A 71230-nucleotide genomic window follows, 5' to 3' on the forward strand; every position below is an offset into this window, starting at 1 on the left:
ATGGGTTTCAGCCTGAGAGTTCACTTAGGATTGGAATTAGCTTTTATTTTTGAAATAAGTTTCTGGTTTGAAATATGAAGTTATTCAATTCAAACTTCACTCAAAGAAACCAATTCAATTTCAATTAAAATCCAAATGAGGCGTGATCAAATTATTGTATGATTTGCCTACTCTTAACTAAAGGTTTTGCTACAGTCATACTGCTAGAAACAATGCCAAATTCGATGACCTCCAATGCATTGTCAAAGAAGATAGATGTATGCGATGTGTCTACAGTGACCAACGGGCAAATAAGGTGCTATCGTTGTCCTGCTAAAAATAGTTGCCAAGTGACGTAACTTTTGGTACGCTACCAAAGATGATAAATATCTGCAACTTAAATGCATCAACGGGACAAATAATGTGTTACATTTGTATTGCGAAAAGTAATATCTAATTGTATATGGTCTGGTGCGGTGCAAAACGTGAGTGATTTTTAATAAAAATCAGGTGATTTGTGTGTTAGAAAATCGGTTACAAAAGAATGGGTTGCGTAAGATTCGCACTTAGTCTTTTCTCTCCCACCTTCACTTGGTTTTATCTCCATTATATCGTCACCATCATCCTTTATCGTGTTTAGGTTTTCCATCGTCGGATCTACTATCATCATCCATCGTCATACTTAGATCATCCCTAACCATATTCCCTTCATTTCGTTCCCTTTCCAATTCCCTTTTCCATTCCATTTCCTTTATTTCCTCTCATCTCCAACAGCTTCCCTTCGAGAGGAATCGCGAAGGAAAAAGAGAGAGAATCTCGTCCTGAAAGAAATGACCTTAGAAATTCCATCGTGAAAAAAACTGTGAAGGAAAACTGTTGAAACGCTGAAAGGAACGAAAATTCCTTCACAACGAAAACCTCGCCCATAAAGAGAGACCATCAGCGTGACCTAATCTCTCTTCTTAACACCCCTCCCCTCCTCGCCCCGCCCTTTGCCCCTTTGGGCCAGCTAGCCTTTCCGGCCATCCCTAGAGACGATAAACCCGGATTCTAACCGTCAAGCCTAACCCTAACTTGCCGGAGGAGCGTCCTCGGCGGAGGAGGAAGGCCTGCCGGAGCACCAATCACCTCAAAAATGGGGGTAGGACGAGGATGAGTGATTTTTAGCAGATACGTAAAAGAAAGTGTAAATCTGCGAGTCCCTCGCCCATTCAGTTCTGCTCAAATCAAAATGACCGAATCCGAGCCGGAGCCCCAGCCCTTCCGCCGCGGGCCATGGCCCTCCTCGCCGCTGGACGACGACGACCTTCTATCCGAGATCCTCCGCCTCCTCCCGCCGCGGGCCTCCTCCCTCCCCCGCGCCTCCCTCGTCTGCAAGCGCTGGCGCCGCCTCGCCACCTCCCCACACTTCCTCCGCGACTTCCGCGCGTTCCACCGAGCGGCGCCCCCCTTGCTCGGCGTCTTCCACAACTCCTACCTCGGAAACGACCACCGCTTCGTCGCCGCTGTCGACCCGCCGGACCAAGTCCCCGACGCGCGCTTCCGCATGCCGTGCGGCCGGGACCACCGGAGCTGGAGGTTCCTCGACTGCCGCCACGGCCGGGCGCTCCTCCTCGGACCGTCCCCCCGCCGCGAGGTCCTCGTGTGGGACCCCATGACCGGCGCCCGCCACCGCGAACCCCTGCCCCCGGACGCCGGAGACGTTCGGGTGGGAGCGGTGCTCTGCTGCCACGCGCGCGACTGCCGGTCCAGCCCCTTCAATGTCGTCCTGGTGTGGTGGAAGCAGGAGGCGCCGCAGCACAGGCGGGCTTTCGCCGCCGTCTACTCGTCGGAGTCCGGCGCGTGGAGCCACGTCATCTCCGCGCAGATGCAGGTCGCGTCCACCAATCCGACAGCCGGGGACGCGAGGAAGCCTGGCACGCTCGCCGGCGACGCTATGTACTGGTTGCTTCCCGGTAGTCCCATCCTCAAATTTGACACGGTCAGGCGCAGCCTAGCCTTTATATCGATGCCAATGTGCGCAGCAGGGTTTCTCTACTGGCAATGCCAGCTCGTGCTGACAGAGGGTGGGGTGCTCGGCCTCGCCATGGCGACGCCGGCCAGTGTCCTGGTGTGGAAGATGGACGCCGGTCCTGCCGCCGCTGACGGTGCGGGATGGTCGATGCACAGGTCCGTTCCACTGGACGGATGCCTGCCGCCGAGGAGAGGGATGCAGGGAGTGCTGTCGTGTTTGCTGGGGTTTCATGAGGAGAGCAATGTGATCTTTTTTTGGATTGATGCTGGCGTGTTTATGATCCAGCTTGAGACGATGCAGTCTAGAATGGTGTGCCAAGGTGTCAGTGACTTCCAGATCTATCCCTTCGCCGGCTTCTACACCGCAGGTACTGTGCTGCTTGTATTTCTACTGAAATCTCCCTTATACTTTCAGTGCAGGTACAATGCAATCAAGTTATTTTTCATGAATTACCTCTCGATTATATTTCACATGATTTATTCTTCAAATCTCCACTGTATAAAATACAAGTTGGTGCGCCCGCGTCATCTTTCTTCTTACATTTTACTAATGAAAATAAATAAAGAAATTAGGAGGGAAATTAGCAGATAATTTTCTTCTGTTTTTCAGATCTCATCTAAAATCAAACTACGATATCGTTTTTGATGTATTCATTCGACAATGCTTATATGGCATATTCATATTTTTATATATTGAGTTTGAGTTTGATATTATCGTGTCAAATATTTGTATTTTTGTTGCAACTTACGGGTGCTTACCTGTGTCTAGTAACAGATGAGTTCATTACGTCATAGCATATCAGCCAGATAGACTCGATGTATTTTGTGTCTAGTAGACTGTTGTCACGATTGATTGAGCTGTGTGTTTGGCGTATAGTTTATTTATTAAAGTTGACTAGGCCTACAGCTGATATGTTTTCTTCTATTTGACGGGACTGCTGTTCATATGCTACGAGTTACAAACCAAAATAAGTATCCCTTTGTTCTCTATCCATTCAAAATGATATTGGTGAAGCGAATGCAGATGTTGTGGCAACACAACCATTGACAGATACTTCAGAGGATTGCAGTTCTCCATTCCATACGTTATTAGTTACAAGCAAGTATCCCTTTATTTTCTCTATCTAACCAGAGTGATCTTGGTGAGCTCAACGCAGATGCCGCGGGCGCACAAGCAGATGATGATGCTCCGGAAGGCACGCACGTGCCCAGGCTGGCCATGGAGTCCCTGACCATGTGGCACTACGCGGACCCTCGAGGAGATGTGCATGGGCCGTTCCCAATGGCGCATCTGCGACGGTGGAACAACCAAGGTTTCTTCGACGAGGGCCTCATGGTGTGGAGAACCGATCAGACGAAGCAGCAGGCCGTTCTGCTGACGGATGCCATGCGGTCGACGGCGCGGGCGCGGTTCGGCTCCTAGGGTTGCCACCGGAGGTGTGATCTTCGTGATCCTAGTGTTTTCATCTTCGTCGGCCGAGGGCTCGAGGCGTCTGGCCATGCTGAATTCAGGTCGATTTGTTGATTTTCGGAGAGGTCGTTTGTTGTTTAATGCCTGCTACTTGCAATGCTATTTGTTAATCGATCTCAGTGTTTCTCATGCTAATTCGTGTACGGTGGGCGTATTCATTATTGTTGCGCGTCTACACCGCCGGCCAAATCTCGTCGTCGACTCGCTGAGAGAATGATCTGATCTAAAGACCAATAGCTCTGCTGAAACCCAGCAATCTGACGGCGCAGCAGCATTGCCGTCATGCCCTGTTCAACACAGCCTTCCTTCCCCGGCCAGCTCCCGTTACCACTCGCCGATCGACGCCTTCGCCACAGCGAACCGCTCCGATTGCCCAGGCGCGGGTTCGCCACCATGGTTATGCACATTTGTACAAACGCAGTCAGTGTTGTTCGTCACCATGTGTTCCGCTCCTAGTATTCTTGGCATATATGTTCCGCTCTGCTCTCTCGCGTGAGCCTGTGTCCCACGTCTGCTCTTGCGTGGGTCCGCCTGCTGCATCCGTTCTCGCGCGGGTCTACTTTTCACGTGTGGTCACACTTCTCACGTTACGTGCGAAGTATGTGCATGTAACTAATAATAATAAAATAATATGTTCAACGGGAAGTACTATAACTTACCTAGAATGATTCTAGAATAAGTAATTTCTTTTTAGCTGATCAAAATGTATTTATTTTTTTGAAATGAAGGAGCTGCATTTGGAGTATACACTGGAGAAAGAAAGAACAAATACATACACCTCACAAGTTACGAAACAAGGCTTTGATTATGTGTTCCATTTCCGGATAGATTGCCAAATCCTATCCGGTATCTGCTCGAGTCAGCCATCCGCAACTGCGACGGTTTTCAGATTACAGTTGATTTTGCTATTTTTATAAGGATTTAACTGGCATCCCAGCTATTGTCGACCTTGCAAGCATGCGTGATGCTATGGCCAGACTGGGCGATGATCCTGGCAAGATTAATCCTCTGGTAAGCAACACTCAATAGTCAAAACACTTGACATTTTAGATTCACGGGACTGGGTCTTATTCTAATATTTATAAATTTGTCATTTCTTTGGTTATTGGGTTGCAGATTCCAGCAGACCTAGTGATAGATCATTCGGTTCAAGGTGATGTGGTAAGATCAGAGAATGCTCTTCAAGCAAATATGCAGATAGAATTCAACAGGAACGAGGAGCACTTAGTGGGGCTCTATGGCATTCAATAATATGCTTATTGTTCCACCGGGTTCGGGAATTGTTCACCAGGAGCAATTTATTTTGCTTTTGGCCGGAGTGTTTTCCATTCCCAATTTTTGCGTACTTCTTTGTGCTTCTTTGATTTTTAGTTTTACTTCTGTTCTAAAACTTTTTCAGGTGAATCTTGAATATTGTGGACGAGTTGTTTTCAATACCGATGGCATTTTATATCCAGATAGTGTGTTGGGAACTGATTCTCGCACAACCATGATAGATGGAATGGGAGTTGCCGGCTGGGATGTTGGGGGGGATTGTAACAGAGGCAGCAATTCTTGGTCTGGTGATAAACAGAGATGCTCGTAAACATTGAGATACTTATATTTGCATACCAATTTTTATTTTCCTTTATCTGATGCATTATTTTGCTGAACCCACAGCCGATGACCATGGTCTTGCCCAGCGTAGTTGGATTTAAACTGTCAAGGAAATTGCGTGATGGTGTCACTGACTGACCTAGTCTTGACAGTTGACACAAATTCTTAGGAAGCATGGTGTTGTTGGCAAGTTTGTTGAGTTTTATGGTAAAACAGCCTTTGTGAGTAGAATTTTACTTCTGTAAATTGTTTTCATTCTGACTAGTTTTTGGCTTTTGCGTGTAGGTGAGGGGAGGAGTGAATTAGCTGTAGCTAACAGGGCAACAATTGCTAACATGTCACCAGAATACGGCGCAACAATGGGCTTCTTCCCAGTTGATCATGTGACCCTTGGATATCTGAAGCTGATAGGAAGAAGCGATGAAAAGGTTTCTTCCATTTTCTGTCACAAAGTTCCTCATAGCTTCACGAAAAACATTTCAGTCGATCCAGTCTATTTTGGTCTGGACATTCCTTTTTGGTCCAATAGTTTTCCTGTGTGTAATGTTTTTACAAATAGATCGAGATGGTGGAGGCATATCTTCGAGCCAACAAGATGTTTGTTGATTACAACGAGGTTAGCATCACTCTTACCACCTCAGACATCAAAGTAGAAGCAATGTGTATAACATTCAACTGTAATTTCAGACTCAAACAGAAAGAGTTTACTCATCTTATCTAGAGTTAGACCTAGCAGATGTTAAACCATGCGTTTCAGGTCCGAAAAGGTAACTTTCTTTGCTTCCTATGGCAGATTGGTTGTTTTCATTCTTATTATGCTACTTACGTTGCTTTAATATGATTATACCTTATTATCATTATGTACAGACCTCATGACCGTGTTGCTCTGAAAGATATGAAAGCAGATTGGCATGCTTGTCTCAGTCATAAAGTTGGTTTTAAGGTAACAGTACACAAATGACTTGAATGTCGCCAGCATCCAGGATTGTCGAATAGGCCATCAACAGAAATGTTGAAATATCATTCAATTCGCTTAGCGTTTGTACAATTTTCTTTTGGGTTATTGCAGGGCTTTGGTGTACCTAAAGAGCAACAGGATAAAGTTGTGAAGTTTTCATTCCACAGACAACCAGTGGCTTCCGTTATGGAGTGTGGATGCACAGGCACCCCTTCCGATCCAAAAACGTTGTTAATAATAGATAGCATGAACAGTATTTTACTGTTTATACGATAAGCAGTAACAGGCCGTGCACTCCCTTGGTTTGGCTGCTGGCTTTGCCCCTGCGGACAACCTTCAGAGATTGGACATGGTAGTGTGGTAATTGCTGCCATAACAAGTTGCACAAACACCTTGAAGCCAAGTGTCATGCTTGGTGCTGGCCTTGTTGCCAAGAAGGCGTGTGAGCTTGGCCTTGAGGTGTGTCTTCATCGCTTTCAAAATTACACCTTTGGTAACTTTGGTCTATTGACAGGTTAATGGATTAAAACTTGTCCTGCTCCAGGATCTGGGGCCATGACCAAATATCTGCAGAAAAGGTAGTCTTTTTTTCCCCTGGCCTAGTAGTTTTAGAATTGAAAATTTGTTTATCTTGAAATCAGGGAAAATCTAACTTATGTTGCAAATTCAGTGGCTTGCAAAGATATATAGATCAGCTAGGTTTCAACTTAATTGGCTATGGGTGCTCAACATGCGTTGGTAACTCTGGGGAGCTTGATGAAGATGTTGCTAAGGCAATTAGTGACAATGGTAACTTCATACTTCTAACCACATTTACTGGATTTTTCATGTTCCACTGCACTTCACAAAATTGAATCTCATATTCTTGGTGCATGCATTTTGCAGACATCATTGCTGCTGCAGTACCCTCCTGTAACAGGAACTTTGAAGGACGAATCCATGCAATGGTTCGGGCTAACTATCTTGCCTCCCTCCTCTGGTTGTGGCCTATGCCCTTACCGGCACTGTAAGTGATGGTTTGCCTGAGTATTTTTTTCTGGTGTCATCACCTCAATCTTAAGATAACATAGAAAAGAGACGAGCCAAACTCAAAACTTTTATGCTCTCCCCCCTCGATATGGACACATTTGCATCAGATTGATATTGACTTTGAGACGGAACCAATTGGAAAAGGAAAAGATGGAAAGGATGTGTACTTCAAGGATATATGGCCTCCAAATGAAGAAATCGCGGTGGTAAATTTAAAATAAAACCAAAATTGCTACGCTCATCTAAATTATTCAGAATGTACTTACCACATGTACAATGCACTTTTTTTATTGAATATGCAAGAGAGCTACATATCTTGGTATTAAGAAGGTGAAAAGGTGTTTGTTACAACAACCGTCAGCCGGTCAGCAGAGATCAAATGAAACTAGAGAAATAACTGAGAGCTATTACACGTAAAGGGAAACAACCAAAACAAGAAACCCGAAACATCGTGCTCAGCTAGAAAATCGATCCGAACGTATGCAACCGGTGCAGAACGCAAGCCATCTTTGCTCCGGCAATGCACCATCACTCCGCATCCTCCCTAATGATGGCCATGAGAGCGTCAGACGTGCTTCGGCGGCCGTTGAAGATGATATCGTTCCTTGAAAGCCGGATACGCTGAGTGGTTAGAAGGATCAGAGAGTTGAGGCCGTCGCGGAAGTCACCGGCCACACGCCCACGAATGTCGAACCACCAGTTGATGAAAAGGATGTCCTCCTTAGGAGTGTGGACACCCAGAATGCGCCACCAAATTTCCTGAGACAGCACACAGTGTAAAAACAAGTGGTCGGTAGTCTCTGGAAGCTGAGAGCAATGTGTGCAATCGTCCTCTAGCTGAAGTCCATGCTTTCTCCTTCGTGCTGCAGTCGAGCAATCGAGTGTGCTGCCAGACATGTTCAAGAGCACCTATGTAGCAACCACGAGCAGGGCAACCCAATGTGGAATCAGTCGTCCGTTCCAAATGCAAGCCGATTCCCATTGGGACCCCAATTCCACCTTTGATCATGAACCTCCGTTCTTCAAGGATATAATATAACAACAGACCACATCTCTCCAGCAACCTGGAACCAAAAAATATGTGTAACTTCTCCATTTGGGGCAGTAGAAGGATTTCCTCTTCCTCAGATGATGAGCCCTTCCCCTCCAGCTCACCACAATCAGAAATATGCAGAGATCGAAGGCGAGGCAAGCATCGGAGCTCCTCCACAGGCCATGGGACAATGTTGACGCACGACATGATATGCAACTCTTTCGCGAAGGCCAAGTAGTTCCGAAGCCCAAGTTGCAGTTTGGACAGTTCCGTCACCCTGTAGCTTCAAACTTTGCAAGGTGTCCACAGATCTTTGGCTTTGGCTTTGCTGATCATCTAGAGGCATCACCACATTCGCTAGCACCCCGACTTCCAAATGGGCAAGAGATGGCCAAGAGCACAAAGGCATGCTCATAGGAACAATACCACGTCCACGATCATTGTGACAAGATAGCTGTGTGAGAACTGGGCTCTCTGGAAATTTCCAAGTTTATAGCAATAGTAGACCATCATCCCTTCAAGCAGGGGAAATATCAACGAGCTAATAGTATCTCCTGCACTGTTTTCTGCCCGTCTCTCCAACTCAAGCAAATACCTTAACTCCATCCTCTTTAGCTTTGGGAAAATTGGCAGAGGGGTATTGTATCCCACCACTGCCACATGATGCTCTTACATAATGTGGCCAGGCTTTTCATTCTGTATAAATGAAACTTTTCAAGAGAGGATAACAACCATACTATTGGTAGATCCTTTACATCTTGGGCAGTCGGAAATGACAAGTTCTCTTACGCACTGAAACATTTGTGGGTTCCACATCCATTGTGAGATTGCGAGGCCACCATACCCACAAACCTCCAAAAATTTTAGCTCACGATGAGGTACAAGATATTCTAGTACTTATTCATCATTATTATTGACCTCTTCATCTAAACAATTATAAAATATGTCACGGTTCCAATACAACAATAATTCACTTAGATTCTGTTTCTGATGAAGATTTGCCGTTGACCCATTTACTTTCCTCAAATTGTACAATTCCAACTTGTTGCCAAGCTGTCGCAGATCTTTGAGCTCCTTGATTCCACATCCATCCTCAAACCCACAACAAACTTTGTTAGTGTGCGCAGGTTGTGCAATAGACTAAGATTTGAAGGTATTTGTTCCAAATCATCACATCCCAAAAGATAAATATGGTTCAACTCCCTCAAACTAGTTGCCATACCTTCTGGTAAATATTGTAGCTCATGGCAATCATTAAGACTCAACGACTGTAAGTTGTACAACATACATATTGAATTTGGAAATCTAACAATTGATGACCCATAAAGATCAAGGTATCTTAAATGTGCCATATTTATGAGTTGGCTAAGGATAATATAAGGATTACCGCAACAAAACACTCTTAATGATGGTAGTTTTAACACCTTAAGATCCTTGTGTTATAATCGAGTTAGTAATAAAGTGCGGACATATGATGTTTTCTGTAATCTACTGATTTGTTTCAGGTCATTACTTGAAATTTGCACATGACATGCATCTTTAATCGATACTTTTTCCTGAATCAAATCTTCTGCAAAAGCGCATTCGTCTGTGACATCCAATTGTCTCATGATATAAGAGCAACTCCAGTTGACTTCTTAAATCTCGCTCCCTATATCTCTATATAAAGAGCCTCTCCAAAAGACTCTCTCTATTGCTTTATGTGTTTCAACCGACTCCCTAAATTTTACTCACCTATATTTTATTAATATCCTCAACATTCAACAATCAAGAAACCGATGGCTCAAGAAACAGTTAAGTGGACATGCTGGTCAATTTACACAAATACACGACTCGCAATCCTAATCACCACCCAATAAAACTAAACTAAACTTATGGGAGCAAACCAACGACAACAGCCAATGGACAACATCAAGTAGATCAACGTTTTGTTCATCATCACTGCATGGAGAGCTTAGCTACAGAGAACTGGAGAAGGAAAAACTGCCGATCAAATCACAGCCATGCTGTCTATAGGCTTGCAATCAACTCATAAACATAGATAATAATAGCCCTAGAAGGTGATATGCTCATTATCATGTTAGCCATCTCTGTTCACACGAAGCAAAAGGAAAGAATGAAAAAACAAAGGAAAAGAAAAGGAGAAACAAGAAGATCGATTTCATCCTGGCCCACTTCGATCTAATTTGCTACTTCGATCCAAAGCATGTGATGGAGCTACGGCGGCCACGATTGCCCCTAGGTCGTGCACCAAAACCACCTAGCACCATATCCCCATGCTCCCCTGCCTTCTATCGTGATCAACGATGAGCTCGATTTGGGCGGTGCCTAATTTTGATTTGCTGCATGTGAGCTCGATTGGTGGCATGTGGGTTCAATTTGGCTACCGAGACACTTGACATGGTGGACAAAGAAGAAACCAATGGCGCGAAGGCTGCGGCGGGTGGATGGCGGCTGCGGCAGAGGGCGAATGGATAGCCGGCGGATGGCACGAAGGCCGCGTTGGTCAAATTTGGAGGTAACCGATGGCATGAAGCACACTTCCGTGGGATGCTCCAGGATGCCGAGCTCGCTTGCCATCCCATAAAAGCGGAGAGCAATGGGGAGGAAATGCCGAGCCAACAAAATGGTGAGGGGGTGTAGGGAGCCGACTGGAGCTGGGTTTTTTTAATCCAATCGCTATATCTAGTAACGGGCATCTAGATAGCAACTCGACTATAGTTGCTCTAAGCCATTGAAAAAATTCTCTTCACTGTCAGATCTTGAAGAAAGACCTCCAAGCCAACTCCTTGAAAACAAATTCACCTTTATATTCCAAATCCCTCATTCTCTCCTCGTGAATAAAACCATTGGCCATCCATAGTTGGATCAAGTTATCCTTGTCCATCTCATTGTCCTTAGGGAAAACTACACATAAGGCAAAGCATTGCTTCATTTTAGATGATAAGTTTTTGTAGCTCAATTTTAGTATGAACAATACTTCATCTTATTCAGCCCTATTGCTTTCTGCAATGGCCTCCCATTCTTGGACCTATTGTTTTGAACTCATCAAGCCACCCATTGTCTTAAGAGCAAGTGGTAGTCCTTTGCACTTCTTGACGATATGTTTGCCGATCATGACAAACTCTTGTTGCTCTTATACTCCTTTACTAAATGCCTTCTTTGAGAATAATTCCCATGAATCATCTTCACTCAGGCATGCTAGCTCATGGGGTGGAAGGGTGGACATTATAGAGGACACTTATTGGCTTTGACATGTGACAATTATCATACTTCCTGATCCACCCATACAAATACACAATAGTGGCTTAAGGTCATCCTCCCACTTGTGCTGCTCTTCATTCGACACATCTTCAAGAACCAATAGGAACCTTTTCTGGCCAATGACTTCCTCTAGTTTTTCTCTCAATAGCTTGATGGAGTAAGGTAGAATAATAGTCTCATAGAAGTCCTGCTGAAAGAGAGACCAGAAATGAGGATCTATAGCCAACCTGTTATAATCAAGAGGATTTTCTTTTCTTCCTTTTCTTGACTACTTTTGTTCTCCCTTTGTAGCTAATAGCACGCCTGCTATGATTTGCCACTCTCAAGGGCCTAGACAGGCAATATGGTCCAAGCTCATCTAGTTCACCTTATGCATCATTAGCTTGAGCACCACCTTGCGCACTTGAACCTGTGGTAGCTTCCCTAGGTCTCCTAGGTGGCAGCTGACAACCTCTAGGGACATTGGCGATCTAAGCGCCTATGCTGGAGCCACTGTGAGGCAACTCACTAGGAATAGATGGAGTTAGATTTGGATTCCTAGTCCTCCCAACTGTTATCATTCCCCTTTTGATTGCTTTGTTTATCGACTTGAGGACTAGAATCTGTCCATTTCTTTATCCTCCTCTCATAGTGTTGCATTATTAGTTCATCATCTGAAGTTTCAAAAGGATGATCATACCAACATCCATCTGGATGCAAGTAACGATGTACATCATCACCACCTCTCGACATGCTGACGGATCCTGGACAGAACGATAGATATATATGATGAGATAGATTGATAAGAAAGGAAACAAATTTGCGCAAAAAATGAGGCTTTATGGCTGAGTTCTGTGAACATCGGATATTTTGAAAGGTTCAGTCAGATGTTTTAGCTGGCGTGATTGGATGTTCCGATTTTTGTAGTTTAGCCCTAAAACTCACTTTTCTCACGGATTGATCAACAAACTAGCAACAAAACCTAAGAAAAGATATCTACGATGAAGAACAACACTATTGACCGAAGGGTTTTGAGATACATCCGCAAAAAGAAGAAGGTACAAGCCGAGGATTTAGGATACCTTGATCTAATAAGGTCATGATTCGAGGAAGATCACCTTGATCTAATAAGGTTGTGATTTGAGGAAGATCGGAGGTTCTGTGCCCTCAGAAGATCCAGACGCCGAAGAGGTGGCGAGAGCACAAGAGGGAGAGGTGTCGGGTGGAGTAAAAAGGTGAATGCGTAAGATAGAAACCATCCACGGGTTAAAAACTTGTGTTGAAAATTGTACATCGGATGTTCCGATCGAAGGATTGGATGTTCCAATCTATGAAAGTAACATAAGTGATTCTGGTAGAAAACAAAGATCGGATGTTCCATATGCATAAAGTACCAAAAAATTTGGATGTTTCGATTTGAGAAATCAGATGTTCCGAACAGTGAAAACTTCCAGATTTTCAGAAAGACATGATAGACAAAACTTGAATTTCGAACAATATATTGGAGGAATCTATTGAGGATATACTTGAGATGTTTTCTCTACTTATGATTAGTGAACACTAAAGCACAAAAAACAATGATCATAAGTGAATTACCATGATCTGAAGATCAAAATGGAAGAATTGGCGAGAAAAGGGCCAATCAATCCGACCAATAAGCATAAGAGACCAAATGAACCAAACATGGTGATTAATGTTCGAGTTTTCAAACTTATATGAATTCATTTATTGTACTAGGACCAAAAATCACTTAGATGAGATCCCTAAGCACAAAATTCATTTTTAGCGCATAATTCACTTAAAAGTTTCTTAATTGCTAAAATATTAATTTATTCAGAACTTGTGGTTTGTGGGTGTTCATTGAGAGAGTAGCACTTTACCAAGATATGTTCCCTATCTTTAGTTCAAAAACACCTAAGCAAATGCAAACAAGGTACGCAAGGAATCAAGCCACATTCTGAGAATCTAAGATATTAAGCTCATTCCTTAACTCGCAAAACCTATGCTCATCTAATGGTTTGGTAAAGATATCCGCTAATTATTTTTCAGTCCTTACTAAAGATGACCAAATGGGCCAATCGGGCCAGCCCGGCACGGGCCCAACTCGGCACGGCCCGATTGGCCCATTTACTGTTACGGGTCGTGCCGTGCCGACCCGTGTGCCGAGTCGTCGGCCCACGGCACGGCCCGGCCCGTGGCCTCGTGCTGTGCCGGCCCGGCCCATCTCGGCTCGGGCCGAGCCGTGCCTATAGTGCCGTGCCTCGGGCCGGCCCAGTAGGCACGGCCCATTTGGACATCTTTAGTCCTTACATGGCTTAGGACTATATCAACTTTTATTGCGTGATCTCTAAGAAAATAATGTCGCATATCGATGTGCTTGGTTCAATAGTGTTGGACAGGGTTGTTGGCTATTATGATGGCGCTCTCATTATCACAAATGAGAGGCACATGATTCATATGTATTCCATAATATTCCAAAGTTTGCCTCATCCAAAGTAATTGAGCGCAAAAACTACCCGCCGAGACATATTCTGCTTTAGCGATGGATAGGGCTACGGAATTTTGTTTCTTGGATGACCATGAGACTAAGGACCTAGCCAAGAAGTGACATGTGCCCGATGTACTCTTTCTATCCACTTTACAACCCGCATGATCAGTATCCGAATAACCGATAAGATCACAACTCGAACCCTTAGGATACCCCCTAAGTTTGAGGTATGAACAAGATATCTAAGAATGCTCTTAACGGCCACTAAGTGGCACTCCTTAGGAGTGGCTTGAAATTTTTCACACATGCACACACTTAACATGATATCTAGTCTAGATGCACAAAGAAAAAAAAAAGTAATGAGCCAATCATGAAACGACATACCTTTTGGCAATAGATTTATCATCATTATTGAGGTTGAAGTGGCCATTTGATTGCATAGGGTGCGGATGGGTTTGGAACTCACCATATCAAACCTCTTTAGCATGTCCTTGATGTATTTTTGTTTGACATATGATTGTCTCTTTCTCGAGTTGTTTTATTTGAAATCCTAAGAAGAATTGTAACTCCCCCATCATGGACATCTTAAATCTTTTAGTCATCATCCTACTAAACTTTTCACTAAAAGTTTTGTTAGTAGACCCAAATATAATGTCATCGACATATATTTGGCATACAAATTAATAATTGTCAAGTTTTTTAGTAAAGAGAGTAGTATCGACCTTCCCAATTTCAAAACTATTATTAAATATAAAATTCTTAAGGCACTCATACCATGCTCTAGGAGCTTATTTAATCTCATAGATTGCCTTATGGAGTTTATAGACATGAGATGAGAATTTAGGATTTTCGAAACCCGAGGGTTGTTCAACATATACCAATTCCGAGATGAGTCCATTTAGGAATAAGCTCTTTATGTCCATTTGATATAGCTTGAAATCACGGTAAGTAGCAAAACAAGTAATATATGAATTGGCTCTAATCTAGCAACGGGGGTATAAGTCTCACCAAAATCTAAACATTCGATTTGAGAGAATCCTTGCATAACCAATCTTGCCTTGTTCCTTGTGACTATCCCGTTTTCATCTTGTTTGTTCCGAAAGACTCATTTTGTGTCAATTATATTTTGGTTGGGTCTTTTCACCAAAGAGCATACCTCATTACGAGTGAAGTTGTTTAACCCTTCTTGCATTGCCATCTCCAAATTCGGATCGTCAAGTACTTCTTCTATCTTTAAAGGTTTCAAATAAGATACAAAAGAGTGATGTTCACAAAAATTAGCAACTCGAGATCTAGTAGAGATTTGCCTACTTATGCCTCTAGGTATGCTATCAACGGAGTAATCTCTTTGTACACTTTGATGAACTCTTGGGTGTGGCACTTGAGGTTGAGGTTCAACTTCCTCTTCTTCATCTTGATCTAGAAATATATTGGAGATGTCTTGAGTTGAAGTACGTGGCTCCACTTGTATTGATGAAGAGGAGGGAGTGGGAGCTACTTTGGGTTCTTGTGGCCTAATTTCTACAATTGACATTCTTTTGATTGTTTCACTTGGAATTTCCTCATCACCTAGCACATATGGATCAACTTGCTCTACTTGAGAGCTATTAGTTTTGTCAAATGTTACATCATGCACAATTTCAACAATACCGATGGTTTTGTTAAAACACTGTATGCATATGCATTGATCCATATTCAAGCAAAAATCATTCATCAACTTTAGAAGCGAATTTAGAGGTTTTCGGCTTTTTATTTAGAATGAAACACTTACTCCCGAATACCTGAAAGTATGATACGTTTGGCTTGTTACCGGTGAGGAGTTCATATGGAGTCTTCGTCAAGAGTCGATGAAGATATAACCGGTTCGCCATGTGACAAGCGGTATTGATGGTTTCCACCCAAAAATGGTCGGATGTCTTATACTCATCTAGCATTGTTCTTGCCATCTCAATAGATATTTGGTTCTTACTTTTGGCCATGTCATTTTGTTCTGGAGATTAAGGCGCGGAGAATTCATGCCCTCCTCATAAAAAATTCTTTAATTTGCGTGTTCTTGAACTCACTCCCATTGTCACTCCTAATATCCTTGATCTTCAACTTGAACTCATTTTGGGCTCTCCTTGCAAATTTGTTGAATGTTCTTTGAGTTTCTCCTTTATCATGCAAAAAGAATACCTAAGTGAAACATGAATAATTATTGACAATTACAAAGCCATATTTCTTGCCGCCGATACTTATATAAGCAATAGGACCAAATAAATCCATGTGAAGTAATTCCAAAGGTCTTATTGTTGTCATGATGTTCTTGGCAGGATGTGGCACTCCAACTTGTTTTTCCGCTTGACAAGCGCTACTATTCTTGTCAAAATTAACACACATTAGTCCCAAAATGTGCTCGTCTTTTAGAAATTTTCTAAGATTACTCATACCAACATGAGTTAGTCTACGGTGCCATAACCAACCTAAATCGGACTTAGCCATCAAGTAAGTCTCAAAGTTAGCTTTATCCGATGAAAAATCCACAAAATAAAACTTGCCTTTCATTTGACCTTTGAAGATTAAGGAGGAATCATCCCTTCTAAAGACTGTCACATCAACATTGGTAAATAAACAATTGTATCTCATTTCACAAAGTTGAAGACGGATAAAAAATTACAATTCAAGGATTTAACAAGTAAAACATTTGATATGGAAACATCATTTGAGATAACCACTTTATCTATTTCCATTACCTTTCTTTTGCCATTGTCTCCAACAACGATGGTCTCATGTGGCAATCTAGGTCAAAATGTGAAAGCATGGACTTTTCCCCGGTCATGTGATTTGTGCAACCGCTATCGATCACCTAATTTCTTTCACTGGAGATATATTCCTATAAAAGAAATTATGCCCTATTCTTAGGTACCTACATTTGCTTGGGTCCTTTCATGTTAGTCACAAGTATTTTAGGCACCCAAATGGATTTCTCAACATGAATGTTTCTATTCCTAATGCCAACATATTTAACAAAGACTCTACCAAAGGAATCTTTCCTAAGCACATATGATGCATCAAAAGTACCATGAGAAGCATAATTAAACTTTTGGATACTTGGTGCCTTCACGAACTTGATGTGATGTTGGTCTTACCCTTTTCCCTTTTTGGTGGGGTGTATCCAATTCCTTCATAATTGAAGTTTTCCTTTTGAGAATCAAGGACTTTCTTGAGGGCCTTACTACCCTTATGGCATTTTAGAAATCCATTTTGAAGAAGTCCCTTGAGCCTCTCATTTTGACTTGCTAGTGCTTGCATAGACTTCAAGTTAGTAGGACAAGCATCAATATCAATATTTTTACATCTAGAGCAAGCAATTTTATTTGAGACATTATGGGAGCAATTTGCATGATTTGAGAGGGTGATACTATTCTTGAAAGTTTCAACTTCCACTTCAAGAGACTTATTTGCTTTGTTAAAGCGGTCAAAGCTTTCTTGAAGTGATTCGTTTGAGCTCTCAAGTTTAGTATTTGAAACTTTACCTAACTCAAAAAATTTAGACAAATTATCATATTTCACCTTCTCTTTAGCTAGGACACTCTCGAGTTCAAGGTTTCTCTTTTTTTGTAAAGATGAACAATTATTCTTATTTTTGGCGAGTATCCTCTTGCTCCTCTATTGTCTCAAGTAAATCACAAGTGCTAGGCAAGGATAATTTATCTAGATGATCTAGCAATTCATCATCGCTATCACTATCATTGTAATACCCAGAATAATTGTTGTCTTTGTTTTTTGCCCTTCAAGTCGTAGTGAAAGGAAGAAAGAAAGGAAGAAATCACAAAAGAAAGAGAAGAAGAAAAAAAAAACCAGTTTGAGGGCCGTCTGGGCCACCCATGGGCTGGCCCTAAAGCCCAGCCACCCCTCCCATGTACCCCATGAAACCCTAGGCAGTCCCTCCTCCCCAAACAGCCCCCTTCCCACCCCCTCTCCACCCTTGGCCGCCTCCCTTGCTGCAGGATGCCTGCTGGGCGTCCCCCTCTCTCCACCTTGTTGCTGCAAAGAAACAAGAAAGAAGAAAGAAGAAAGAAGAAAGAAGAAAGAAGGGAAGAAGAAGGAAGAAGAAAGGGGAAAGAAAGAGAGGGATTTGACGTCATGCTGCCCTAAGTTTTGGAGGAGATCAAGGTGAGATGGAATCCATATTTTCCCCTGCAAATAGATGATTTGTGATGGTTTTTACACTTGGGGGCGGGGGGAGAAATCTCGTTGGATTATGATCCTCCGGTTTCAGAATTCCAGTTTTCTGCAGCTTTGTTCGGGTCTCGATTAGGGCATGTTCGAGGCCAAAATAAATTATCCACTATCAAAACTTCAGAAGTTTTGGCCAAGTAGTTTAGTAGATATGAATTTTTGAATTTGGCTATCAGATTCTGGCGATATTCTGGACAATAATAGATCTATTCAGTTTTGGGGTATCTTAGATGCCGAACCAGTTTATATCAGAATAACTAGAAAGTTGTAGAGGATTCTTTAAGCTTTCCAATGGTGTGTAGTATGAATTTTTTTTTTCGTTGGATATTGCTCCGGTTATGCTGTTCTGAATTTTCTGCAATCGATCATTGACAGATTCCAGTGTCTAATGTTCAGAGCTTGATTAGGCCATGATAATGATGTTTTATGTAGATCAAAGTTATACCAAAGTTGAAGCTTGTGTTGTGATACACATGTCCACAAAGTTTTAGATTATTTGGATCTTTTTTGTGGCAGATATAAAAATGTGAAACTTGCTGCCTGAAATGGTAGATATAAAAATGTGAAACTTGCATCGATGCGTGTATGTCTTGTCTTCATCGTCGGTAAACGCAAGTGAGCGTGACGGTTGTTGCCACAACTTTAACTTGTTATTTTTACTACATCCACTCATAATAATATAGCACACATGATTATACTTATTAATTTAGAAGATTATACCTCCTTGCTTTAGATCTATCAGTTTGGCTTAATCTTTTGGTTACAGTTGATGGAGTCGTATGTAATAGTGATAATGCCTCGTCGGTTTAGTCATTTCTAGCATAACCTCACCTTATGTCTAATGGTTGGTTTACTTGAGGATAATGATGTCAGTTTTGTAGAAGCTTATAGTAGAGGATATGCTTTGACTTGTAGATGGGCATTTAATTCTTTTGGAGGGCTGTTTCATATGTCTATAACTAGTTGGAATATAACCCTTTTAAAACCCTCTGCATGTTAAATGATAAGCTAGTAGAAGCATAGTTGTTATCTTTTGTGCCCTACATATAATTAAACTTGTAATATATGGTTATAAAATGGGTAGACCTTGCTCTTTCAAACTAAGTTTATTGTTGTTGTATGTTTATATTCATGCCATTTGCACTTTTACATGAAGAAGGAATGGTGGATATATGTGGATGAAGGTGGCTTATATGGATTATCTAGAAAATGCTTTTATGTTGATATATGTTCACAGTTGTGAAGTATGATGTTTATATTTTGGCATTTGAAGTATATCATGTGCATTACATTTCATATACATTGGAAGTTATGTAGTAAAGATCACGACTGTACCGGTACGCATTGTACGTTGCTCGAAGAGAGGTGCGATGTAAAAGAAGGCATGCCATTGCATTCATATGCATTGCTGTATGGAATAGATTGTTGGATATGTTGAAGTTGCATTGGAGGTCATTATGAGAAGCGATGCTTCTCCATGGATATATTCATTGTGGAATGACATATGGATTTATGAAGGTATTGAAATCCTACGTGGACTTGCATTGCATAGTATCCATATGCATCATATTGCATTACAGTAATCTTCCATATACAATTTGGTTGCGATAAATGGTATGCAGATGTTTGAGTAATCTTACTAATTGTAGAAGATATGTGGTTAAGAGTGGGTTATTCTTGTCATTTATTATTAATATGACTTGAACTCTATTTATGATGTCTTGGATGATGATTTTTTCTTACAAATCCTATTTAACTCTTAGAAGTTGAAGTCAATTATTGATGTTGAGATCATGTCATGTGCGATAGATAGTTTTTTATATCTTGCTTATGTTATAGTTATGTTTGCTACGAACATGTATTTATCGATCTTCTTTTAGAAGTAACTATTTAACTTGCTTAAAAATGAACATGATGAATAATGTAATACCTTTTTATACATGTTTAAGTTCTAAATTGATGTTTTAAATATTGTGGTTTAAATAGCTTATTAAAATAGTTCGCTTGCTGAGATTACCAAATCTCACCCTTGCATTTCCCCTTCCCAGGTTGTCTTCTTGAAGCTAGCTTGGAGAGAAGGGCTTAGCAGCACATCTTACATGTTCATGACATCACATACACCATTCAAAGTAATTTTGCAATAATAAATAGATGCTGGTGTCGTTGCTTGAATATCTTAAAAATGCCCTAGAGTTGTCAAACTCTTGTTCTTCTATTTTACTAGAATAATTTTAGATGTTAGTGTAGCGTTATTTCATAATATATACCTCTATCTGCTGTTGCTTCCGCATTGCCTCTTGTTTCAAGAGAGGTGCTGCCGAAATTTTTTTATATAGTTCGGCATACTTGAAGCATAGTTAAGTAGCATTCCAGGCTTCTGTGGGACCCTGGGGTGTTACAATCATGCTCACTAGATATATCAACATTTGAAAGTTTGGTTGGTTATAATACCTTACGCCCTTTTTTTATAAGGCAAATAGGTGACTCATTACCTTTTGAATCTTTAATAACAACTTGATTTGTGGTGATGTAGCAAAAGCAATTGTAGCAACACCTTCTTCTTTATCGGAGTCGGTGTTGGAGGCGTTTGAGTCCTACTATTGACCAAGATGACCTTGACCCTTGTAGCTCTTTTTGTAGTGTTTGCTCTCATCTTTCTTGTGGTATTTGTCCTTTTTATATCCTTTCTTCTCACATTCGTCCTTGTTCTTCTTGTTGGGGCAATCAGTGATGAAATGACCCGGTTCACCGCACTCATAGCATGCTCTTGTTGAGTGTCTTGCCCTTGTCTTGTCAAAGGTCTTCTTTCTTCCACTATTTTTGTTGAAGGCACTTCTCTAGAGAAACTTATTGAATTTCTTCACAAATAGCACCATTTCTTCTCTTTCTTGGTGGTCTTCATTTTCTTCTTCGCTAGTGCTTTCTTCAACTTCTCTTCTTGCCTTCAATGCAATATTTTGTTTCTTGGAGCTTGAACTTGGATGATTGATATCATAGACTTCCTTAGAATCTTGTTACATCAAGTTATAAGCTAGAATCCTTCCAAGGACATCATAAGGTGTTAGCTTTTCGAAGTCATCTCACTCACGAATGAGAGTCACCAATGTGACATTTCTTGGAGCGATTTCTCAGAGCATCCTCTTGACAATGAAATTGTTGGGCATCTCCTTACTTCCAAGCCCTTTGATCTCATTGACTAGGAGATTTAGGTGATTGTACATCTCACTTGGGGTTTCATCATCATTCATGATGAACATATCCAATTTGCTCTTGAGAAGCTTAACCTTGGACTCACGAACACTTGAGGTGCCTTCATGTATGTCACGGAGCATGTCTCAAATTTGCTTTGCACTCTCAAGTTCGGCAACCCGATTGAACTCATCCCCACTCAAAGCACCAAAAATAGCATTTGAGGCTTAGGCATTCTTGTGTTCATTGATGTCATCTTCGATAGTGGGATTGTCTGAGTTACGCAAAACATAACCATTTCCCACTATGCATCAAATAGAAAGATTAATATATTTCAAATACATTTTCATCTTATGCTTCCATGATGCATAATAAGTACCATCAAAATATGGTGTTCTACCAGAGGAATCACTCACATATGAAGGTGCAGAAGGACTCGTTGAGTAATCATATGGAATTCTTGCTCCTCCTTCGCTAGGACATGCTTCCTTACCCGTCATCCTAGATTTCTCTAGATGATTAAGCCTAATTTAAAGAGATTAGACTCTAATACCAATTAAAGGATCGAGATGGCGGCCTAGAGGGGGGTGAATATGCCTTTTTAAAAAATTATCCTAAACAAGCTGAAATTTCACCTTAATGAAATTAAATACAAAATTTAAATCTACTCTAAAGCAAGTGACAATGTGCAATCATATATGAGATATAAACACTAGGATTAAAGCAAGTCAATTTATGAACTTCCAATAAAGTAAAGCAAATATGTGAAATAACCAAAGAACAGAGAGACGATGATGTTGTTCCCGAAGTTTGGATCCTTAAGGGGATCCTACGTCTTTGTTGAGGGAGTCGTTCATACTTGAGCCGGGTCTCTTTCAACCATGTTCCTCCCGATGTTGCACAAAGCACTCCTCGGCTTACTTGTGGTATTTATTCCCTTGCGGAGGTAAAATTTGCCCTTCACAAACTTTCTCACGGTGCACTACAAATGTGTTGGTGGCTCGTGAGAAACTCCTAGCTATCTAGGAGTCCTCAAACTCCAATAGAAAACAATGCAAACACAAAATCTTGGAGATGACACTTAGTGCTCAAAGATCCACTTTTAAATTCTAGCACTCAAACTCTCTTTTTCAAATCCCTCTCAAAGGTTAAACATTTTCTTAGGAGAGGAGAGGAGTTTTTTGCTTTGGAGAACTCTTAGATTCAAAATAGGCAAAGTAGTGGAGTGAAAGAGGGGGAGGGGTATATAAAGAGACCCCTTCAAAAACTAACAGTTGGACACATTTTCAGTCCTGATCGGATGTTCTAAACTCCATATCGGAACATCCGATCAGTTCAATATAACAGATTTGAATTTCAACAACCAACTCAGATATGGTAAAAACAACACATCAGAACATCCAATGTAAACATCAGAACATCCTATGTGGAAAATTAAATTGTGACCAAAAGGTCTATGTTCGCTAAAACCGGATGTTCCGATTTGATCGGAACATCCGATGTTGAAAAATTAATTCCAAACCAAGACCTCTAAACTTGAGAAAGTCAGATGTTACGACTCATATCGGAACATCCGATATTAAAAGAAGACCCAAACCAAGAACCCTATGTTCTGAAATCTCGAAACATCCAACACAGACTAGAACATCCGATGTCACACAGAAGAATTTATCTTGGAGTTCAAGTTGTGAGCTTGCGTCGCTATGTAGACTTAGTGTAGATCTTTTCTAGCACTAAGATTAAAATCAAATCACAACGAAGCACCACTCTTAATAGTACAGTGGTTCTATACTCAATTTCAAACACAAAAGAGTACTTTAAAGAGTAAACCGTTCGTCGTCTTCTTTCTTTAATTTTTGAGGATCGTCAACGTCGTGTCGCTTCAAACAATAGGACTTTTACCTATTCAAGTACTCATTAAATATATTAGTCCCTTTAATCGTTTATCGTCAATCATCAAAACCCACGTAGGGGGCCTAGATGTACTTTCAATGTGCTAGTATGAATGTTTTGTTGGTGATATTTTACAATGTAATCATTCATTTGACACTTTGTTGTGATATGTGCTTCAAACATGTAAAATTTTGAACTATATCAATTTTTTACTCAATCATACCAAAGTACTATGCATTTAGGATGATATTGTTACATTCGGTGTAATGAATCTATCTAATGTCCTATGGATTTATGATATTGTCTATAAATTCAGCTTAACCTAAATCCTTATCATTTCTTCACTCCGTTGTCCTGCTCCGATGCCGGGGGCGGAGCACTATGCCTACTCCATCATCGGCTACCCCGCCCAGACGCCCTCTGATCCATTCTACTTGTAGTGACCGCCCCAAGGATTGCCGCGCCACCAACCCCAACCTCCTCCTCCTCCTCGTCAACTCGCACGACCCCTCTAAGCACGTCTTCCATGTTGTCACCAACCAGATGAACCTTGGCGCCATGCAGGTATGCCCAATTTTGTTTCTCCATCTTGCACATATGCTATGTCATTCCCTTTTTGCATAGCATTTTCTCAAAATAATTTCATCTTATGGAAACAACAAAAACATTGTATTCACAGAAATAACCATGTCAAAATTGAGATTTTTGGTTCCCAAACCGATGCCCGTAGCTGCTACTTTAGCGACTTGGATTGTAGTGTAGAATGATCATTCATGTGGATTTTTCAAAGGCTTTGTTTGGTTTCTGGAATTGGAGAACCAATTTCATTTCCTAAGAATTGAAATTGGTCTGTAATTCCAATTCTATTGTTTGGTTGCGAGCTGAATTCGCCTGATGGAAACCTGATGCAATTCAATTCCTGAACCTTTAGGATATGCCATTTTCGGAATTATCTACGTGTGATCTCTTGTGAACTATTTTTTATACATACATATTACCCATCTTTACGAATTGAATTACACCATATTTTAGCAAACAGGATGAGTGTAATGAACTTGAAAGAACATAGAGCATCAAGATATCTACTGATTATTATTTTTCCAAAGGACACACTACTATGTCAGTTTAGATAATACACCGCACAACTATAAGGTAACACGAGAAATAGCACAATTTATTTTTTCAGTGTAATACAACAGCAAAGGACAGGAACAATACGAGCATGTACAAGAATCTTCTAGTGCCTGAAAACTTGCTGCTGCAAAGCTTGCTTGAGTGCGCTGACTTCCTTGATACTGAGACAACCTGATTCATCTTGTACTGTATCTCTAGTTCCCTTTGTCCAATGTAAGACATGATGCTAGCTTCTATGCACTCTTCATGACTGGTTGTCATCAAGTGAAGGAAACATCCTGCTGACCATCAAAATATGTGAAAATACTATCTTCTGATTATCACTTGAAGTTTGAGGGTGGCCGTGACGGCGCATCGGAGTTGGATGTGGGTTTGGCGTGATGTTGATTTTGGGCGCAGAAGCAGTTGCTCTCGATGTTGATTTGGGATGGTCTGGTCGGATGTGGATTTGGGGAGATGTTTTGGGATCTTTTGGAGTGCGTCCACCTCATAAAAATCGGGGCCGACGTTGCCCGAAGCTCTGCTGCACTACCATCTCATCATCGGATCATTCTCTCGCGATCGAATGGCTCTTCTTCGTCAGCCAATCACTTCCCCAGGTCCTCGTAGTGTAGAGAACGCCTATTGTGTGCTCAAGTTTGGTGACAGAGCATCCCCAAGGACAGCCCTGCTGGAGCGCGGCGTGCAGCAGAAAGATTTCAATTCTTATGGAAGCCACCCGTGGGAACGAACGATGAAGTGATGGCACGTGGAACCTTTGCAAATATTAGGATTGTGAATAGACCGCTAATGAGGTATTGCATGAGATGTGCAACAAGGGGCTTGAGCTGAATGCTCGCACATACAACTCCCTGATCAATAGGAACTGAGTCTAACTCAGTTGATTAAGGATGTGAATGTAGCTCTTATTCAAGAACTATGACAGTTGCCAGAGGGCAATGGTTTTAATCAATTAAGCTTGTATACAGAGCATGCGGGCCGGAGGATGTGAACCGACGACGAACAGTCACGACAGATGTCTCGGCGGAAAAATCCCGGAAGAACAGGTGTGAGCCTTGCAATCTACAAACACAGATGAAAGATCCTAGGTGAAAGTCCCTTCTTTTTTTCTTCTTTAGGAAAAGCCCCTGTTTTGCACTGCAAGAATCTGGGCAAAGCTTATCGCGGACTTGAACACTTTATTTATCCATCAAGAAAATTCTAATGTTATACATACGTGGACTCCTTAATTTCATACTCGGAAACACCCCAAAAAGAACTTGACGAACGCCTCCCTGAGCCACATGACGCCACTCGCGGTCCTGACGTGATGACGCTTGCACAGCTCGTCCTTGCAGTAGCAGACCATCCCCAGCCTCTCCAGGTCGGACGCCTGCACGACCGGCCGACTTCCCGATGACGGTGATCTCACACCGGACGGCGAAGCAGTCGTCGTTGATGTACCTCGAAAACGACTCCAGGTCCTCCCTCCTGACGAACTGCCGGAAGCCCTGGGCCTTCGTCACCCTGTCAAAGATTACCGTGCGGCTCTTGCTGTGCGGCAGAGACAGCGCCCCCCACACGCCGCGGTGGCGCACCAGGGAGAACTTGGTCTCCGCGTGGAAGTCGTCGGTGGTTTCGCTGTCGAGCAGCACGAGGTACAAGGAGATGAAGGCGGCGCCGTCCTGCCCGATATCCCCGTTTGGGTAGCAGTCGATCCTCCAGGTGTGTCCCGCCGCCTCGAACCTGCATGACTCGACACGCTGACCGTAGCGGTGCACGCTATTTAAAAAACATGCTATAAATAACATTTTATCAGTATCGATCACGTAAAAATCACAACTAAAAATGTATTAGTGCCGGTTCTCAATCTCTCGCACGTGAAAAATAAGTGAGCCGCTAAGAACCGATGCTGAAAAGAGTTTCAGTACCGATTCCAGCCAACAACCAACACTGATAGTCATGTTTAAGTGTCGGTTATATCTGCAACCGGCACTAATAAGAATTGAACCCGAAATATTTCTTCACAGGAGTTTTAGCCCATTCGGCTCAAGTCCACCTCTCTCTCTACCTTATCTCTTCATAGGAGCACAAGCACACACGTAGCTCTCATCGATCCCCTCCCTCTCTCTATCTTATCTCTTCCTCCTCTCCTCCATCTCTCTCTCAGTCAGCCCCGCACGCCTTCGCTCTTGTCTCCAGGCCCTCTCCTCGGTCAGCCTCGCCGCTCCGAATGCGACTCCTTGGTATGGCTCAGGGAAGGATATTTTGGAAGGATGTGATGTGGCGGAGGTAGACGAGATGGTGATGTGGCCGCCGACACCGGTCATGGAGCTCGTGTGGCTCACCGTCGACTTCGGAGGCGACCTGGGGCGGTGGGATCCGGCGCGGAGGCGAGCATCGACCACGTGCTGGAGGGCCCCCCCCTAAGGAACGGCGAGGCTGACGAGGCCGTGGCCGCGATCGAGCGGTCACTGCACGTGCTGTTCGACGCGGCAGACGCGCTACGGTCGAACTGCTCGCGTCGGAGCAGGCGAGCGCGTTTGTCGCAGCCATGCTAAGGTTCCACCTCGGCGTCCGCCACACCAGGCGCGACTAGAGCCCTGGCCACGGCGGTCGACGGGGGCTTTAGTGGGCAGCCTACTTATCCAATGCAACAAAATTGTGGCGACGACCTTCATGCCCCACGTTTTATTTGTGCAGGACGGAGCAAGGATCCGTGGCGGCGGTGTCCTCGACAACGATGAGCTCCGACATGTGGGGCCAAAAGTGGGCTCAGCTCAATGCATCGAGTTGGCTCATTTGCCTGGTCATTTTTTTTCTGAAAAATCTCATCAGTATCGGTTTCAAAATCGGCATTGATAATCTCCGATTATCAGTGCCACTTATAGTGTGTCGGTTTCAAAACCGATACTGATGAGATTTTAGAACCGGCAATGAGGTGTTTTAGTGTAGTGGCAGTTTCTTGAGTCACTCGTAACCCTCGAATTTGAGCACGTGGCACCCAATGGCGGTCGCCGTGGCGGCGATGGTGGACACAGAGAGCCCCGTCGGCGACATACCTGCTGGCTGATCGGCGGCTACAGGAACGTAGGGCGACGACGATGCCGTGGAATAGATCGAAACTCTAAACGGCGACGGTGTCGACTGTGTACGCTACGATGCGGCTTCAACTTTGGAAGTTCCTTGGTTACTGATGCACGGATCGTGAGGCGCACGAGCTGTGTTTAATTTGGGTACAGTGTCGTACGACATGTCAAACACAAACTCATATCTGTTTCTTATACGAAAACGTAAGTACGTAACCCAGAACCGGACTTGTCTAAATTAAAGTTTAACCGGAACTACCAATCTTAATTCTTAGCCGTTGTATCAAATCCAGACGGCGGCTGATCAATTAATTAAATGACATTGGCACTTTGCAAATTAAAGGTTCTATATTTATGCTTGTGCAGATGGATGCAAACTAACCATATGTTATTCTGTGAAATGGAAATACTTGGGAAAATGATGGCTTGACACGTAAGTGGACGCTGCTTGTCTAATATAGATAAATTGGTAATTTCACCTTTGATAGCAAGTTTGAAATACTTTTAGAATTGAGGTCGATTTCGAATTAGTTATAGGAAGTTTTGCCTTTCAAACGTGAAAAAAATGGGGATTTTTGCCCAAGGAACCCTTCTAACAGTTTAGATCTGGTGGTTGGTCCTATTCTTTTTGCAAATTTTGCTCGTTGACACGGTGACTTCATGGTTTTTGTTCTGGACACGAATTTTTTTAATGTTTGGAGGAAGACATTACCAAATATATATAAGAGTTTGTTAGGTTTCTCAGTTCTTATGGAAGCCGCCGTGGGAAACGATGAAGTGATATGGCACGTGGAACCTTTGCAATATTAGGATTGTAAATTATCAGTTATGATAAATTCAGACGATCTTTATCTTCTATTCACGTTGATCAAACGATTATCGTATAAAATTATATCTCATTTTTTTTTTCAAAAATACTATCAATTATTTATTATTTACTACATTTATTCTCTTTTACTCGTCGTGTAGTATATCGACGTAAGTCTCTAACAAGCATGTTTAACTATTACTTTTGATAACTAACTTTTGGTAAAAATTAGATAATATTAAAGTATTTTTTATGATAAATTCACTATTATTATTTTCGTATGCTAAATCATAATAATTTTGTGTATATTTATTTGAGAACGGAGGTACTAGCTTTCATATTTAAGATATCTAGTTTATTTCACTCCAATCGATGTGCTGTTCTCTCACGGACAAGTGTGCTGGTATAAGATGTGCTGTTCTTTCACTCCCGGCCCTAAGCACACCGCGCGGCACGGCCACGCCCCCATCGTCCTGTCTTGGTATAAGAAAGAGGCAACTTTGGATAATTGGGAACTTGAGAGTGGCTATGGAAGGGGTCATGGAGGAGGGGCGGAAGGGGGAAGCGGCGGCGTTTGATTTCCCGACGTCGGTACAGTTAAAGGTCACGCGGTTGGGGTGGATCGGCATCGGTGTCATGGGCGGCGCTATGGCCAAGCACCTCCTCGCAGCTGGGTTCGCGGTCACCGCGTACGCTCGCATGCCGGCCAAGGCGAAGTACCTTGTCACCGCTGGCGCGACCCTCACGGACTCGCCTGCGACCGTGGCTGTTGCATCCGATGTGGTGTTCACTATGGTCGGAAACCCTGGTGACGTCCGCGAGATCATCCTGGACTCCGCCACCGGCGCCCTCGCGGGCCTCCGCCGCGGCCGCGTGCTGGTGGACTGCATGAGCTCATCTCCTTCCCTTGCGCGCGAGATCGCCGCGGCCGCGCGCGTGGCAGGCCGCCACGCCATCGACGCAGCAGTCTCCGGCGGCGACATCGGCGCCCGCGACGGCACGCTTGCCATCTTCGCCGGCGGCGATGAGGCCGTGGTCGCCTGGCTCGCCCCGCTCTTCGCGCACCTCGACAGGCTGACCCACATGGGCCCACCCGGCAGCGGGTAGAGCAGCAAGATCGCCAACCAGATCGCGGGGCCGGTGCGCTGGTGGGCCTCGGCGAGTCCGTGGCCTTCGCCAGCGCCGCGGGGCTCGATGTGCCGCTGTACCTCGATGTGGTGTCCAATGGCGCGGCAGGCTCGCGCGTGATGGACATCTTCGGTGACCGCGTTCTGCGCCAAGAGTTTAGTGTCAGGTATGCAGCGCTCTCTGGTCCACGGATCATTGTTTGTTTTGTTGCTTTCAGCCCTGCCTTATAGATGGTGCTCAATGCATGAATCTGTAAATTGCAGTATCACTAATCTGTTAAAATCACTAACAAGCTAATTTGATAATTGACTGTTCATATTGCATATACTTGCACAATTAGCTGAGATGTTGTATAGACGAATTTTACCAGTTTCTGAAGGTGATTCTCAACACTTTCTTTTGAGAGTCTGAATGCACATATGCCTGATAGTACTTCTCAATATTTAGCTTCCATTCCTAGCTCTCGCTATAATTTTAGGGCAGTGATGTTTTATTAATTCATCGAGCTTTCGGCAAATCATGGTATTCATATGTATCAGTACAAATAGCGTTAGCTCCGACATTAGCGAGGCTGAGAAGTTCATACTTACGATAAAAAGCACACCACATACTTGAACCTATGTTGTTTTGTGTTAATCGATATCTACTCATGTATGTAAAATGAATATATGCATTCTTTACGCTTATAATATCTTCTATACATAGGTACTGATCACCATCGAGGAGCAAGATATAACATTATCATTTGTTTTCCTATTTGTCCTGCTAATGGACGTCTTCTCACTTTTGTTTTGAGCTATCAAGGATCTTGATGGAAGCACAGGCACATAGTCTTTGACATACACTTGTCAGCTGAGGTTCATTGAATCAATTGCCAATAAAAGATTTTCTTTAGTGAAAAGGTACTGATTTCCTGTACAGTATTTTTCTTCAATGTGTTCCAATTCCTGGGCTTAACTTTAGACTATTCCTCCGTAGATTTCAAACATGATCATTGATCTAAGGTTGCTTAGGAGTAACCTCGATGCTTCTTAGATAAGATTGGAAAATTTAGGTTTATGTCATCGCTCTAATTGCATAAATGTAGTAGTGTGTTCTGTTAACCAGAAGTAAGATAGGCTATTTTTGCGATCTCATATGGATGATATGATTCACACATGAAGCCCTTTATATTTAGAAAGCCCTTCAGTAAAACATGATTCTCTAAGATGGAATGTAGCAGTTAGTCCTATCTAAGAAAACTTCATCTTATTTAAACCTTTTCTTCTCAATGTACCAGTGAGAGATCTATGCATGTTTATATATTAAACTTTAGTGTGCATATTCATAAAAAATATGTGAAGTTGCAATCTGTTCAGAGCTAGAGAATCACTGCTTAGTAGATGATTATTGAATATCACCCGTGACCTGTGCTACATGCTTGATGTTATCTCCATATCTTAAACTGATCAATCTACGGTTTGTATTCATTTGCAAGCATATAATTCTTGTGCTACTTTGTGCTCTTATGCATCTCGATTCATGTACTGTGGTATTTCTTACTTCAATTATACAAGGAGTAGTAGATGCAAGTAGCACAACATAGTTGCATAATATTGGATATTGTGCATACAAGTTAGGAACCGTTGCAACGCATGGGCACTTTACTATCATTTTTACATATCAATTCCTGTTCTATTTTGATTTTGATTGCTTCAGAGAAAACTGCCCTGATCCAAGACCCTGTTTTTCTCTAATGTGGTACTCTAACAATGGTTGCCTTACAGCAGTGTACACCCGTATATAACTGATCTCCTGGAGATTCTGTGTCAAGATGTGTATTGTTTGTTTGTCAGGTATGCCCCTTCATTCTTCCTTTTGTGATCACAAGCATCCAAGATCCAAGTGATTTTTCAAAGTATATTCTAAATTGTTTTTACAAATTTGAGATTCAAAAGAAAGAATAGTGATGGATTGTTGAAAGAGAAGAGTATCGCAGTACTTACAAACATTGTTAGCTGGTGCAGCGCTCCGGTAGTGAGCCCTGCAGAAGAGCGTGTTCAGGGAAGCCGCTCGAGCCATTCGCCTCATGATGAATGCCATCAAACCCGTGAGTTCCTCATTATCCTAATCCCCTATTACCTGTGAAAAAAGGGGTTGGGCTCGGTAATGTTACCTATAATATTTATGTCACTATAAAAGTTATTTTAGTTTTTTTTTTGTTTGTACCTACTTGGCTCAGGTAAGCAAGCACACAAGTAGTTTATCAACTGACAGTTAATGATTTCTTTGGGGATGATAATCTTCGTGATTGTTCAAGGTATGCATTTTTGTACTTTACTGATTTGTACCTATCAAAGAGAAAGCTTTTCATTTCTCTTCTGATTTTAGCTGCTGTACCTGATTTTTTTTTCTTTGTAATCCCATAACATGCATGATATGAATGGCAGCTTTACATGTACTTTTTTATGTGGAAATATTTGAATCATCTTAGCCACTGCACATTGTATTGACAAATGTTAAACATCAACTACTCCAATACGTAGACAGCTTCACTCAACTGCATGTATATTTTTGTTTTTGGGGTGCTGGAAATAGATTCAGGTAAAAATGACATCATTTTGCAGGCACTTAAAACTTAGAAGTTGATCAATGTTCCACTCATAGTTTATCATTAAGTCTGTGGTTATTCATCATGTTAATGTCCCAGAGATTACATCTTCTCATTCTAGTGTCCCGGAGCTGCGGACAGCCTTGAGGAAGGCCACGGAGTCTCTCACAGAGTGGCAGTGGGCGCCGCGCTTGGCGGCCGAGAAGTCAAGGAACTTGTCGGCCCATGACGACTGTTGTTGGTGTTGAGCCCCTTTCGCCGTGTGCTGTGGCGGGAGCGGCAGCATGGTTTATGTAGCGGTTTTATCTTTATGCTTTCTAATTTAAGTGATGTTTATTTATCGTAGCATCTTGTGTATTGTATTGTGCATAGGCCAAAAATGATGTTTTCATTGTCAAAAAAATGGCCAGGTTTTTGTAATTCTTCATTTGCATATTTGAATACCTTAACTCAGTAGTTTGGGTTCTGAAGTGTTGTTCAATGTTATTTGAGCGTTGTAAGATCATAATAGATTATCCACTTGTGTATTCACACGTACAATAGCTGAAGATGATTCCCTTCAACGTAAAACTATTTTTTTTATAGAAAGCAATCTCACATGCGAGATTGATAAAATATTGAAATGTTTTACATGTTTCATTGTTGCAGATTTGTATGCTCGGCTTATGATATGTTTGAAACACAATTGTTTTGTGTATAACGTAGAATTATTTTGTATAAAATATGGATTATGTTGTAATGCAATGACATTGTAGTAGTAAGAGAGAAGGTCTACCAAAAGTTATGTCAACACTTCGTTTGAACTCTACCATGAGCCACATGATCCCGATCCAACGGTTGAGCAGCGTTCTTGTATCCTTCGCTTATATACTCGTCAGATCGCCTGCCGCGGGCAGCGCGCCCCTGCCTTCCACCCGCCCAACGCCCGTCTCCCGCCGCCGCCGCCGCCGCCAGGGCGGGCCTCACTCCCGGACCCTCAGCCGCCGAATGCTCCTCCGCCGCGCCGCCGCCGCAGCGAAGCGCTCCTCCTCTTTAATCCACGCGCGAGTCCTCCGGCACGAGCGCGCCGCCCGACGTAGCCACGCCACCACCTCCTCCTCGCCCCCACGCCGCCGCGGACACCGCCGCGCGCCACCGGCCTCCGCCGAGGAACTCACGGCCACCGCCGCTCCCCGCCCGTTCCCGGACTACCACCCGCCCCGCCCGGACTCGCCGGACGACGACGCCCTCGCGCGTCGCCTCGCCGCCGCCGTGCTTGCCTCACCGGACCCCGCCTCTCTCCCGCCCCTCCCCTTCCTCCCGCTCCTCCGCCCGATCCATCTCCTCCTCGCGCTCCCGCTGCTCGCCTCCCACCCGCACCTCACCCGCCTCCTCCTCCCGCTCCTCCTCCTCTTCCCCTCCCGCCCCCAGCAACACCCGCACCCTCACCTCCTCCGGTGCTTCGCCATTGCCGCCCACCTCGCCGTCCGCGACGCCGGTGCTGCGCGCACCATCCTCGTGCGCGCCGTCCACTTCCCGTCCCCTCACCGGCATTTCGTCGAGCACTTTATCTCCACCTACAGGGCCTTCTCCTCCGACCCCGCCTCTTTCGACCTCCTGCTCCAGTGCCTCCCCTCGGCGCCCCTCCTCCACCGCCTGCGCCAGTACGGCATCACCCCCTCCCCGGAGGCCTGCAACGCCGTGCTTTCCCGCCTCCCGCTTGATGAAGCCATCGAGTTGTTTCAAGAACTCTCGGACAGGAATGTTTGCTCCTACAATATACTCCTCAGAGAGCTGTGCAGTGCTGGCCGCATGAAGGATGCACGCCAACTGTTCGATGAAATGGCAGCGCCACCAGATGTTGTCACGTTTGGGATCCTTGTCCATGGTTACTGTGCTCTTGGTGAGCTGGAGAACGCTGTGATGCTGTTGGATGAAATGGTGGCAAGAGGGGTGGAGCCGAATGCAACAGTGTATACAAGTGTTGTTGCATTTTTGTGCAAGAAAGAGCGGGTTTCAGATGCGTTGATGGTGGTGGAGGATATGGTCCAGCGTAAGGTGATATTGGATGAGGCGGTGTACACAACAGTCTTGAGCGGTTTTTGCAGTAAAGGGGATTTGGTAGCTGCAAGAAGGTGGTTTGATGAGATGCAGAAAACAGGGTTGGCAACTGATGGGGTGACATACACCACGCTGATTAATGGGTTTTGCCAGGCGGGCGAGTTGAAAGAGGCAGAGAGGGTTCTTCAGGAGATGTTGGCCAAGCGGTTGGATGTTGATGAGGTCACATATACAGTGCTCATTGATGGGTACTCCAAGAGAGGGAAGATGGCGGAGGCATTTCGGGTGCATAACGAAATGGTGCAGAGGGGAGTGACACCGAATGTGGTGACATATACAGCTTTGTCAGACGGACTATGCAAGCAAGGAGATGTTCAGGCAGCTAATGAGCTATTGCATGAGATGTGCAACAAGGGGCTTGAGCTCAATGCTCACACATACAACTCCCTGATCAATGGCCTATGCAAGGCTGGCAACCTGGAGCAGGCCATGAGGACTATGGCAGACATGGATACAGTGGGTCTTAAACCAGATGTTTACACATATACAACTCTTATTGATGCACTCTGCAAGTCAGGGGAGCTTGACAGGGCTCACAACCTCCTGCAGGAGATGTTAAATAGAGGAATTAAGCCTACTATTGTGACTTATAATGTTTTAATCAATGGTTTCTGCATGTCAGGTAGGGTAGAGGGAGGAAGGAAGCTGCTTAAATGGATGCTGGAGAAGAACATCCGCCCAAATGCTGCAACTTACAATTCTCTTATGAAGCAGTACTGCATTGACAATAATATGAAATCTACCACTGAGATCTATAAGGGGATGTGTTCTCAGGAGGTGGCGGCGAATGAGAACACATACAATATATTGGTCAAGGGGCACTGCAAGGCAAGAAATATGAAAGAAGCCCTATATTTCCACAATGAAATGATAGAGAAGGGTTTCAGACTTACTGCAACCTCATACAATGCTCTCATAAGATTGCTGAATAAAAAGAAGAAATTTGTTGAGGCAAGAAAATTATTTGATGAGATGAGGAAGGAGGGTTTGACAGCTGAACCAGATATATACAACTTTTATATTGATCTCAACTTTAATGAGGATAATTTGGAGTCGACTCTTGCACTTTGTGATGAACTGGTGGAAGCCAGTGTTGTGAAATATAAAGCTGAAGTGGATCAAGATGTTGCAAAGGAACATATACAGTAGTAACGTGATTCTGGCAGGTGATGGCATTCTAGCTTGTTCAGGATTGTGTGCAAAGTGAACACAAGATCCAGACATAGCACTGTCCCTGAACTGATAGTTGAAGTAATAATGACATCTTCTAAGCATTTAAATTAATTGCACATAATAGTTGAGTGTTTCACTGCATTTTCTGATGATTGATGATACTATCCTTTAACCACAGCCATGACGGGGCTCTTCCAGAAGACGATAAGGTGCCTGAGTGTGGATGGGATGCGCATTGTGGTGTTGGTGCAATTTGCAAGGTAAAGACATAAAATGCATTGTGAACTCATTGCTTTTATTTCCAAATATTATGTCTGGTCCTCTTTCATTTCTTTTTCTATATCACTCACCATGTTACATGATTGATGATTCATCCATTTCCTTAGTTTGGTACTTGCAGAATAAGCATGAACTATCCTAGGACTCTACTAAAAAAAAAGATCCATCCTAGGACATTGCTAGGAATTCATATTGATTATGTCCCTCATATCCTGCATCTGACTTCCACTCACACATGTATTGTTGACAACTCACGCTATGCTGAAGCTTCTTTTTACTTAGAGTGTGTTTGCTCATGCATTCCTCAGGACCAGTGCTCCTTTGGAGCTACTTATGTTCTGGTATTATTTACTCTGAAAGTACAAAATGGAGCTACTTTGTATGGCCTTTGTTTTTTTTCCCAGATGAATGATTACTTTACTGAGCTATACTTTCTAGCCACATTTGTTTGCGTGGCCTTGCAGGAGAAGAAGGTTTCTGCCTTCATAAATTGTTTAGCAACAATTGCGGTGGTTACTCTGCCCATGAAGAATAACTCATCTTTTTTCGAGAGTGATCGGGGCGTATGCCAATTATAAGCAACATCGGCTGCTTCTTGTGATGCTGATGCCTACGGATAGGAGGAACATGGATCAAACCCCTGGCAAAAACAGGAGAAGCACAGAGACGTTGTACCTGGTAGAGTGCACCTAAGTTGAATGGAAGTATGAACTAGACTTTATTGGACAACACTAGTGTAAGGTAGCATTACGAATTGATTCTTGGTCCTCATTCTTGCCGTAAATTGGAGTAAAGTTTATAGTATGCTCTGTCTCCAGATAGCATTCCTTCCTCAAGATTAAAGACTACATGACCCAGCTCTGCTTCATTGGCCACTGACTTCGACCTCCATTTGTACATTGGGGAATAGATTGGATACAGCAGATAGCACAAGCTTCTTTGAGAAGCGTAGAGTGCAGCACCAGATGGGTTCAGTTGTTAGCTTTCGGACGGCATAATACCATGTATGGGAAATATACAACTTGACCAGACATATTGATATATGCAGGGGGATATAACTGTACTGTAAGAATAATTCTCTTCTGAGAAACTATGTATGGATTTTTTTTTTCTGTACCTAGAAAACAAGGGGGAAATGCAGAGCCTCATGCTCTCTTTTTTTCAGCGGATGCAACATGTACTCTTTGTTTTCTTGCAATTCGAATTGTACGTCTGCATTTTCGTTGGTGTTCTTGTGGAGTTAAATTGGGGATTCAAGGACTTGGATCACAAAGCTCTGACACTAATGGAGGTCGTGCATGATGCTGTATTACTGGCAGAAATAAAGCCTGCCGCTTTCTTCATTATTCAAACTCAAAATTAATTAACGTTTTAGGACATTAAAATCCGTCTAAATTGTCGGAAATTTTCCAATTCTATAGGTAATTAAACCGTGTGTCACGAATTGTTGCAAATTGAAATTCCTTTGTTTCAAACATGTCAATACAGTCTTCAAAGCATAACTGACTATCAGTTCCTATTGCAGTATAATCTTAAAACGTAATAAAGTTATGATATCTTGGCGTATTTATTGATAAAATCAAGCACTATCATTTTCATATGACCTATCTAAGTACAAATGAATATTTGTTGAAATATACTAATTAAGCTATATTGATTATTTGGGCTTATTATTGTGGACCATATGAAGTTGAAGGGCCCAACAATCTCCAAGCATCCCTAAACCTCGCAAAAGCCCAACCCCAACACTACACCCCACGAGACAAGCAATCATATGGACTTCGCTCACGGGAAGGCGGCAGCACTCGCCGCGCTCTCCTCGCCAACGCCGGACAAGTCCCCTGTCACACCCTTGTTCGCAGAAAAAAAAATAAAGAAAAGAAAAATAAATTATTTCTCTCTCTCTCTCTCTCTCTCTCTCTCTCTCTCCTTCTCCCCCCCCCCCTCGGACCCGACGCCGCCCTGCCCTGTGTCGCACTGCACCGTGCCATCCTGTCGCCGGGCGTCGCAAGTGGACCTCGCGCCCCACACCACCTCCTCGCGCCCCGCGGAGCCCCATCGCCGCCCCTATAAAAGGGTGAATAGTGCCCTCTCTTCTTCCCCGTACCCCCATCTCCTTCACCCTCCGCTGTCTCCCTCTCTTCCTCTCCGAGCACCGCCACCGCCACCGCTCCGAAGCCATCGCCAGTGAGCTCCACCGTCTCTCTCTCTCTCTCTCTCCCTCCAGAGAAGTGTACCTTAGCCTTCTTCGTCGTCGCCAGCCGCCGCTTTTTCTTCGCCAGCCGACGCCCTCGCCACCCCTCTCCGCCGGCCAGATCCGCCCTGTCGGACCGAATCCGGCCATCGACCTGCCGCCGACCTCCGTCGACGCGCCGCCATTGTGCCTGCCACCACCCCGTCGCCTCTCTCTCTCCCTCTCGCCCTCTTGCTCTCTTTGACAAAAGATCGGGCCGACTCCCTTCTCCTTTTCTCTCTCTCGCCATCGGTGACAGGTGGGCTCGAGCCGATTCGCCGAGCCGAGCCGCCGAGTTCCAAAACTAGAATATTCCAGGAATATTCCCCCTTTTTTCTAATTTTCTCTCCCGACAAAACTTTTGAAGCACGTTTCTCCTCTGTCCTAACTCCGTTTTCAACGATTCTTCCACCGATTTTCATCTAAATTCGAGATCTACCCAACCATGTGAATTCCATAATTTTTGAAAGAATATGCTAATATAGTTATGACCTAGCTTACTCACAAGATGTGCACAAATATAACATAGGGATATGCATGCTTAAGTTAATGACCATAATTTTAAAGCATATGCTAATATAGTTATGACCTAGCTTGTTTATGCCATACCTTGATATTGTTACCTTTATTCAGTTGAAACCCTAGAAGGTCCCCAACATCAACTATAATGATTGTTTGGATGAATGCTTATTTACTAGCATGCTTAGGATTACTTTGCTCAAAAGAAAGAACCAGGATATTTACATATGCTAATCATGTCTTTTCAAAAATGTGAAGTATTGTGTGCTTAGTGTGTGTGCGTGTAAGATTTGTGTTCCTGGAAAACTCTAGAGTATTCTTGACGAGGGTGAGTAAGGTACCCCACAAAGGTGGGAACTACCTTGGAGTAATGTTCGCCTTTGTGGTGTTCTTGCTAGGAGAAACTTGCATCGATCGTATAAGGACCGGTTCACTATGACATCTTACCTAGTATCCATTCGTACAACCACATGAACTGAATGGGCAGGGCTTGACCTAACCCCTCCAACCTAGTTTGGTACCCACTCGGAGGCTGGTAATGGCAATGGGGACCAGGAGAAGACTTGGGTGGTACGTAGCCCAAGGTCTCGCTAGTGATATTGTTAAGGCTATGTCAGAGCCTTAGGATTGCTAAGTGATCCTTCCCGTGGATCTTCTAAGGCCTCTTGTATCTTAGTGCCCGTTGGGTGGATATTGTGACTATATTGTGAGGTCGTGGCGTCTCGTTATGACAGCTCCACCAGTTGCTAAGGTGGGAGCCTGTGCATATCTTGTGAGTAAAGTGCACAACTTTTGCAGAGTGTTAAACCTATCCGAATAGCCGTGTCCTCGGTCAAGGATATGCTATGGTTTGGTCGCAATGATTAGCTTTTCGGTGTGAGTACCTCCTTGGTGTGTGAGTGGGCAGTGTGCTCGTGTTTTAAAAAAGAAGGGGTTGGCTATGTGCCTTGAGTATTCTAGACTGTGTGTCCACCGACAAAAGAAGTGTGGGAACTGGTGGGATGGAAGTATCTCCCCCAGGGCCGATGACCCCCATAAGCTCGACTTATGTGTTATCCTCAAAAATGCTTTTAAGATAGTTGTTGCAAATTGAACCTTGCATGAAAACTAGCTTTCTGCAAAACCAAATGACTCTATAGTCTTATCTTGATCTACCTATATGCATCTACTCCCCTTGAGGTAGGACTTGCTGAGTACCTTATGTACTCACACTTGCTATTTGTGGACCCAGATGATCCAGATGTCGACTTCGTTGAAGGAGAACATGAAGAATAGATAAGCTGGTTTTGTCTGCACTCAAGTTGCCTGAAGGGCATGAGTCACTTTTATGTTTTTTCCGTTGTGCTGTGAGGGTTTATTTAATTATACCTACGATTGTAATGAACTTTGTGTTGTCCCTTAATATCATACTTAATCGTTGTATGCATGTGATGCCTACTTCTGTTGGAAATATGTGCGTACCAGCTACTGATCCAAGGACTGGTATGAGTTGCACAAGGTGACCCGAAAGAGGGGTCCGACAGAGTGGTATCAAAGCCATGCTTGATTGTAGGGTGAAACCTTAGGATTAGCCGAGTAAAGGAGTGATAGTTTTATAACAAACTATTTTGAAAAAAAAAATTCTATCATCCCTATTGCCTATTTACCTTGATGCTCCATCTTAATAAAAGGTTTTTACTCGATCCCGACTCATTTTGTTTTACAAAAATATTGTCAAATGGAAGGAGACGGATGGACCATCACCTACTGCTTGGACGTGCAAGGCTTTCCTCTAATCCTTTGAGAGACACTGATGAGGTTTGGGTATACTTAGCGTTTGGAGTATTGTGGACGAGAGTACCGAGAAAATGGCACCAACAAATGTGAAGTCCACGTCCTTGTGTTCGAGACACCTGAGTATACAGACTGGCAGCCGTGGAGTACTGTCGCCTACGGAGCTGAGTATAGCGACACCTATCAGGCAGCAGCCCGCAAGGCCCTCCTTTACTTCTATCGAAGGCATGAGAAGGATACTGGACGTACCCCGGTGAAGTTCTTCCCATTCAGTGACCGCACACGCCCAGTGTGGCGTAACGGGATGAGAAGATTGGAAGGTCTAGGTCAAAGGGAGGACGACTCTACCTTAGTCGCCACAGTGAAGTACCTCCTTGCCCTGGACCGGCTATATGAGACTCATCGCTTTGAGTGGAATGCATGCATCCAGAGGGCTGAAAATTCTGAGACTTGAGAGAGAGCTCTGAGGAGGAAGCTGCAACAAGTTCGAGAGCAGGTAGCAGCTACAGAAAAGCGTGTTGAAGAGACTACCAAGGCACGAATAGAGATCTCTAAGTATTATGTCAATGAGCTTAACAAAGCCTACTTGACTTGCCACAAGACTCACGGAGGACCCCACTGCAAGCTCACTGCAAGAAAGAGGACCTTTCACCTACCCCTAATTGACAGCGTCAGGCGTTTGGAGTTACCCGGAGTTCCCCTCCTCCCCTCAGGAGTAGCAAATGCGACTACATCAGGAAGAGTTGTACCAGCACTAGTTGCAGTGCCATCGCCACCTCCACCAGTTCCCAAAGAGGGGCAGGATGACCAGACATATGAAGATAACTCAGACAAAGAAGAAGACCCCATCGAACGCGAGTTTGTGCACGACGATGATTCTGAAGGCAGTAAGGAGTCCATTGGAGAGAACATCATCGACCTGGATGGTGACGAGGAGAACATGACTAGAGCTTTTGATCAGATGCATGACCTGGAACTAGCCAACCATGACAACATCGACCTCGCCGCAGAATGGCGTGCAAACCACCCCTGAGGGCAGTCTCGCCACCATCAGCAGTAACGGCGTAACTCAGGAGCGTCGTCCAATCATGTGCATCTTTAGTCTACCATGTGCTAGTTATTCTAGTAGTATGTCTAGTGTTATAGTATTCTGTATCGTGTCGTAGTAACGCAACCCTGTCTGTAGCAGTTCTGTGTCGCTTGGAGCCTTTAGCTCCAATGCCTGTGTGTGTATTGAACCTTGTGTGATGTAATATTATGTGCTTGATGTTTGTGCTGATGTTGTGTGCCATAATCAACCTAAGTGCTTTTAGAAGAAATCAAGTAATCTAATGCTTAGATATCCCCTCTAAAGTCTTACCCTTCTCCTACCCTCGAAAGCAGATACCGCCCAAGAGGTCAACTAGGATCCAACCACGCCAGGGGCATCAAGCTCAAGCAGGCAATGAAGCTGCCAGCGAGGCTCAAGTAGGATAACACCCTAGAGGAAGGCCACGAACCAAAGGTGGACACCAGAACCGAGGTGGATGGGTTGGGCAAGCCCCCCTATTTCCCTGGGCCCATAGAGCAGCTATGGAAGAGCAGACCATGAGGATGAAGTGAATCAAGGACAAGAGGGTTATGGCTAGAATAACCAGCTGAGAGGATAGCTGCCACCCCTACCATTTGTTGAAGAACTTGTGGCATTAATGGCTAATCGTTTGACGGAAGCCATAGCACAAGGAATACAAGGCAACCATGGACATGGACAAGGGGCACAGTCCAAGATGATCGAGTTCATGAGACTCAGACCAGCCACCTTCGATCACACGGAAGATGACCCACTAGCAACAGATGATTGGCTAAGGGGCATCAACAGGAAGCTGGATGTCATAAATCTCAGTGACCACGAAAAAGTTCTTTTGGCATCACACCAATTGACGGGAGCAGCCTTGGAATGGTGGGAAAATTATCGAGAAACTATAGAGGATGCCTGGAAGTGCATCTAGACCCCCTAAGTGGGTTTTGGCTTATTAATGACAAAACGATTAAGGATCTAATATGTTTATCTAAGTCATGAACATGTCTAAGTCTAAATTGAGAAGACATATGACGTTTGACGCCCTTCGAAAAGAAAGGAGAAGCAACTAGGAGTACTCAATAGGATTTAAATTTCTCTATTTTTTGAAAGTGAGTCTAGGATAGCCGCTCTATTAAGAGGGTTGCATTTGATTGCTTGTTTAGTGTCTCAATGCTCAAGATATCCTTTAGAACCAATAAGTTGAGAGACACACTCACCCACGGACATCGGGTTGTTTAACAGAAGTTAACTGAGTCCGGAGTCTTCGGTGTTCACCGGATACTCCGGTACTCAGTATTTAGTCTGGAGTCTCCGAGTCAGACTCCGGCAGAGGGTGCTCGGTTCCATTTTATTTTTGTTGAAAAAGACCGGAGTCTCCAGTGTTCACCGGATACTCCGGTAGTTGGTGAGTTTTAAGGCCGGAGTCTCCGAGGGAGACTCCGCCAGAGGTCGATCGGTTAGGCATTTATTTTTGTTTAAAAAGAGCGGAGTCTCCGGTGTTCACCGGATACTCTGGTAGGAGAAAATATTTTTACCGGAGTCTCCGAGGGAGACTCCGCAGAGGTGGCTCGGTTAATATTTATTCTTTTGATAAAAAGACCAGAGTCTCCGGTGTTCACCGGATACTCCGGTACCTAGAGAAGCCGGAGGGTCCGGCAAGTCTCCGGACTTAGTATGAGTGATAGCCCTGTCAGGACCGGAGACTCCGGTAACTTAACAGAATTGTAACGGCTAGTTTTGACATGTTCTGTGACCGTTCTGACCCTATTTTTGGAATTGAGACCGGATACTTTGGTGTTCACCGGATACTCCGGGTTAGGTCTGTCAGAACAGTAACAGCTAGTTTTTGAGAGATGGCTATATATACTTCCACACCCTATGGCATTAAATGCTTGCTATTGCTACTAAACTCTACACTCATAGAGCATTCCAAGAGCATTCAAAATCACTCCAACCACCTCTAGTGCTAAGTTTTGCAAAATTTAGTGAGTTTAGGTTTGGAGTGAGATTAAGGCACTTGAGCGTTGAGTTCTTCATCGAGCATTCGTTGTGATCTTTTATCTTGAAGCTTTGTGCTTCTAAACGGTAAGGCATCGCCTGTAGAGCACCCAACCTTTGTGGAGTGCCACGGGAAGTTTGTAATCGACTTCAAATTGAGTAAGGAAATTCTAGCTTGATCTTTGTGGTCGCTAGAAGAGGATAGGGTTGGAAAAAACCCGGCTCTTTGTAAGCTCCTCAACGGAGATATAGGCACTTCTTTGTGAGGTGGCCGAACTCCGGGATAATCCCTTGTGTTCTTATTTGTGCAATTTACTTAATTGTGTGGATTTGAGAACTTACATATAAGTTGTCTTAGTGATTATCTTGCTAGTATTTATTGTTGTTTAAGCTTTGTGATATCTAGTAGATTTAGTATCACCGTTAGATTCTAGTTTCTCGCTTTAATTCATAGTTATTCTTGATTTCCTGTATAGACCGGATACTTCGGACAGACCGGAGTATCCGACCTTCACCGGAGTATCCGGCAGCTTTTAATCCGCTGTTTAGTTTTAATTTTCAGAAAAGCCTATTCACCCCCCTCCCCCTCTAGGCACTTTCAATGCCAATGCCATCATATGGAAGGAATTCCAAGAGGAGTTTAGGAGGTATCACATCCCGGAAGGAATCATAGAGATGAAGGCAACAGAGTTTCATGACTTGAAGCAAGGGTCCATGACCGTAAATCAGTACATCCGTAAATTCACCAAGCTCTCTCGTTATGCTCTAGAAGATGTGAATACAGACAAGAAGAAGCAGGACCGCTTCAGAAGAGGACTACGTAGTATTCTGAAGACACACTTGTTTGCCAGCACTTACCCGGACTCCAACACGATGATGAATTGAGCCATCATCGTAGAGGAAGCCAAAATTGAAGAAGATAATGACTGAAAACGCAAGTTCATGGCACATAAGCATAGGCAGCAAGAAAGATTCACGAGGCCCAGACCTAACAACTACCAAAAGCCAAAATACCAACCAATTATGCAGTATCGGTCTCAAGGATACAACCAGCCAACAACTTCAGCTTACCGTAGCCAGAATTCAGCAAGTCAGCAGAACAGTAATGGCAGTGTTGCGTAGGTGATCGGAAGGAACAAAGATAGAGTCTGCTACAACTGTAGGGAGCCTGAGCATATGATAGCCAACTGCCCACACAAGAACCCCAATGCAGCATGAGCCCCAACAAACTCCGCAGCAAGTGTCAGGACAGTAGCATCAAGAGTTGGACATGGTGGATCGCAAGCCTCGGGACAGCAAAAGAAGACCACACAATCCTTTGGGAGAGGCCGCGTCAACCACATTGATGCTCATGATGCGCAGGAAGCACCGGACGTCGTATTCGGTGAGTTCATTGTTAATTCAACTCTAGCAACAGAACTATTTGATTCCGGAGCTTCGCATTCATTCATATCATCAAAGTTTGTTGCTAAGCATAGAATTTCAACTGTTTTGCTTAAAAAAAAAACCCCTTACGATACGCTCTCCCAGAGTAGAAATCAAGTCCTTATTAGGATGTCCCCAGGTTAAAATTATAATAAGTGGGGTAGAGTTCCTAGCGAACTTAGTAGTTCTCTAATCTGATGGAATAGATATCATCCTTAGGATGAAATGGTTAGCCAAGTGTCAAGGCAACATAGCTTGTGGTACTCGAAAAGTCACCCTAGTTAACAGCAATGGCATTAAAGTGGAATGCCAGCCTAAAGGACCTAAACCCAAGCCCATATTGTGTAACTTGGAAGTCAGAACTCTGCATGAAGTGCCCACAGTAAAGGAATATCCAGATATGTTCCCAGAAGAACTACCTGGAATGCCACCTGACTGGGAAATAGAATTCATCATAAATCTTATCCCTGGAACATCTCCAATAGCCAAGAGACCCTATCGTATGGCAGCAAATGAACTGGTAGAGTTAAAGAAGCAACTAGGAGAGTTACAAGAGAAAGGGTATATCAGACCTAGTTCATCTTCATGGGGATCGCCTGTCTTGTTTGTAAAGAAGAAAGATAGCGGTCTTAGAATATGTGTAGACTATCGAGTCTTGAATGGAGTAACAATAAAGAATAAATACCCACTGCCTAGGATCGACGACCTTTTCAATCAGCTGCAAGGAGCCAAATTCTTCTCTAAGATTGACTTGAGATCAGGGTATTATTACCAGCTGAAGGTTCGAGAAAGTGACATACCTAAAACCGCCTTTGTAACTCGGTATGGAAAATACGAGTTCACAGTAATGTCCTTTGGATTAACCAATGCTCCTGCTTACTTTATGAATTTGATGAACAAGGTATTTATGGAGGAGTTAGATAAGTTCATCTTAGTCTTTATTGACGACATACTCATCTACTCTCAAAGTGCTGAAGAGCACGAACAACACCTAAGAATAGTCTTGGAAAGGTTAAATACCTTATCCCAAATTTAACAAGTGTGAATTTTGGCTAAAGAGTTTTGCTTTCCATGGACACATCATAACAGAAGAAGGAGTAGTGGTGGATCCTCTAAAGTCAAAGCAGTCGCGGATTGGAAACCGCCGACTAACGTGACAGAAATCAGAAGTTTCCTTGGATTGACGGGATGCTACCGGAGATTCATAGAAGGATTCTCAAAAATAGCAAAACCTATGACTGAATTGACCCAAAGGAAAAATCCTTTCAATGGACAAGAGCTTGTGAGAAGAGTGCCCAAAAGGAAAAACCCTTTCAATGCAGAGATTATTAGGCTAACTAAGGTTAAGAAGATAAGTATGTGGATGTATATATACATTCATGTACATTAGATGTGCTGAGTTGAATAAGTGTTCCAAATAGCACTAGAGTCAATTTCAAAGTAATCTCTGCATTAGTTTGGTTCATATGCTTAGGTTTGAGATTCTTGTGGTTCTTGTGTGGTGGTTTGAAATTGAATGTCTCTCAATTTCAAAACCTACTCTTAGATTCTGTTCAGCTCAAATCCAATTCAAATTCAAATTCTTGGATTCAAATCATCTTCAAAAGTCTCGAGGTCCAAGATCAGATATTCTAAATAAAGTTGATCTAAATTCAAAGTCAAATCCAAATTCAAATACCTCAATTTGAATTTAAACTTAACTCTTATCCCAATTATTTTTTTTCCTCTTCTCGGGCCGAATTCTCCTTCTTCTCACTTTCCCGGCCCACCGAGCCAGCCCGTTCCTTCTCACTTTTCTCCCTCTTCTCCCGCACTGCCGGCCCATCTTGCCCACGCGCGCACAAGCGCTCGGCCCACGCCAGTAGATAAAAGTGCATTACCGTACATGCTTGGTAGATAAATAGTTAAGATGCCAGTAGATAAAAGTGCCAAGAAAAATGATGAATACTTAGTTACAGAGAGGAGAAATGGCGGCCATAATTGTGATGCTAATGATATAGGTGATGGTGAATTTGGGGAGGCTTCAATAGAAGCAATATATTTTGAAAACCAAGACTTTACATGCGGCAAGCATGTCAAGCATGGTTTTGGTAATGCTAAACGGCATGTTTTCTTATCTTGTTCTTATGTTTTGTTTTTCATAGATTGGCATTGACATGTAAATCTATTGCTCTGTTGGGTTCAATGGATGTTTGACATCCCTTGTTTCCTTTAAAAAAAAGTGCATTACCGTACATGCTTGGTTTCTTGGACTCACTGACTTAGTTCTATATGTTAGTTTATATATGTTACTGTTTTAAGTATTATTTTTTGAACATTAGCTGAACTAAGAGAAAGAAATCGATTTCCACCAGGTTTTGCTACGCATACTCATTTTTTGTTATAGAAGGTTAGCTATGGTGTTGTACTATTAAACCATTATTTTTCTACACTATTTAATGAATGTATAGGTGCTCATTTCCTTTATTCCATAATTTTGTTAATTATACTTTGTCTTCTGACTCATTATCCAGTAGCTCTGAGTCTTTTGATTGAACCCTGTTATCTTTTCTGTAGATTAATGGAGGAGAAACTGTCAGAAATTAAAAACTATCATCTTTTACTGCTGCATTGAAGATTAGTGGTGAACCAATTGAGAAGCTCTTCTTATGGGGCCAATCTGCTTGTGTGTTTACTGTTGGACGGGAGCAACGGGTACTAACTTTTGGTGGTTTTGGAGGACCAGGAAGGCATGCAAGAAGAAATTATTCCCTTCTGATTGATCACAAATCTGGTTTGTTGACAGAAATGAACTTTAAAGAGTCTCCTTCACCACGGATGGGTCATACAGTTACTGCAGTTGGTAATAGCATTTATGTTATCGGAGGTAGAGATGGTCCTTCAGAAATTCTTGGCGATGTCTGGGTTTTGCAAAGCACGGAGAATACATGGTCAAGACTGGAGTGCAGTGGAGATTTTTTCAGTCCAAGGTACCGTTTAGATGAAATTCTTGATATGTATCCTCCCCGTTTCCTTTACATGATTCGTGCTTGCCAAATCAACATTCATTCTTTTCATGGACACTCTGTGTTTCTGCATGCAGGCACCGACATGCAGCCGCTGTAGCAAGTTCAAAAATATATGTGAATTTGCCTTATTACAGGAAACAATCAAGAAGTTGCATTGCTGAATTTGAAGCATCGAGTTTGGTTTTGTGTCTCCATTCCATCATTAAGCCAATGCCTCTGTGTTCGTAGCTCGTCAGTTGTTATTGAAGATGATCTTGTTATTATAGGTGGTAGTGCATCTTGCTATGCATTCGGGACCAAATTCAGTCAACCGATAACAATTGACCTGCATTCAGTGGAGTCAATGTTTAAACATGACGACATGGTTATACAAAGTTGTGATGCAATATCTACCGTTGACTTACCAAGAGATGAACAAAATGACATCTTTGGTCATGATATGAAGTCAAAAGGTGATGTTTGTGCTGGTGGCTTTACTGATTCAGGCCCTCTGGTACTTAAGCTGGAAAAGAAGTATGCCAAATTAGCAAAGGACATTCTGAAAAAGTTTGGATGGTTGGATCTTGCCAGAAAAGTTCAAGTGAGCCATGATAACAACCATGTTCTTTTTCCTGTTTTTGAAGGTTTCCATGTCCTAAACACTGATGAACATCTCAGTATGGCACATGATGATTCGTATACCTTCGGAGAATCATTGGCATTTACTGAAAAGAAGCTTGTAGGTGATAACTTATCCCTTCAGAAGGCATTGGAAATTTTGTCATCTTGTCATGGTTCCTTTTTGAAAGATGAACTAGCCATCAGCCGAAAACCTTGCTAGTCTCCTCAGGTCATCATGAAAGAACTTGTATCTTCTCTACTGGAAAGAAAAGGAATGCACCCTCAGTTGTTGGAGCAGCTTCCAACTAGGTTTGTTTTCTCTATTGGAAAAATATATAGTTATTACGAGTATTGTTGCTTGCTTAAATTTCATTATGATGTGTAGGTGGAAGACCCTTGGTGATATCATCATACTTCCGAAGACATGTTTTGTGGGAATCAGTTAGCGAGGAACTTTGGCCACTAATTGCCAAGCCACTTGGTGCACAACGTCTTGCACGCCAAGTAAGTACATGCTGAATTCTCATTTCTAAGTTGTTGGAAATTTGGAAACAAGAACAATTACCATACCATTTGGGAAGGCATAACATTTATTTGTGTAACTGAATGATAATGTTAATTGTGCTCCTGTTAGTCTTAAATTCGATGCCTTGTATGTGGATATGGTGTCTCCCATGCTCTAATTGCATCTCAATGTTAGGTAGTGCTTTTCTAATAGTTTGTGACTTGTGGCATGCATGTGATTACCTTACCAGATTGGAAGCATTACCTTCTTTTTGGTGATGCCCTTTCAAGATGATTCACTCAGTCTCCCCTTTTTTTTTGTCAGGGTAAAATCACGCCAAATGGTACACGAGATAGTACACTGGAACTTCTTGTGGGCGATAATGGATGGGTTACCCATTATGAAAATGGCATCTGTTATTCGCTTGATGCAACAAAATGCATGTTTTCTTCTGGTAATCGTTCAGAGAAGCTTCGCATGGGACAGCTTAACTGTAGAGATGAGGTGGTGGTGGACTTGTTTGCCGGAATTGGATACTTTGTTCTTCCATTTCTTGTGAAGTATGTTCTCTGTGACAGCCCTTGGTGAAACAATATTTAATTTTGCAAAAAATCCTTCTTAATCTCTGACACTTACAGGGCTAATGCCAAGTTAGTTTATGCATGTGAATGGAATCCGCATGCTTTGGAGGCTCTTCGTCGCAATGTCAGTGACAACCATGTCGAAGACCGATGCATTCTACTTGAAGGAGATAACCGTGTGACAGCACCCAAAGTATGCACCGCACAAATTTCATCTTTGAGCTAATACATGTACTAGGATGGCTCCTGACAATTTTTCTTCCTAGACATGAATTAGGCTATTGGAGCAAAAGTTCGTCTTACCTTAGCAAGTACGGTGAGAGCTTCTTTTAAGGAGGAGACTCAAATTTGGAGATGAAGTTTGAGAGGAATAAACACCACGAATATATTGATGATAGAAAAATGTATCACTCTGGGAGGAGTATCACAGCGTTCATTGCCTTACATGTTCTTTCCCTTGTGGCCCCCGTGCCCAGAGGACCATGGTCTTCTATTTATAGGGCCATGCGTAGCTTGGCGTACAAGTTATCATAATGTATAAATATTCAGAATCTGACCAAATTACTAGGTCTTATCCTGGATAACTACCTTCTATCCTATCGGAAAGATAAATATCCGCCTTGGTAATTATCGTGGTGCCTACCCCCTGAAGGGGGCGAGCCGGTCGCCAATTGCGATCCGGCGCCGCACTGTCAGGGGTGTCAAGATAGCCCTCATCACGCTAGGGTGTTAGATTGGCGTCCATTAGCCTAGGCCTTTAATGCCGATCACTTCCTTACAGGCAAAGCATGACCGGCGTTCCCCTTTCGGCAGATCTTTCCCAAGACCTGCTGACTCACCCTGCTGCCTTCGGGAAGGCAGCCCGATCAACCTAAGGTGGGGACCTTGGGAGTCATAGAACAGGGAGATGAAAGCTTTGGGAAGCAAGACCCCAGAGGGCCGGGGGCTTCGGGAGGTCGAAGCTTCGGAGGACCAAGGCTTCAGGAGGTCGTGTTTTGGAAGGCTTCGGGAGGTCGAGCCGGTGGAGCCAAGGGAAGGCTTCGTAGGTGTGAAGGGGTACCGTGAAAGGATCTAATGATATCAGAGATCGAGCTTTTAATAGAGGGTTCGGAGACCAAGGCTCAGGAGGGACCTGGATAGTAATCTTCAACCGTTATCCTCAGGCTGGTTTATTTTCCCCCCAACATAGGGTGTTGCTGATCAAGTTTGTCTTGGACTGTTACCCTCAAGTGAATGTAGCTGGGCCACTGCTGTTACAGCTTTAAGTTGATCCCTCCTCATCACCAGTTCACCACTTAAGTTATTTCATTTATGCTTATTCCATTCTAGGTTTAATGGAGTATTCCAACTAGATTTTATATGTAGAGGCCTAGTTAAGCTCATCTTGACCTCCTCTAGTGGGACCAGCTGGGATTATCAATACTATTTATTAACAGTGGCGGAATCGGCAAGCTCTCAGGCCTTGTGTATGCACATGTATATATGTATATACGTATGTATATATACGTATATATATACATGTATATGTATATATATATATATATATGTAATTTTATTTTTGGGAAATTCTAGAAAAATGTCGAAATGAATATTAGTTACATTAATAAATCTGTTGAAAAAAATCTAAAATGCAAAGAAAAATACCTAAAACTCAAAAAAAATATGAAACAAATTTTTTAGGTTAGTATTACTTTCACCTGCATGTTAAAACTATATGCATGCATAAAAGTACTATTGTTTTCTCTATAATTAATTGAATATATTTAACATTAATAATTTCATAAATAAATATTGAAATGTACAAAATTTGTGAACCTATTTTTTTTAGTCCTTTTTTATCGTGCTCTACACAGCAAAATAAAAACGGGCACGGCGTAGGCGTGCCAATCAAACTAGTTGTTTATGTTGTGACACAAGTGGCAGCAGCATTCAATAATCAAGAAGAGTTAGTATTATTTGAGTTGGTTTTGTTAAGGAGTTTGGTTTTGTCAGTATTGATTAAGCAAAAAAAAGTCTTCCTCTTATAATTGTTATTCTCAACCCCTATAAGTTTCTCTCTCCTACCCCTGCTACCCTTTTCTAATCACCAACCACGGCCAGTTTATTTAACTCCTAGTTTCTTTCTTCTCCCCTGCTACCCTTTTCTAATCACCAACCACAGCACCTACTCACCGTGGAGCCTACGCCCAAGTTCACAATCCACTATCCTTACAACCTTCGCAGCAAAGGCGCCCACAACAGTTTCCCAGCAAAATATCATTTTTCAGATAATTAGTCAGCGTATATTCTTGTAAGATTTTGTGAACTGCGTGGTTCCCTCAGGTTACCATAATCCTGCTGGTGACTGGTAATGTGAAGAAAAATGTTATTTGCAATTCTGCTTGTAAGCAAACTCAGCTTAAAGGTGCTTGTCGGACATATCCCAAAAACATTCATACAGGCTAAATTTTACATGCTACCAAGACTAATCAGTAGCATCTCTTTAGGTTGTCTGGCACACTGAAAATGGCTGCATGGTGGTGCTTTCAGTGTGCCGGACACGAACATGCAGAGCTGTCGGTTTTTTTTTTTTTTTTTGTAAGGCAATATACCACACATGAGAAGTGTACTTTGACTCTTGTTTAACCAAGTCGCCTACACTTTTGGATGTGATATTGTGTTGAAGGGGAAAAAAAAAAGACAAAACAGATCATGTTCAGATTCTATTCTGTTGCTATATGTAAGGTTAACGGAGGCATATTGCACATACATGGGAATGTCAATGACTCTGATGAGACGCACTGGTTGGACAATGTTGTTGAACCCATCAGTGATATCGCCAAAGCTCATGGTAAAAATGGCGACACTTATGCTTTGGTCTGTTGACAAGCATTTGTTATTGTTCCCAGGACGTTCCAAGAGTTAAAAGATCCATTCTTATATATGCTGTTTCTTTGCATTTGTGTCGCAGGACTATCTTGGAACGTCTCGGTGGAGCATGTCGAACGCGTCAAATGGTACGGGCCGCGTATTCGACACCTTGTAGCTGATGTTAGATGCCGGCCAATCTAACAAAGCAAACACCTTCAGAAAAATGATTGTATACAACAGTTTCGTTTGGTTGTGTAGTCCAAGCGTTCAGTCGCTCTCTTGGTCATCAAACACCTTCAAAACGTTGTTGTAACCTTAAAAATCATGTTCACGTTCTGAACACCAATTCACGTAGCTAGATCAAATTTGTATTCTCGGGCTGAATATTTTATGTACCCTTTTTCTTATAAGATAGTAAGTTACGTGGTTCCTGAACATTTGTACTAGCGTTTTCAGTGGAGCGCCAGGTGAAATTCTTGCTGCCAAACAGGGCCTCAGTTTAGGATGTATTGGAGAACAGATAAAGCTATTTTAACAGCGGAACTACTAATTTAGGAGCAAAATTGCACTTTTTATTGGATGTTCTTGCATAAACATACTTACAAAAGAAAGGAAGGGCATTCAAAATACAAGAACAACAAACACGAGCAAAACCAGATATACACTATCATCTCTGAACAATGCAGAATCAACGTCCAAAGTGAGTCTTTATCATCTCTGAACAATGCAGAATCAACGTCCAAAGTGAGTCTTTATCCAGCTACCAACCATGAAAAAAAGAGCGAAGAACAGTTACTAATAATGCACCATTTCTACAACGGGAACAGGCTACTTGAGCCTCACAGGCTGCTGCATCCCTCCTCTCATCATAGCGCAAAATTCCTCGTAGTTGATCCTCCCATCCTGCAATAGGCAAATGACCAACATCAAGAAGATGGGGAGAAATAAGCATAGTGCAGCTGGAAAAACGATAGTTTGTTTAAAGCTTACATTGTCCGCGTCGACTTCGGATATGATATCCTTTATTGTACTCACATCACCCATTTCATGCTCGGTCAAAGCAGATTCTAGCTCATCTCTAGTGATGAAGCTGCATAAAATCAAGGTAATCCTCTATGTCAGACAACAACAGGTTCACGCACAGTTGCATTTTACAACCATAATTTCTTCCTAAGTACGGCGCAAGACTGAGCAAGCAGCATTAATAAATGTGAACCTGTGCTAGTGATACATAATCAACAGTGTAGACAAGAATTGATGGAAAATTACGTTAGCATTTGAGAAGTGCCAACCATACTCACCCGCTATTATCTTTATCGAAGTACTGGAATGCCTTAAACAAATGCTCATCTCTTTCGAGCTTGTGTCTATGCATTGTGGCTGTGATGAACTCAACATAGTCAATGGATCCATTCCCATCAACATCAGCCTGGAACAGGTCAAAAGGTAAGCATGTAAAGTCAAGATCATGATTTTAAAAACAGACTGTAACATGGTTCTAGATTAGAACATACAGCCTCCATCAACTGCTTTACTTCAGCTTCTGACAGCTTCGATCCAAGTTTGGCTAATCCTGCTTTGAGTTCTTCATATGTGATTGTGCCACTGTTGTCTGTGTCCATGTTCATGAACATTTGCTTCAGGCCCTTGATCTCCTCCTCATTAAGGTTCGAAGCAATAACCTGCATATACATTTGCTAATAAGCACCAAAGAAAGAAAATTAGCTAATTAAACATCACTATGAAGATAATACGAACCTTCAGAGCCATCTTTTTCAGCTTATTCATTGCTCTGAATTGCTTCATTCTAGAAAGAACAGCACTGTCGATAGGCTTATCAGATGCATCTCCACCTTCTCTGAGCCATGGATGTTCTGGTCAAGCATTTAATGCACAAAATATTAGTTTTTCTGAAGTCGCTAAAATTTGGAATTAATGCACTGCTGAGAAGCTTACGAAGAACTTGAGCTGAAGTAAGTCTTTTCTTTGGATCTTGTGTCAACATCTTTCTAACCAGGTCTTTAGCACTCTCAGAAATTGATGGCCACGGCTGACTTTCAAAGTCAATCTCCTCATGCAGAATAGCATCAAATATCCCCTTTTCAGTTTCTACACAGCAAAAAAAGAGGATGAATAACAATAACAAGTCAACATTGCAGCTTAATAGTATACATGAATTCAAAAGCTAAAGTAAAAATGGTAGTTAGAGGTAAATATACCAGCCCAAAATGGAGGCACCCCACTGAGAAGAATGTACAAAATAACACCTGCACTCCAAACATCTATCTCTTTTCCATAGCTCCGCCTAAGAACTTCAGGAGCAACATAATAAGCACTTCCAACAATGTCCCTGTACATTTTTCCTGATACGTTTGAAAGGCAGTTAGTAAAATTGGAAATTCAGGGTCTAGTGATATTGCTCACCAAATATTTACTGGAGTTTGTTACACCAAGTTCTCTTTGATTAAGAATACTTAAAACAAAAAAAACTCAAATACTGGATATGACAGATAAAAATGTATAAGGAACAAAAGAAGAAGAATAGTCTACCTCCCCACTAACACAACCAACAACAAGCAACTGTCATACATTCTCTAATTGCTACCATCAGTAACAACAATATTTATATATGTCCCTAAATTTAACGATTGCTACTAAGAGAACAATGAAATGATATACCATACTCTTTCATATCTTAATAGATCGATAGCATCAATAGCAACTGATCTTCTCAAAACAGTCTGAAATAAAGATCATTGAGCTTTCATTAGTAGTGGTCTTCCACTCCTAACTGACATAGAACCAGTTGTATATTTTTCAGTGCTAAGTGCTAACCCCTCCAACTGAACGTGGCAAAAATAACCAGTTATAGCTGGTTCTCTTGAAGCCAGATGGGATCTACAGCCTTTTCAAGTTATTGAAAGTATTATGGCATGATATATTTACACTTTACAGCAACAAAAAGGTTGCCCTATAACATGTCCAAAATGGTGTGCATTGTCCATAGCTTGAAATAAAAAGCACCATAACTTTCCAAACCCCAAAATCAGATTCTGAGTGAAATACTAGCCCTAGCAGGGTAGTTCAGCAATACAAAAATTACCACCAGCCCATGAACCTCAACAGATCAAAGTTAAAGAATATATGTGCAACTGCTATTATATTCAACAAACAATGCAATTCTCAAGCATAAACAGATCATATGTATTTGCATACCTTCTTCAATGAAGACTGAAAGCCCAAAATCAGTGGCCTTGAGCATTGCATTCTCCTCCTTGGTTGCGAGCAAGAAGTTCTCTGGCTTCAGATCACGATGCATCACTCCCATGAAGTGGCAAATGTTGACAACATTTACAACAGCCCTGCAGATCGTAGCAGCTGCGCGCTCCGTGTAGTGCCCCTTAGCGATGATCCGATCGAACAGCTCCCCTCCTGCGCAGAGCTCCATCACCACATGCACATTGCTCTTGTCCTCGTACGCACCCCGGAACTCGACTATGTTTGGCTGTCCAGACAGATGCTGCATGATTTGGATCTCCCTGCGGATGTCCTCCCTGTCCGCCTTGCTTGTGAGCTTGCGCTTGGAGATGGACTTGCAGGCATACTGCCTACCGGTAGCAATCTCAGTGCAGAGGTATGTCACCCCAAATTGGCCCCGGCCAAGCTCCTTCCCAAGGGAGTAGACTGAGCGCACATCCTCAAACTGCTTGCCAAGAATCGTGTCCGGTGTCGGCTTCGGTGGGACAACCACAGGAGGGACTACTGGAGGATTCATGGCTGGTGGCGTGTACCTCACCTCGGCCGCCGACGGCTGAGGAGGGATGTAACTGGGAGGTGTCTGTGCTGGTTTTTGCTGGTGAGAATAGCCATAGCCATTGGTTCCTCCGTGACCAGAATCTGGGGCCGTAGCTCTGCTGCAACACTGCCCCATTTCTCTAGTCAAATTCTTCTTTCCAGTTCTAAGCTTGCAATCTGATTGCTGAGCAGATGAGACCAATCAAGAACCAAACATGCAAGCATTCCAAGAAGGAGCAGTGTGTCAAAACAAAGCAAGCCAATCAAGAATCATTTATATTGGAATTCACAAACTCATGATTCAACAGGAAGTACCCAAAACTGGATCTACAGGGAAAAAAACAAACAATAGGGCTCAATAAAGAACAGCGGAAGAGTGTAAAAGAAGCAATGCAAATAATTGCCTTTGACACTCGGTTGACCTCTTTCTACTCCCAATCCAATTCAAGAAAAACAAGAATTGCAAGGAAACAAGGTAGATGACCGGTCCCTTTGGTGACACTGGGAGCAATCAGACGAGATAAAGATAGAAGAAAATTAGGTAAAAAGAGACAAGGGCCACTGAAAGTAACAGCATCAACACGGCAGTCGGCACCCACAGCAAAAGGAAAAGGAAGCCATAAAACTCAGGATTTGGTATCGTAGTAATGGATCTGTTTAGACAGGAGGAAAAGATAAATAAGATATAACTCCGAACTGCACAAAAATTTCCTTGTACGAGAATTTTCAGTATCAGAAATCTACCGATTCAATGGAAGAACAGAAGCACAAAAATAAAGATAAACAAATTGCTAAAAACAGGAGGTATAGAAGTAAACTGCTTTGTAGGCGAGGCATGAGTGCCATAGCTTACATCAAGCTGTATTGCACCACTTCAGATCAGGACACAAAAGATTTTTATTGTAATCAAGTGAGAACTACTGAGCTTCCAAGAACGAAATAATCCCCTAACGAAGTCATAGCAAGCCTCTCGATCCAAGAAACCAAGAACTGAGGGGCAGAGACGCCTACCTGGTGAAAAAGAACAAGATTCCAACCTCAGAACCGCGCAAAGCAAGCACCTTTCCACCGATCCAGAGCGCAGGAACCGCAGGGCTCGAGGTTTCTTCTCGGCAAGAAGCACCGCGGCCTAGGAATTGGGTCTAAAGATCAAATCTTGGAGGAGCTGAGGAGGAAGGAGGACAGCGCAAGAACAGCTCGGCGCGGCGACCGCGGGGAGTGGATTGGAGGTGGTGGCCACCGCGATTGGCGCCCCCCGATCGTGACAGCGACTAAACCACACGGACCCTGGACTAAAGATCTCGCGGGTAAAACAGCCGAATTTCTCAAAGAAAAAGGTTGAAAAGGAGAAGAGAAACGGGGGCGGCGTGTTTGAGAAAAGTTTGAAGCCTTGCTTTGCTGTCAGTTTAGATAATTGCGTTGCTTCACGGGAAGAAGCAAACGGAGTGCCGGTTTTGCGCAAGGACCTCCTGGGTTCACCTATATTAGGATTTGACCTTCATCTTGTTTAAACGAAATTAATTCTTGGCTTTGGAAGGAGGGTTGTTTTGGACATGGCACAATCATCAACACACCACTATCATTGATGGTAAAAGTTTTAATATATTGACTATATGCAACTTAAAATAATATCATTGTATGACTAGAGGAAGTATTAAATAAAAAGATGGACGTCTAGTTTCTAATGCACTACATGTTTTTAAGGAAAAAATATTATTTCACTCCATAAAATTATTCTGTTGGTCTACCTTAATTCCAGCAAATTTTTCACTTCACTTACCCTTGAACTATTAAAACTAGGTGACTCCACTCTCATGTCTCATCGTCTTTGTCAACTTTTTCACTTTCAACTTTAAAAAGGAAGGGCGCTTATGTGTGCTGCCACTACTATGCATAGATATAGACAGACTTTATGCTCTCGAATATAGTGCCTGATCCAAGATCACAAGTAAAGGGTTTTTCTTTTCTTCCTCCGCTTTTTGTCTAACTTTTTTTATTTTTTATGTCAAAAATTAAAGAGGGCTCCAGATACGGAAAAGGAAAAAGGTTAATACGTAATAGAACATTCTTGGACAAGATGCGAAATTATAAGCTGATCCTTTTACGCGCTTTCGGAGTTTAATTGCCGCGCGTAAACTATTGACTCCCTGACAGCTGGTGAGATCAAGTAGAAAATTAAAGTAATTACGTGGCATGTTGAGTGCTGTCTGCGAGTAAGCTTTGATAATTTAGAGTAAATTAACGACCGTGTTGGTTGACTAGGTGCTGATCGAGCAAGGATATGGTTTTACATGCATGACGGTTTATCTGACCGCGCAAGAGTCTCCGGACTGGGAATGTTTTTGGTTGCATGAGCTAGACGTGCAAAGCATCCAGCTGGCATTTTGCTCGTTTTCGATATTTTCTCAGGATCCTGTTTCCTTTTTTTAAAATATCTACATACATGTAGGACAATTACAATAAATACTACCTAAGCTGTGTTAATCATGCATATACTCTGGTTATGAGTGATGGATCTAATACCATCAAATAAGAGACTATATTTCTTATTTCTCCGGTTCTACTATATAGGTCACTCCTTCCACTGACATCGTTCTGGCTCCTTCATTCTACTGGGGTTTCACATCACATTCGGCTCTTCGCGGCATTTGATATGTTTCGGTGTCTCAGGATCCATCTTTACTTCTAGTCTAGCGTGGGAGTCGCCGACCATGTCGGGTAGTCAGGCGTGGGAGCTTGGCTCCGCCTGTTGAGTCGTTATGTTGTCATGGTCGAAGTGCTAGCTAGGTATAGCGCTTGCGGTATAGCATCGTCTGGTGGATGCTGTTTGTTGTTGGTTGTCGGGTTGTAGCTACTTTCTGTACTTTCATCGTTTGGTCATTTAGGGGGGTTGGGGGGCTTATTTCTTTCTTCTTTATTTTGCATGTGAGCTTATCTCCGCGGATTGTAGTGTTTGGCTTGTTAAAAATTTTGGATCCAGTTTAACTTATAAACTGGATCATTCTTCCTTTTTCTTAATAAAATTATGCACAACTCTCCTGCGTGTTCGAGAAAAAAGTTCTTTCATCTATACTAAAAATTGATGGGAGGCTTGGGGGCTTAGCCCCCTCCGCCCCTAGTGGATCCACCCTATTGTACGATAATGGTGATATCTCTTTGTGTTTATGTTGCTAGATTGGTTTTTTATGATGGTAGTAGATCTCTCGAGCACCAATAGAGTTGGTTCTAAGTTCACCATAGTTAAGTTAGATAAAACTATAATATATGTGATATACTAAGGGGATATATCATAATAGCAGAGATAAAACTGCTTAAACCTTAAATTGTCACTTTTGGATTAGCACATTTTGCAATATCCCAGAGCAATAGCCATCATGTATACTTTGTGTATAAGCATACAAGATGCAAGACCAACCAATAACAAAACTGTTTTTTTTTTTCAAAAGTTACCCACGTGAGATGCACCTTTCATAGACTCGAGGTAGCTTATACTTATGTATAATCCATTTTTTGAAAATCGTGTAAAAAAACAGTTTCTGTCTCCTAAATTGTATATTTTATTCTCAGAATTCATTTATAAATAATCTACTATAGAATCATACGTTTGACAAGCTTCAGAAGAATCCTTAGAATCCACTAGCATAAATTGTACCAAATAAACCATAAATGAAGACAAATCGAGAGATAAATACCTTTGAAATATTTTCTGCGCACAAGCCCAGGTACACCGCTTTTCTCAACATGTGTAAAGTTCACTCAGGGTTAAGATTGTATTTGACTATATTTGCTAGCAGTACGGTTAAGTTCGTGAGTGACAAGGTGATAGCCTTGTCTCAAAAGCAATGCCCATTCTAGCCTCTTCTAAGGCTCTGCTTGTTTTTCTCTTAGATTCTGGATCGTAAATTATAAAAATTTATTTTTAAGTGGAGTGTAGATTGTGCTATAATTTAGTCATATATTTGTATAATTTACTTTTAAAATATGTCTATTTATTTGTAGAATTCACAATCCAGAGGTAAATAAATAGGACCTAAAATAGCCGATGCCTATTACCATGATTGGTTGCTGTTCAAAGTGATCGCACCTAGCTAATCAGCTCAGAGATGACTGCACATATCTAAGACCTCTCGCTAGGAAGCAAATTTTATAGGACCGGATCCTATAAAAGATCTTTTTTCTTGTGATGACACGTGTCTCCTCTATCTCTCTCATCTTTAATCCAGCCGTTAGATCAGAAGATATATGACTGGATTAGAATCTCACATAGATCTTTCAGAAGAATCCTTAGAATCCAAGAAAGATCTTATAAAATTTGCTTCTCTCTTGCTACCAAGCCTTCAGCGAGCATGTGTGTGCGCCCCCCCCCCCCCCCTCCCCCCCGAAATATTGTCTAAGTGGATCTACGAGTTCCATAAAACGGTATTATTTATCTTTCACCAAAGTGGACCCATTTATCCATCTCCAACACTCTTAAGTGTCTTCTTATACCTCTTTCTTATCATTCACATCTCTCAAAAACAGGCATTACCACCTAATCTCTTTTTTTAAGAGACCATCTCCTTTTTTTTTTTGCAACACTAGGCAGGAGTTCTACCGATTTTCATTAAGAGAGAAAAAAAAGAATGTATCAAAATACAACAAATGGTCCTAGGGGCAACCGCATACGCTTTTGATTTACATTAATTGTGACTGAGAGAAAGAGTTAGGATCAATCCCGTGGTAAGAGATAGCCCAAGGAAAAAGGACCCCTAGTCCTCAAGAAACAAAGCACGACTCCTCTAGGATATATCCTCCATGGTGAGACTTACTGTTTCTCCTAGAGTTTTCACTGAATTTTGAAAGTTGTGCCAATTACATTCTTTACAGATATTACACATAGTGTAGATGAGGAGACTGTTAAAATCATGGCGGTGTGCTTTTGGCCTGGCCTTTGAAGCATCATGCCACCACTCATAGTGTGTGGTAGGGCCTGATGCGACATGTAGTCGAATGTCAAACTGGAAAGCAGATAACACATGGGTCCGCACTAGCGTGGAGAAGGGACAATCAAGACAAAGATGCTTTGCTGTCTCCAACGACGTATGACATAGGTGGCACTATGGTTGGTGTGGCCATCCCCAAATGGTGAGCTTATCCACTGTAACGATTTTATTTTGAATCAGGGTCATAACAAAAAATTTGCATTTATTTTCTTTCTTTGCCTTCCTGACTATATTTAAGTTGAACGGTGCAACAGAACCTCTGAATTGTGCTAAATAAGCCGACTTTGTGGTGTAGACACCGTCCATAGTCCATATCCAAATGATAGAGTAGTCTGGGTGTCGGGGGATATGTGGACATGTTGCAATCGTGACCATAAGTCAATACACTGAAATATGAGTGGGGGTTATGATCTTTTGTCGTAGTGTGCGAATCCATCTCCCATTTGATGTTTCCAAAAATACTATAGCACTTTTGAGCTTGCGAAATGCTTTTCTGGCTTCTTCTCCACACCTTTCTACCATGTTGTTTTTTCTCTTGATGAGGCTGAACAGGGAAGTGCAATGAGTTTTGGTGCCACGCCATTTAGCCATCTATCATGTCTAAATCTTGACTTAGTGCCATCACCCACGGTGATGATGGTGGAGGCCTCGAAGAGGCTACAATTTAAAGCATCACATGGTAGCTCATAACCATGGTTTGGAGGCACCTAACCATTCTTATCACAACCAACGAAACCGGAGAGCTCAATTGATTTTTTCAAGATCTAGAATTCCTAGACCCTCTAATTTGCGTGACCGACATATTCTTTTCCAATTTACCAAATAGTGATCCCCATGCATATTATTCGAACCCTTCTATCTTTAGGAGTCTTCGGATGGTAAACTGGGATGGAGGAAATGATTGAGTTGACTAAAGTAGTCGCCTAGGTCAATAATCTTACCTGCCAATTTTGAAGCCGAGCACCCAGTTTGCCGAACATCGGTTGAAGGTGCGACTTTGGAAGTCTTTGGATGTGGAGTTTGAGGCCTAGATAGCGGCACGGGAAATGTTTCATATCTCTGAAAAAAAATACGAGAGATTTAATTGATGAATGCCTCGTCACACCTGATTGGGTGTATTAAGCTTTTTTGGAAGTTGGTCACCAGCTCGGTGACCTTCCCAGAGGTGTTGAGAATGAGGCGTAGGTCCTTAAGATCCCAGTTGATATATATTGCTGCGTATAGTGACGCCTAAAGGTTAATTATTTGGCCTCCAATTAAGACAAGAATATTCTGATCAGTGGCCAACTTTATGACGCGACTCAGTGGGCCATCTCTCTCTTATAGACATACTTTAACCTCGTATCTGGTCATGGTAATCACGTTACAACTTTTTGGCGAGTTGTAGTCACTATAACCAGGAGTTGGTAGAATGGTTATGTCCAAGCTAGTGTGCTATCATGATTGTTCCTATTGTGAGAAGAGACAAAATAAAGTGCCCTGTAAAACAAAGTTGTTTTGGTGGAGGGGTCTGGCCACGATTTGGACGCTGCTCAAGCGCACATGGCGCACGTTGCTTATCGGCGATTGTTGAGAGCAGCCCATCTTCATCTTTGCCGCAACATGTGACAGGGGCTGACAGGATAATAATAAATATATATATATCTCGTGGCGTCCTAGACTCAAACTTATTCCACGCCCGCCCATCGATGCACGTACAACGGCGACATGAATGGCTAATGCACTGTGGTACACTGTTATTGTAAAACCAATACCAACATGGTCACAGAGTGTTTGCTAATTTCAGGTAAAACTTTGTATTTTTAGCTCCAAAAGATAACTCGGATGAATGCGCAACGACTCTATTGGGAAATAAGCAACCATCAGTATACTGAAGGAAAACAGCAAGAGACTCGCCAAAAAAGAGAGGGAAACATCAAGAGGAGAAAAAAAAAACAGTTGAGCTAGCTGGAGTAACCGTTAGTTAACCGTTGTTCGAGTTCTTCAACTCCTTTATCGCCTTTAGATAAAGTATAGTTGTTTACTGACGACCGACGTGCGACGCATCAAGTTTTGGTGCGAGGATTTGGAGCCTAATTGGTGGCAGCATCGGAGCGCGTGAATCCGAATCAATCACCTCCCGTTTCGCACGGTGTTGCTTTCCTTCCCCACCCCAAGCACGACGGCATCCGTTGGCATCTGTAATACCCGCATAAGAGGGCTGCCGAACCTACGGTTCCTGGAAGCAGCTCTCGGGAGCGATCCGGCTTCAAGACCCGACGCTCCTCAAATACACTCATACAGCTATACGAGGTTACGTCTAAGGGTTTATCTTTGAGGACGAAAATCTTATTCTGAAGGAATTTTTATTTGCTTCAACGTTTCAACAGTTTTCTTTCACAATAAGATTCTCAGAGTAATTCCTTTCAAAACAGAATTCTCTCTCATTTCCCTTCGCGATTCCTCTCGAAGTGAAACTGTTGAAGATGAGAGAAAATAAAGTAAATAAGAACAGAGAAGGGAACGAAATAAAGGAAATATGGTTAGAGATGGTCTGAGTGTAGATCTCCTCTTTGAAAAAAAAAACATGTAATATCCTCATTGTCTTGGAGAACAATATCGCCACATGTTACCAGGGATCGCAAAAAGATCTGGACCTTCAAAATCGACTTGTCATCGTTGAGAAAAACTGGTTAAGTATCTTAGTGGATCAACCACCATGATGACGCTAACATCTGTTCGGACGGCTCTGTGAAGTGCATATGTCTACGACAGTCGCTCAATTTGTGACTTCACAAAGCCGCCTGAACAGAAAAATACTGGCATCGAAGCTCAATTTCGACATACATAAATAATATTGCCTAAATAGAAAGGTCCGAATTCAAGTGTACAGGCAGGGAAACCATGTCAGCAGAAAATGTATGATGGCCAACAGAAGGGTTCTAAATGTGGCGACCATATTCAACATCGAGAATCTGGAATTCAATTCAAACACAAACTATAGGACATATGTCAAACCCTCATTCAGAGGATGCAAACAGATAAAACCTATATAAATTATTCAACTACTAAATCATTGAGTAGCAACAGCGTCACAAGCTTGAATTTTCCTCGTACCCATTTGTGCCATCAGCGAGCCACTTGGTCATCCAAGTTTACCAGGGATGAAGGCGAAGAAGTAAGATCAGAACTGCTAGCTCACGAACAGACACAGTATCACATTCCATGTGTAGAGGTTGCAGACCCTAAAAGGTAGCACTAAGTCCCTCTTACCAGCAGCAGGGCCCTGAAACAAGCTAAGGTGTGACGTTACATCTTATTCTTTATAACTGTCGACAAGATAGCCAAAGGAAGTGCATTATTACTCTTACGCCTAGTACAGCATCAAGAGCTGGGTTTGGGTGAATTTGCCACATGTACCGAGTATGTCATACCGATAATAGGATACTTTTTGAACAGTAGCTCTGTGCAAAATGAAGCAACAAGGTCCCTCTTAAACAACGGTGTGCAGAGCTCCAATGTTGAAGGTTCACCATGTTGGTGCCTTTGACTTCTCCACAAGAATGATCCTTCCATTCCACTCAGTCTCGTCACAAGCATGAATTGCTGCATCAGCATCCTCATCCTTCCCAAAAGATAAGAATCCAAAGCCTCGAGAATCTCCAGATCTGTAAGGAATGTAAAAGGTGTTGAGTAACTTAAATGCATGCTGGGAACTAGTTGGATAAGGTACATAAAAACAGCGAAGTTCCCCCAAGTTATAACACATTGGGAATCTTTCAATGGTAAAAAAAGTACTGAAGCTCTTATATCATAGTTAAAATCATAATCTGTATCAGTCTCATCAACGCGGTAGAAGCTATCTTATGGTTAATCAGTAGAAAGGTAAGCCAGGTCACCTCCAATGATTGACTGCTTCAAGTTTATAGTAGATTTGGCAGGATAAAATTTACCACTTATTCTTGCGTGCTGAGCTGTAAGTATAATAATCATCGAAGGAAATGCTTAAGCAGGCACGAATATAGCAGCCAAACAATTCCCCTTTTCTTCCCCCACACCTAAGTTGATCACGCCCACCACTTTTCATTGTTTTCAATTCCATATAACAAGGCTATTCCGTCGCAATTTGCTCTGATGTACTGCCTTGAAGGTCTGATGTTTTGTATGATTTCACAAAAAAAAAAAAAAAAACAGAAGCCAAGGTTGTGTTTTAAGTTGTACATTTTAGCAAACAAAAAATTGCTCCCATCAAGCTACAGTTTTTTTTAAGTACAAAGCTTCAGGTTTTAGATGTCAACCTGCCAAACATTAGGTATATGGAGTATAGAAACAACATAGACCTGCCTACCAAATGTTTTTTAGACTTCTTTGAAAATATAGAACCCAAACTAGCAGAATGCAATCTAAATAACACACACTTTAATTCAGCAATAGCTTCACAAATCACCCCAAAGCATTTTGTTCAATTTTGAAACAGCTTCACAAAACACACAGTAGCCTACCCAATTTCCATGTGTGAGCTATCGATTATTTTTTTAGTATGGTGCAATTTATCCATACTTGGAAAGAACAAATAAAAAAATAACATATGAGCTTGAGTTGCACAGAAAAAGGAGTGTCTCATCAGATGATGACATTACACATGAAGCAATAATATTTAAATGTGCTAAAATCAGAAGAGTATTGCCAGAAAGATCGTTGACAACATTACCAAAGGGAACTGAGAAGCACAAATAACAGAATATGGAAGTAATTACCGTTTATCCCGAACAACACGTGCACTTGTTACGCGTCCAAACTTTGAAAATTTCTTCTCCAAATCTTGCTCAGTGGTGGCATAGCTAAAACCTGCAATAAAGAGATTCCGTCCAGGCTTACCAAATCCAGTCTTCCTGTTGGCAGGTGGTGACCAATGTCTTCTTGGTGAATGATGGCGATGACTTGGTGGGGGTGATCTACGCCTTGGTGAATGCCTTCTACAACGTCAAAACAAACAAAGCAAAATAAACTAGCAGGAAGAAAACATAATGAAGTGAATGCAAAATAAATACTTCTACAATCCAACTAAGCATGGTAGAAAAATTAACCTAGTCAAGAATGCATGGCCAGACAGTATCTAATCATAAATATTGTTGGCTCAAAAACATGAACATGGTGCAGCCATTTAAAGGATTTCATAATTTCAGCAGCTTGTAAGTAACTCATGGCAAGGAATCACCTTGGAGATCGTCTATGGCGATCCCTTGAGTGGGGAGACCTTGACCGAGATCTATCATATCCCCTTTTATGTCTAGAGATATCACTTTTCCTTGAAGGTGACCTTGATTTTGACCTATCCCTCCTCCTTGGGGAGTCTCTTCTCCTCGGTGAGTCTCTCCTCCTTGGCGAGTCTCTCTTCCTCGGTGAATCCCTCCTCCTCGGTGAGTCCCTCCTCCTAGGTGAGTCTCTCCTCCTTGGTGAGTCCCTCCTCTTCTGTGAGGATCTTCGAGGGGATGAAGACCTTCGAGGTGGTGTGGATCTTCTTCGGGGAGATGCAGATCTTCGCCGAGGTGACCCATCACCTTGTCGAGTCTCTCTTTGTCTTTTCCTTTCTACAGGAGAGTTCTGTCGTGCATGTGGAGATAACTCCCTTGAAGAAGCTCTTTTGCGGTTCGAATCACGTTTTTCAGGAGACCGGGACCGCTGTCTTGCTGGTGGGCTTTCAGAACAAGCTAAATCATCAACATCTTTGGCAGGACATTGTGACTCCATCTTCTCAGAATGATGAGCATGAGGACTTTCAACCGGAGGTGATACCCTCCTGTCTAAAGATGGTGTGTCCCTTTCCAATCTTGTAAACCTTTCAGGAGATACCCTCCCATCCGGAGATGGCATGTCCCTTTCCAGTCTAGCAAACCTTTCAGGAGGAGAATCCAATCGATTGTCTGGAGTTAAACTTCCATTTCTAGTATCAGGAATTTCCTGCTCTGTCTGTTCCCATGAGGAAGGTGCAGCTGAAGCGTTGAAGTTCTCCTTGTCCCAACCATCAACGGGGCTAGATTTCCTACCATTCATTTGATCATCCTCTGACCCATTCTTTTCATTGTGAGAAGTCACATGTAACTTTTTGATGTCCTCATTTTCCATCTGAAGCGCAGGAGAGTTTGGAATTTCGTCATCATCAGCACCACTATTGTTAAGTTGGCTATCCCTACTACTATTTTGAGTTAACAAAGAGTCACCATGATAGGCCTCAGAAGGTGTGGTTTCTGGTAGAAAGTTTGATGTATCATTACCACTGCTTTCAGGAAGCTCTGGAGGAAACACTGCACCAATCACTTCTGTCTTCTGATGTGCATCGCAACCCACAGAAGTGACCTGTACTTCAGAGTTACTATTGTGAACATTCAGTTCAGCTGCATCATTCTGTTCTTGAGCTTGCTTCAGCAATGATTCTGGACTAGTTGAAGCAGATTTCATAGCGTTGCATGTGATTTGATCATTCATAAAGGGTAGAGAATCTGGAGACAAATATGGAATTGCATCAGCTGGATCAACTACAAGCCCTTCATCCAGTGCTGGAGATTCATGTTGTGTAACTCCTCCCTGATAATCCAAGTGGTCCAACAGGCTACCATCTTGGTCTCCAAATAATGGCCCAGGATCTCCACAAATCCCCTCCAGATTTCTCTCAGGGGGTATGTATTCCATCTGAACATTAAACAAAGAGCAAATTTGAATAACATAAGCATACAACATAACTTGATCAGTTATACATCATAAAAACTCACCAAACCCGAAATTAGCAAGAAAAAACAATAGATACAAAACTAACATAACCAGACGAAGCAAAATTATCACCTTCTTGATGTGCTGTGTGAGGGATTGCCTCATAGCAACTAATATCAACAACCTACGGACATCTTTGCATTTCAATGTTTACTATATGTAATTCAAGATATTTTGAAAATGAATGCTGAGTTGCTGTTGCAGTCAATATGTGGATATATACCCAATCACTTACTGCCTCAGGAGGAAGCATTTTTTTCGCTAGCTTCAAATTTATGCAGGTTTGCATTATGCTTCAAGAAAGAGCAGACCTTAACGCTAATTAAAGTACAGAGGACAGCAGCCAAACAGTAAAAACACTAGGGATTAATTATGAAGTGGAAAAAGGCAAAGACAATACTGTGTGTTGGTGTTCTTTCCCTGCAGGGAACGGGGGACGAGGGGATGGGGATGCTCTTGATATCATCAAGTGAATCTGAAGGCTAGTAAGCCACAATTTGTGTAGTGTCCTAAAATTCTCACCTATTAGCAATCATGATACAGCCTCACAAATCAATTATAGGGGAACCAGCAGGGCACCTGCTATTGCTGATTTTTCAAACAGTGAGGTTAAGACAGTGTATGTGCTCCACAAGTGTGGCACACAAAAGAAACACTACTGTGGAAGGTCAAACTTGCCTTAACTCAGGTGTGGCAAAGCGTGTTCAACATGACTCACTCTTAGCACAATATTTCCAATTCTAAAGCCATGTTGATTGTTCTACAATCAGAACCAAACAAACTCAACCATGACGCTCAAAAGGCCCATTTGGTTTGGGCCCAAACCAACCTTGCCACAATTCGGCTAGCCCCAAGAATTGGCACTCAACCGGATGTTGGCCAAAATTGTGGCAAGCCCTTTACAGAAGCAATATGTCAAAGTATAGTTCCATACTTCCATGGTTATAAGACTCTAGTTCCACTTCTTGCCTTCTAGGTCATCAGGTTATTCATAACAGAAGGAATATGTCGAGTTACAATGAAAGAACAAATCATTTTGGAAACGTCAGAGAAACACCATGTTGCTGGTTAACAACACTACAACAGGTGATTTCTTGTGACCCTTCAGCTTTTATTTGAGAAAGTTTTACGTTCATTGTAACAATTGCAGCACATTAATACCGTTCTCACGCTAAGACATGACAATGCCTACGACCCAGCTCCCTAGCATCTTCTCTAAAATAGTAACCCAAGTGAAAATTAACTGCGCAGTGTGCCAGAGATTTCAATGAGACACTGGACAACCTCCAGCGCCAAATCGGTGGATTTCGACCTGATCCCTCACCCAGATCCCCACTCCCTCTTCGTCACACATCAACCAAACACAACAATGAGACTCAATTGCAACAATTACCACGGCTACAACCACCCTACAGACCAACCACGGCATCTAATCCGGGCACCAGCCAATCCAGAACGACAACAGCACAGCCCGGATCGAAACCGCTACCGCATCTACGCCCCTCCGGATCCCAATTCCAGGCGAGCGAGCCCGATCGGGAAGAGCAGAAGCCCTCACCTCGGACGGCCACGGCGGGAGCCACCTCCTCCGGCCGAGATCCTTCGCCTCCTCCGGTTCCTCTCGCCCCGCGCGGGGTTTCCTTCCCCCGAGGAGAGAGAGAGTGAGACGGTTTGAGATTTTTGGGAGGCCGTACGAAACGAAGGGCTCGTGGTGGTTTGGGGATGCCGCTCCGGTGCGCCCGCGGCGTGAGTGGTTTGGGCGTGTGGGTCCCACGCTCACCGCTCAGGCAAACGCGGCTCCCACCGGCCAGCGGGCCCGTGTAGGCAGCGTTGTGCTCGCGCGGGTGACCGAACCGCGCGGCGCGGTGACTGTAACCGTCGGAACAGTGGGACGCGTGGGCTGGTGCTGGGCCGGCGAGGCAAGCGGTTAAGAATTTTTTATTTTTATAATTCGAAAATAAAAAAGTGGGGGCTAACGGCCTAACGCCTCCAGGTGCGTCCAAACATACTTCCGCCCGCACATATTAATTAGAAAACATATTAATTAATGACTTCTCTAATTTGGTCACCATCCGATTAGGCACCTCCGTACGCTCTACTACATGGCTTTCTAGTACTCCTGGAATTAATGCTTCTTTGTGTTGTTGCTTGTGTCTCCACTGCGCTATCCTTTCTGATGTACTTAATTTTAATGGAGTATAATTCAGGCATGAGTTTCATAGCATTCTCCTTTGTACTGTTGCTTTTGGTCTTTCATATATAGTTGTTTTACCTACATTTTGCGACCAGTTAATCATTCAAAATCCAACAATATATATGACTATTTATTTAAGAAATCTAGATCGAACATAAAAAAATTCAAAAAAAATGCTATCTAAACAGAAAATTGTCTATATATATATGATCATGATTTATCATCTGTATTATTCTAGAAATAGCAAAATATTGGAAGATTTCATCTCAAGTGCAATGCATCGCTGATGGACATTGAGAATGTGTTTCCCTTGAACACATCACATGAAGTTCTGCTACCAGATAGGTGCGCATATCATATGGAATTTGAAGTAAAAAAAAAACACATGATCTTATTTTGTGCATGAATCACATAGAGATGAGCACATATTATGACTACAGTCCGTGTAGCTGATAGAGTTCTGCATATTTTCTTCATCGCATATGAGTTGGCGAAGATTACGAAGCTCAATCGGTCGAAGGGTGTAGGCGCGTCCACAGCCTCGATTCCCATGCTGGCAAAGACGTAGGCGAGCCTTCGACCGAAGGACGAAGTCCGAGCCAACGGTCCTGAGTGATCGCAGCGAGCAAAGATAGAAGCCGACCTTCGCTCGGGTGCCGAAGGCCATCTGACGGACGACGGAATGGAGAAGACTTCGGTGGATCTTCAGAGATGAAGACCACTGCGGGACAGTAGGGCCCGTTTTAGTCGTTCGGGGCAGAGTTGTAATTATGTAATTATGCTCACTTGTACCATAATGCCTCCGGATATTCCGGGAATGTAGCAGGTAAAGGGGTAGGACTTGTAATCCACCCCTGGGGTGGTCGAGTACGGGCTATAAATAGGACCATACTATACCCGGAAGAGGGATCAAAAAACTGTTCCACCCCAAACATGTGTCACCCCGAGGACCCTTTGACTTTCCCGTAACCGAAGGTCCATATTGTCTGGGATTTCGGTCCTGACATCTCCCAATTCAAATGTGTGCTCGGTTCTCCGTTTATCAGCTTGCTCTTTCATCCTCTACTGGGCTTGTGTCAGATGCTGGCAGACCAAGCGAGTCTTGAGTTCTCGTTCGTGTAGCCATTCTGAAAGGCCTACAACCTCACAGGTAGTCCAGGAACTCACTCAAGACACACGTACACTAGCAGTGGTATTTTTGTTTCTGCAATAGCTTGCAGCCTTTTCTGTTTCTTCTCTATTTATACACTGCTGACCACTACAATATGGCATGGGTCAATCAGCTAATAACTACAGCCATTGCTTTAATTGGCTATTATTCTCCCTAATCTGCTAGCTAGAAATTCTAGGTCAATCAGCTAATAACTACAGCCATTATTATTTTAATTGGCTATTATTCTCCCTAATCTACTAGCTAAAAATCTGCACACATCAAGGCTTATTGCTAACAATCTCCCCCTAATCCTTGTGTGTGGATATGGAATTGATGTTGACCATTCCAATCCTAGCACGAAGCTCATGAAATCTGTCTCGCCCAAGTGCTTTCGTTTGAATGTCAGCGAGCTGG

The 71230-nt window shown here is 42.8% G+C and overlaps 6 protein-coding genes and 1 pseudogene across 9 annotated transcripts in view; 4 read left to right on the forward strand and 3 right to left on the reverse strand.

The window, feature by feature from the left end:
* The first annotated feature begins 985 nt into the window (after window positions 1-985).
* On the forward strand, window positions 986-3617 carry LOC133891797 (uncharacterized). The gene is made up of 2 exons (XM_062332552.1): window positions 986-2360; window positions 3150-3617. The coding sequence occupies exons 1-2, from the start codon at window positions 1211-1213 to the stop codon at window positions 3413-3415; spliced, it is 1416 nt and encodes a 471-aa protein (XP_062188536.1). The 5' UTR covers window positions 986-1210; the 3' UTR covers window positions 3416-3617.
* A 128-nt stretch (window positions 3618-3745) lies between these two features.
* Window positions 3746-25936, forward strand: LOC133890313 (putative aconitate hydratase, cytoplasmic; annotated as a pseudogene).
* Window positions 25937-28581: 2645 nt separating this feature from the next.
* LOC133890131 (probable 3-hydroxyisobutyrate dehydrogenase-like 3, mitochondrial) lies at window positions 28582-32343 on the forward strand. Its single transcript, XM_062330578.1, is given in 3 exon segments — window positions 28582-29255; window positions 29258-29417; window positions 30056-32343. Coding segments are annotated over 3 exon segments (798 nt in total). The 5' UTR covers window positions 28582-28651; the 3' UTR covers window positions 30090-32343.
* Window positions 32344-32733: 390 nt separating this feature from the next.
* Window positions 32734-36591, forward strand: LOC133891188 (pentatricopeptide repeat-containing protein At1g05670, mitochondrial). 3 transcript variants are annotated; one of them, XM_062331907.1, is made up of 4 exons: window positions 32734-35192; window positions 35293-35374; window positions 35832-36134; window positions 36212-36591. In XM_062331907.1, exon 1 carries the CDS (start codon window positions 32829-32831, stop codon window positions 35088-35090), a length of 2262 nt encoding a protein of 753 aa, XP_062187891.1. In that variant the 5' UTR covers window positions 32734-32828; the 3' UTR covers window positions 35091-35192; window positions 35293-35374; window positions 35832-36134; window positions 36212-36591. The 3 variants fall into 3 exon arrangements, with proteins under 3 accessions (XP_062187891.1, XP_062187890.1, XP_062187892.1); XM_062331906.1 differs by having other exon boundaries at window positions 35832-36591; XM_062331908.1 differs by having other exon boundaries at window positions 35858-36591.
* Window positions 36592-52495: 15904 nt separating this feature from the next.
* On the reverse strand, window positions 52496-57179 carry LOC133890453 (calcium-dependent protein kinase 19-like). The gene is made up of 9 exons (XM_062330828.1): window positions 56752-57179; window positions 55162-55924; window positions 54165-54308; window positions 53902-54054; window positions 53704-53819; window positions 53460-53627; window positions 53247-53374; window positions 52936-53035; window positions 52496-52848 (listed from the first exon to the last, which is right to left on the reverse strand). The coding sequence occupies exons 2-9, from the start codon at window positions 55874-55876 to the stop codon at window positions 52774-52776; spliced, it is 1599 nt and encodes a 532-aa protein (XP_062186812.1). The 5' UTR covers window positions 55877-55924; window positions 56752-57179; the 3' UTR covers window positions 52496-52773.
* Window positions 57180-63537: 6358 nt separating this feature from the next.
* On the reverse strand, window positions 63538-69209 carry LOC133890486 (uncharacterized). 2 transcript variants are annotated; one of them, XM_062330869.1, is made up of 4 exons: window positions 69028-69209; window positions 65920-67391; window positions 65459-65674; window positions 63538-64369 (listed from the first exon to the last, which is right to left on the reverse strand). In XM_062330869.1, exons 2-4 carry the CDS (start codon window positions 67389-67391, stop codon window positions 64231-64233), a joined length of 1827 nt encoding a protein of 608 aa, XP_062186853.1. In that variant the 5' UTR covers window positions 69028-69209; the 3' UTR covers window positions 63538-64230. The 2 variants fall into 2 exon arrangements, with proteins under 2 accessions (XP_062186853.1, XP_062186852.1); XM_062330868.1 differs by having other exon boundaries at window positions 65459-65677; window positions 69028-69208.
* A 1912-nt stretch (window positions 69210-71121) lies between these two features.
* Window positions 71122-71230, reverse strand: part of LOC133890314 (uncharacterized mitochondrial protein AtMg00810-like) — a 1014-nt gene continuing 905 nt past the window's right edge. The window contains exon 1 of the mRNA XM_062330721.1: window positions 71122-71230. This exon is cut by the window's right edge and continues 905 nt beyond it. Coding sequence (XP_062186705.1) covers window positions 71122-71230 — 109 coding nt within the window.

Source organism: Phragmites australis, chromosome 14 (genome assembly GCF_958298935.1).
Source record: "Phragmites australis chromosome 14, lpPhrAust1.1, whole genome shotgun sequence".
NCBI classification, from domain to species: Eukaryota; Viridiplantae; Streptophyta; class Magnoliopsida; order Poales; family Poaceae; genus Phragmites; species Phragmites australis.

Bases quoted from the DNA above. Each gene is read 5' to 3' on its own strand.
- LOC133891797 (XM_062332552.1), top strand. From the start codon at position 1,211: ATGACCGAATCCGAGCCGGAGCCCCAGCCCTTCCGCCGCGGGCCATGG. The intron at 2,361-3,149 runs GTACTGTGCTGC...AGCTCAACGCAG, and splicing joins CGCCGGCTTCTACACCGCAG to ATGCCGCGGGCGCACAAGCA.
- LOC133890453 (XM_062330828.1), bottom strand. From the start codon at position 55,876: ATGGGGCAGTGTTGCAGCAGAGCTACGGCCCCAGATTCTGGTCACGGA. The intron at 53,628-53,703 runs GTTCGTATTATC...ATGTATATGCAG, and splicing joins TGAAAAAGATGGCTCTGAAG to GTTATTGCTTCGAACCTTAA. The intron at 52,849-52,935 runs GTAAGCTTTAAA...TGCCTATTGCAG, and splicing joins CCGAAGTCGACGCGGACAAT to GATGGGAGGATCAACTACGA.
- LOC133891188 (XM_062331906.1), top strand. From the start codon at position 32,829: ATGCTCCTCCGCCGCGCCGCCGCCGCAGCGAAGCGCTCCTCCTCTTTA.
- LOC133890486 (XM_062330868.1), bottom strand. From the start codon at position 67,391: ATGGAATACATACCCCCTGAGAGAAATCTGGAGGGGATTTGTGGAGAT. The intron at 65,678-65,919 runs GTGATTCCTTGC...TTGACGTTGTAG, and splicing joins CGCCATAGACGATCTCCAAG to AAGGCATTCACCAAGGCGTA. The intron at 64,370-65,458 runs GTAATTACTTCC...CATTCCTTACAG, and splicing joins CGTGTTGTTCGGGATAAACG to ATCTGGAGATTCTCGAGGCT.